Consider the following 72089-nt stretch of genomic DNA (forward strand, 5'->3'; position numbering starts at 1 on the left):
CTTGTCTTGAACCGATAATGGCTCTTTAGGTTCTTCCAAGTTGATTGTGGCTTTTATGGTTCTTAATAGAGACTCTGTCTCCTCAGTAGAACATAGAGGTCTTCTCGAGGCATCAGGACGGAAAGCCCGGGGTTACCAGCACGCGCCGGATTTACACAGAGAGGAGGGAGGAGCTTTCATCACTTGCCCCGCGCTCCCTCCAGCAAGCCGGGAGTACAAACCAATAATGCCATGCGCAACGCTGATCCACAATCCTGCTCTTCAGAGGGACAGGAAACAACTGGAGAGGTAAGAAGGAGGGGGCCTTTTATTGGCTGATCTCACAGTTGTTTCCTGTCCCTGAGAAGGCGGGATATCCTCCAGGTGGTGCCGTTGTGGACGTGTGGGGAAAATTTCAAGATTTGCTTCTAAACTTCAAAGCCTTCTAACATCCCCAAAAAATAAAATGGCATTCACATAATGATCCAAACATAGTAGACATATGGGAAATGTAAAGTAATAACTATTATATGAAGTATCACTATCGGTTTTAAAAGCAGAGAAATTGAAATTTCGAAAGTTGCAAATATTTCAATTTTTTTGTAAATTTTGTCTTTTTTTTTTAAATATAAAAATATTGACTGAAATTTACCACTATCATAAAGTACAATGCGTCACGAGAAAATATCAGAATGGCTTGGATAAGTAAAAGCGTTCCAAAGTTATTACCACAAAGTGAGATGTCAAATTTCCAAAAAACAACCTTTTAAGGTGAAAAATGGCAGGGTCCTGAAGGGGTTAAGAAGTGGCTTATAATAGTGTTTAATTTTAATAAATAAAACAAAGGGGTTGTCTCACCTCACTAATAGGAGTGACTACATATGGTGCAAGAAGCATGGTTAGGCGGCACAGTGGTTTGGTAGCTAGAATAGGGATAGAATCCAATGGTTTTCCACCACTGGAGCTCCACTACATAATTCACCAACAAAATCTCTGCGGGAAGCAGTTGAACTTGGAACAAGGTTGTTGTTAAATGTGTAAACTTCATACGATCACATGCACTAAATCACAGGACTTTCAAAGAATTTCTCATTGAAGTTGAATCTGAACATGAAGATGTTGTTTTTCACAGTGAAGTCTGCTGGCTGAGTCGAAGCAAAGTGTTGAAACGCTGAGATATGAGATTGATATCTTCATGACTAAAAAAAAAATACAAACAGCTTCCCGAGATTAGCGAATAGGGATCCATCATGACTCTGGGATTTAGCAATCTTGGACGATTTGATTGCGTATTTAAATTAACTCAATCTAAAGCTGCAGAGCAAAAACAAGCTTCTCAAGCTGTTAAGTGAAAATTTTGAAGAAAGGTTTGCAGATTTTCACCACATGATGTATTGCTTTTCTTTCTGGCAAAGCTACGTGGTTCCGGCCTGCAAAATTTATTCCATGTCTAGTGCATCCCTCAGATAAAAAATGGTTGGGCACCACTGGTTTAGATCAAAGCATATTCATGTGTTAGATTTGCCCAGTCAAAGTCCAGACCTACGTCCCATTGTGAATCTGTTCATTGTGCTGTTCACAGACGCTTTCCATCCAATCTGACTGAGCATGAGCTATTCTGCAAAGAAGAATTGGAAAAATTTCAGCCACTATATGTGCAAAGCTGGTAGAGACATACACCAAACGACTTGCATCTGTAATTGAAACAAAAGGTGATCGTATAAAGTATTGACTCAGGGGGCTGAATACAAATAAATGCCATACTTTTCAGATTTTTATTTATTGAAAAAAAAAAAACATTTTCTTTTCACTTCCCACATTACTCTGTTGGTCCATCACACAAAAGCCCAATAAAATACATTTAAAGTTTGTGGGTGTAACATGAAAGAATGTGTAAACGTTCAAGGGGTGTAAATAACTTTTCAAGGCACTGTAGGCAGAAGACTAAAATTCAGCAACGATGTGAACATTTTGGTTCATTTTTCTGGCAGAAACAAAGGGTCTAAAGTTTCAGAGCCTACTTTGAGCAGCTGGATTAGAAAATAAACTTCTCTTTCCTTTTCATCCCAGGGCCTAGATCCACTAAGTTTTGTTAGTGCTCATTTTACCTGCCCAGTTTCCACCTTTTGGCCAGAAAAGATATGTTCTTTGAGCTCACTTTCATCATTCTTCGACCACTATAGGTTGTCTGCCTGGATATCGGAAAGTACTGCCTTTGGGCGGTCTGTGCAGAGTTCTGTATAAGAGGTATCTCCCTATTGGGATACTTCCTCATTATTGTGCTGCTGGTAGGATGTTCTTTGTCCCAACAGCAGCACAAGTCTCCCTCACTTATTTAGTACCTGTTAATTATACAATAGGTTCTGGCTAGCTAGCCTTTATTGTAGGGCAGGTTTAATTAAGTAATTATTATTAAAGTAAAAGTTACATCTTTCCTACCAGTACACAGGGGCAGAAATACCCCATTATTCTGCTGTTGTTTGGACTAAGGGAAAACAGATTAACGTTGGAAATCAACACCTTTCCTCATCGTTCTCTACAACCCCTCCCTCATCATTCTTTAAAAGGCCAACACTTTCAGGTTTAACATTTTTACCAATTACATAAATGAAGAACATTTTAAGGTTTGTTTTACTCTTTGGCAATTAGCATTTCTGTCTCTAGCTTGGCTGCCATTGTCTATCTTTTACATATTATTTTTTTGTTATATTTTAGTGCTTATAAACCTCCTGCTTTAGTAATTCAACTTTATTAAATGTATAGTACAGAAAAAGAATATACCAAAACAAAACAGCATGGTTTTAAGGATAAAGGTTGCTGTTTTTATTTATTTTTGGTTTTGTTGTAAACAAAAAAAATTGCTTTATTAATTTGAATGCTTTCTTTTTGCTATTTATTGCCCATTTCACATTTTTATTTGTCCACATTTTTTTCCTGTTCCTAACTCTTTTAGTGCCATAAAGGGAAGTACCACTCACAATGAAAATTTTGAATGCTTTTAAAAATATCCCATTTTGTGTCTGAATTTTAGTTTTGAGGACACGGTCCCAGCTAATGTCTTTCTCAGCTGGTCAAAATTTTGCTTTCCTGAATTTCAGCGTATTTGTGCTTCCCTTACAAAACATTCTACCTATATAGCACAATCTGCTGCCCAGCAGCAATGCTTTAGGTGTCCGCATAAAAGATAATTTCAACCAACGAACAAACGTGTTTCTCGTTCATCAGGTGATCTGTGGCACCCTGACATGGGCCGATTATCGGGAGCGAGCATTTATACTAATGTTTGTAATGGCGTGTAAACTCACTATTAATACAGAGGGCTGTATGCCATAAAGTTTAAATTACTGTACATAAGTGGTTTATAAACAACTGTTTAATGAACAATTGGAAGACAGAGTATTCAGCAGATGGGAAACAAAACAAGTTAAAAAGTGTTCTCTTCTTGACAATAAACGTAATTTGTGTTAATATGAAGTTACTTCACTTAATCTGTGAACGTAGAACCTGTATTCACAGCTTTTTCTATTTAGCTTTAGATTCGTAGAATCAATGTCCAAAGTTCAATATACAGTGGTTACCATTCAATGGCTAGGTCACGTTGGTAACTGCAATACTGGAACTTTCCACTGCCGTGACCATAGTCAATAAAATAATCAGTCCAGGCTCTCTAACTCCCGCATTAGTCTCTCCTTTTCTTGTTCTAGCTCCTGGGCACGCTGGTGATTTTGCTGTAGACGATCTTCAAGCCATTGTAGAAGTGGGCCACTTACTGCAGACATTTGACCACATAAATTCTTAGTGAAAACTGCAGGGTAAAATGTAATAAACAGCAAATTATCAACGTATTGTGAAAATAATATGCTTAGCAAGGAGTTATCCAATACTATAAATACTATGAATTTTACCTTCTTTTCTTCTCACTAATAGAGCTTTTATTTGGTGGTATTTCACTGCTGGTGACATTTTTACTTTTTTTGTTATTAATCGAAATTTACCGAAATTTTTGCAAAAAAATGACATTTTTCACTTTGTTGTAAAATTTTTCTAAAAAAACTACATTTCTATATAAATTTTTCTCTAAATTTATTGTTCTACATGTCTTTGATAAAAAAAATGTTTGGGTAAAAGTTATAGCGTTTACAAACTATGGTACAAAAATGTGAATTTCCGCTTTTTGAAGCAGCTCTGACTTTCTGAGCACCTGTCATGTTTCCTGAGGTTCTACAATGCCCAGACAGTAGAAAAACCCCACAAATTACCCCATTTCGGAAAGTAGACACCCTAAGGTATTCGCTGATGGGCATAGTGAGTTCATGGAAGTTTTTATTTTTTGTCACAAGTTAGCGGAAAATGATGATTTTTTTTATTTATTTTTTCTTACAAAGTCTCATATTCCACTAACTTGTGAATAAAAATAAAAACTTCCATGAACTCACTATGCCCATCACGAAATACCTTGGGGTGTCTTCTTTCCAAAATGGGGTCACTTGTGGGGTAGTTATACTGCCCTGGCATTTTAGGGGCCCTAATGCGTGAGAAGTAGTTTGAAATCAGAATGTGTAAAAAATGCCCTGTGAAATCCTAAAGGTGCTCTTTGGAATGTGGGCCCCTTTGCCCACCTAGGCTGCACGCGCCGCGCCCCCACACGCGCCGCGTCCCCACACCGCCGCTGCAGCTTCTCCCCGTGTGCGGATGAAAACATCCGGTTTCGGGGGGGGGGAGCAGCCAATGGCAGGCGGGAATGAGCCTCCCTAGCATCGCGGGCTCGTCCCCATCCCTCCTGCCATTGGCTGCTCAACCCCCCCGACACTGGATGTTTTCATCCTTTCATCTGCACACGGGGATCAGCTGCAGCGACAGTGCAGGGAGCAGGGTAAGTATATTCACTGGGAGGGGCCTGGCATATGGGGGACATTTTTATAGTATTAGATAAACCCTTTAAGCAATTGTATACCATACAGCTGCATACGTCAACCACAGATTCCTATTATATATTAAAAAAAAAGAGGATAATATGCAGTATAAATCTTTCACCAAGAAACCGCAGCATAGTTAACTACTCTTAAAAAGTTGAATAGAGAGTATGTATGCCAACAGTATGTAGCCTAAGTTTATACCAGTTACAGCCCATATCCTTACTGGTTATATGTAATTAAATGAAATATAGGTCACAAACAGCTTTTTTCCACTGTAGATTCCACACTGAATATTCACTCAGCAGGAAAAAAAAAAGAAGCATATTTAAGTGCACATTTTTCTGGGCTCTGCTGCAGTTTTTTTCAATGTGTGTTTGCACAAACACAATATATATATATATATATATATATATATATATATATATATATATATATATATATATATATATATATATATATACACACACACACACACACATACAGTGGGGGAAATAATTATTTGACCCCTCACTGATTTTGTAAGTTTGTCCAATGACAAAGAAATGAAAAGTCTCAGAACAGTATCATTTCAATGGTAGGTTTATTGTAACAGTGGCAGATAGCACATCAAAAGGAAAATCGAAAAAATAACTTTAAATAAAAGATAGCAACTGATTTGCATTTCATTGAGTGAAATAAGTATTTGAACCCTCTAACAAAAAAAGACTTAATACTTGGTGGAAAAACCCTTGTTTGCAAGCACAGAGGTCAAACGTTTCTTGTAATTGATGACCAAGTTTGCGCACATTTTAGGAGGAATGTTGGTCCACTCCTCTTTGCAGATCATCTCTAAATCCCTAAGGTTCGAGGCTGTCTCTGTGCAACTCTGAGCTTGAGCTCCCTCCATAGGTTTTCGATTGGATTAAGGTCCGGAGACTGACTAGGCCACTCCATGACCTTAATGTGCTTCTTCTTGAGCCACTCCTTTGTTGCCTTTGCTGTATGTTTTGGGTCATTGTCGTGCTGGAACACCCATCCACGACCCATTTTCAGTTTCCTGGCAGAGGGAAGGAGGTTGTCGCTCAGGATTTCACGATACATGGCTCCGTCCATTTTCCCGTTTATGCGAATAAGTTGTCCTGTGCCCTTAGCAGAAAAACACCCCCAAAGCAAAATGTTTCCACCCCCATGCTTGACGGTGGGGACGGTGTTTTGGGGGTCATAGGCAGCATTTTTCTTCCTCCAAACACAGCGAGTTGAGTTAATGCCAAAGAGCTCTATTTTGGTCTCATCAGACCACAGCACCTTCTCCCAGTCACTCTCTGAATCATTCAGGTGTTCATTGGCAAACTTCAGACGGGCCTGCACATGTGCCTTCCTGAGCAGGGGGACCTTGCGAGCCCTGCAGGATTTTAATCCATTGCGGTGTAATGTGTTTCCAATGGTTTTCTTGGTGACTGTGGTCCCTGCTAATTTGAGGTCATTAACTAACTCCTCCCGTGTAGTTCTAGGATGCTTTTTCACCTATCTCAGAACCATTGACACCCCACGAGGTGAGATCTTGCGTGGAGCCCCAGAGCGAGGTCGATTGATGGTCATTTTGTGCTCCTTCCATTTTCGAACAATCGCACCAACAGTTGTCACCTTCTCTCCCAGCTTATTGCTAATGGTTTTGTAGCCCATTCCAGCCTTGTGCAGGTCTACAATTTTGTCTCTGACATCCTTGGACAGCTCTTTGGTCTTTCCCATGTTGGAGAGTTTGGAGTCTGCTTGATTGATTGATTCTGTGGACAGGTGTCTTTTATACAGGTGACTAGTTAAGACAGGTGTCCTTAATGAGGGTGACTAATTGAGTAGAAGTGTCTAACCACTCTGTGGGAGCCAGAACTCTTAATGGTTGGTAGGGGTTCAAATACTTATTTCACTCAATGAAATGCAAATCAGTTGCTATCTTTTATTTAAAGTTATTTTTTCGATTTTCCTTTTGATGTGCTATCTGCCACTGTTACAATAAACCTACCATTGAAATGATACTGTTCTGAGACTTTTCATTTCTTTGTCATTGGACAAACTTACAAAATCAGTGAGGGGTCAAATAATTATTTCCCCCACTGTATATACACGCACACACACAGACACACTTTCAGTTTTTTCCGTTCCTTATGCACAGCCAAATGACTGGACCAATCTGCACCAAATTTGGCACATAGGTAAATCAGGTGATTAGAAAAGTTTTAGACCAGGTCTAAGCTCTATAGGACGTAGTTCTTGAGATATTCACAAAAAAATGCAAATAATGTACTATCACATGACCCATATTAGCCAATAGAAGCCTGCAGGTCCTTCACTCATATCTTGACATACACATGGAGACGTGACCCTTATTGGCCAATAGAAGCTTGCAGGTCCTTCAGTCTTCGCCTCACTGATATACACTGGTTTCCTTAACAGCTCACCCATCTTTCTTCACTATTATAAGGCCAGTATGCGGGTAAGGTCACTTAAGGGGGCGGGTCACTTAAGGGGGCGGGTCACCGGAAGGGTCACTTAAGGGGGCGGGTCACTTAAGGGGGCGGGTCACCGGAAGGGTCACTTAAGGGGGCAGGATGCTGTGGAGGTTACTGTTATTAGGGCCTTTGTGTATATCACAGCTAAGTGGGGCACTATCCTTGTGTCATGTGTCAGGGTGAATCCATGAGTTACCAGAAGGCTCCCGACATGGGAATGGGTCAATAGAATAGGGAGAGACACTATGGAGAGTTCTCTTTCCGGGGGAAAGTCATAACTGCCTAATTTTGCATTTGTTTAACGCACAAGGGATTGGAATTTTCTTTTTTAGGGACTCAACATTAAAAAATACGTCACATTCCCCCAGGCCTCTGCTGCTTGAAAACGTCTAAGGGTTAAAGAGAATGTGTCACTCTAATTTGTTAACATGATTATGGGGGCAGCTGTCTTGCCTAAACTGTTAACAGCAGTCAGAGAAATGCTTTACAGCAGCCATCATTAGTCATAGACATAACAGACCGGAGGAGACTCGAGGACTTCTATGGGAGAGTTTTCTAGGCATGCTCCGTGACCTGTGCAGAGGTCATTGTAGAAGGCGGTATTAGATGAGCTTTGACAATCACCTACTGTGAATGGTGGATCTGGTCTTATCCTGTCTACATATAGGTGATATCTGTCATTAATAATGAGGTAACTGCTGAAAAGTGATCTGTGCAGACCAGGAAGTGGTGGGCAGGGCGAAAATTGCAGGGTTTTAGGATATATATATATATTTTTTTATACACAGATAAAATAACCACTAAAACAATTTTTCAAATGTTTAACATAAAAATAGGATTTAAACAACAGATCATTTTCTGACAAGACATTCCATTCCAATTAACTATTGAAAACGTATTACTATCTTAGCACTTACCAGAACCATTATGAATCTTGGTAATGGAATCTAAGTGTCCAAGACTACAAAGTGAAAATAACATAAATTAGTGTGAGAGATTAATGAATCCTAAATATGCAATAAAATAGGCCATTCTTGGATTTTACTTCTTCTCAGAACCAGCAATCTAAAACTCTTCACTGCCAACAGCACATAAGAAGCTTTGTTAAAGCATACAATATGTACATCCTACAGATGATACACCATTTTTTATTTACCAAAATAAAGCATTAAATAATATAAATCTATACGCCCAAAGCTCCCCCGATTCACCTTTATCCAAAGGGTGGTGTCACTCACAGCATTTTGTGGCACTTTTTGAGCCAAAGCCAAAAGCGGGTTAGCGGGTCAGAATTTTGATTCGGTTTCCATATCAAGAAAAGTATTGTGATAATAACAATTCAATACCATGCAAATAAAAAAAAATACCCAGACATTAACGTGTATTTCTTTTTATTTGTAAAGTATCTATTGCCCTTTATGTGAGGAGGTAGATCATGGGATCACTTACTAATAATGTAAGGCACATGGAAGTGATAAAACCAACAATCCACAATCCTCCTCCATACAAAATTAAAAGGTGCTGTATGAAACCTGGTTCTCTACTTATTATAGTAAGTAACCCCATCCATGTACTTCATGCATTGTTGTCCTTGTATTCTCTACTTACTCCCTACTTGAATTAAGTGACCTCTCATCGATGGGTCACTGACATTTGACTTGGTCCCCTGAGGAATCAGTAACCATTGAGGAAACGCGTCGGGACTTCCATAACCTTTTGGGTATATGGCTACTCATACACCTGTCAGATTGTTAACTGCACTGCACATTGTGGTCTTGACTAGCCACAGTTGCTACTCGGTTCCGTTGACTCCACTCCTCTGTCAGGAAATTGTAATTTGATAGCCACATGTCCATCAACATATATGTCAGATTGTTGACTTACTGTTCATTGCAGTTTTCCACAGCTATACTGCAGTCTAGTTTTGTCAACTCTATCATTCTGTCAGTTCAATTGCTCTCTTGTACCGATTAATTAATTGAGGGAAGCTACGGACCTCTTTCTGTCTATCGGGCAAAGCTGGGCAGTCCATTTTTAGGGAGGGTGACGGCAGGGTGAATACAGTAGGGTAGTAGGACAGGGGATAGAGCAAGGGACACCTAGGGCGATGGACCCAGCATTGTGTCTCTCCTTCTATGTTCTTCTCCTCCTACTCTATCATTACACCGCTATCCCTGCATGGTCCTTTCCCATCTCCTTGTTCGTACCCATCTACAAAGGAGAGTACGCAGCCCAAGTTGCGTTTTTTTGTATGTCTCATTGTCTGGACCCATTATTTTATCTCTAGACATTATTAAAATGTTAAGTTTTAATTAAGCTACCCATTTACTGTGATTTCTTTTGATTTGAAGGGTTTAGCCCAATATTACCAACAGTAGTTTGACCTACTTGAATTGGTTGTGTTATTTAACAGGCTGTAGATCTACTCGTTTACCTTGCGATTCTGTGAGCGCGCGTTCACAGGAAATCTCGCGAGATGACGCGTATATGCGTCTAGGAGGAATAACCCGGCTGCCCGCAGGACGCATCCCTGCGTTAGGCGGTCGGGAGGTGGTTAAAGTGGCTCATTGTGAGCCTTAGCAACACTCCTCTGTCTTCTGTTTACATAACACAGTCAGTGTTAGCAAGTCTCCCCTGTAATGTAAACAGAAGACAGGGGGTTTTGCTAAGGCTCAAAATGGGCCACTTTAAAGCTGTTTTTCTAATAGAAATGTATGATTTCAATAATTAAAGTAGATTACAAAAATGGTCAGTATCACTGCCCCTACACATTACACAAATAAAAATTAAATAGCAGTTACATTTTAAAGGACTGGGCCAATTTTAGTTTTTTTCCTCCAAACATTCCATAAGCCATAACTTGTTTAACTTGCTGTTCACATAGTCATGGGGGCTTATTATTTGCAGGACAAGTTGTATTTTTCAATAGCATCATTTTTTTTATTGATGACCTATCCTCAGCAAGGAGCCGGCACCCCCCACAATCAGCTGTTTGTTTCGGATGAGCGCTGTGTTCTCTTCTCTGTCCACGTCGAGCAGGTGTAATTACAACTACAATGGGACGGCTCCTTCTTATTCAAGTGAATAGGATGGCATCGTCCCTTTGAAGTGTATAGGGATGGAGGATTTTAAACCCGCAGCATGTCTAGTTAGGTTGCCGATTTCCACAGCAATATGTAAACTGCATTTTGCCATGAATTTGTCTTACATTTTGCTGCAGAAATTCCTCTGCAGAAAATCCACTCTTTGTACATAAACTTGAACCGATACCTGTGTATTCTGCGATAGGCATCCTGCTCCTCTTGGCACAAAATTTTGGGTAGTTCCACAGCGGACTCCAAGCAAACTTTCCTAATAGTGTCATGTGGGACAACATGAAGTGGTATTTCTATTCTTTCATATCTGTTGAATACAATGTAAAATGTGGTATAATAGCAATTGAGAGTCCAAATATTAGCAAGGGCCTTTCATGTTTTTTTTTTATTTTAGATAAAATACCTTTCCTTGCGGGGTACCCCCCACTGATACTGCCAGTTTTTTTTTAAATATCGCTGGTACGCCCGCTGTGTCCCCCTGCAGTTTTTCCGCCCAGTATGTTAATATTGAGCATCGGTACAGGGAGGAGGAGACGCCAGGGTTTCTCAGTGGGCGTCTCCTTCCTGGCTGTGCCGCGATCCAATCACAGTGGAGAATGTCACAGTCAGGGTAAAGGTGAGCTTTTTTTTCTCCCTGGCTGTGACACTCTCCGCCGAGATTGGATCGCGGCACAGCCAGGAAGAAGGAGACGCCCACTGAGAAACCCTGGCGTCTCCTCCTCCCTGTACCGATGCTCAATATTAACATACTGGGCGGGAAAACTGCAGGGGGACACAGCGGGCGTACCAGCGATATTTGAAAAAAAACTGGCAAAGTGGAAGCATCACTGGGAGGTACCGAGCAAGGAAAGGCATTTATCTAAACTAAAACACAAAAAAAACAAAACAAAAAAAAAACACTACAACATGAAAGGTCCTCTTTAAAAAAGACTTTCTAGGGAGATTGAAAAAAAGCATAATAAAACTATGCTGTGTGTGGTTTTGCCATGCAACACATTACTACACCGCAACCACCATAATATCTTCGCTTGTAGTCATTTCATGTGAATATTCTTTTATCATAATTTTTTTTTTACATCCAAACAGTAAAGGTAGAACACTGTGCAGGTCATAATGACAGTCTAAACTTAACTTATTTGTGAGAAGGACTAGGTATGTATGGCTCAACCCAACAATTAAAAATGGTAAAGGTGTACTAGAAATTTCAATAACTTAAAGGGGTCGTCCGAGTTCAGATACCCACAATTTCACCAAGACAACCCCCTGTTATGAGCATCGGAGCATTTTATGCATTCCGGTGACGTACCGGGCTCTCCATAGTGACTGCCAGGCGGAGGCTTACGCCCAGCAGTAAGCCCAGTGATGTTACCAGCACTAATGGGCAGGCTTTAGGGTGCCCTAGCCTTTAAAACAGCTAGGGCATCACTAAAGCACGCACATCAGAGCCGGTGGCATCTGCCCAGCAGTGCGTTATTGTAGACAATTCATTAGCTGCAAGTACTACCTTCAAGTACTACATTAAGTACATTGAAGAGATATTGCAGGAGATAGTCAGGAGGTAGGCTGGAAGGTGGAAACAATACAAAAAAAAAAAGGTAAGATTTGTTTGATTTAAATTTACAATTTTTATTTTATTTTTTTCTCCTCTTTAAAATGGCAGACTTGGTTATGTGCAGGAATTGTTGTGCATTTATTTCATGTTCCACTCTTTGGAGATTCGGATGCTGTCAGATCTGTAGACAGTTCTCCTTACTGCAGCAGGAAATTGCATTTTTGAAATCTGAAATATTTAAATTATCTGTTAACAAACTCCAGCTAGGACTGCTGCAATGCCACTGCCACAGAGGACCCCCAGAAATGGCAGATGGGTTACTGTAGGTTCTGGAAGTCTTAGAGTGGTGGATAGAAGACATGTCCCACAGTCGGTGGTTCTCCATAATTCATTTGCAGCACTCTCAAAATGTAAGGACAACATGGATATGGACTCAAGCACAGAGGGTGAGAAACCATCGACTCCTATGTCTAATGTATGCAAGACTGCAGCCAAGGACAAAAAAGATAAAGTGAAGTCTCAAAGGAAGCAGCTGTTGCTGGGTGATTCAATCATAAGAAGTGTGGAGCTTAAAGAAAATGGTTTTGAGAGATGTCTCCCTGGGGCTACTGCTAGAAGAGATAGAAGACGTATTATTAATATTGTTAAGCAAGCAAAGCAGGAAGGGGACGTGGATGTTCTTGTCCATCTAGGGACAAATGACCTGGCTTGCAATGAAGTGTCAGAGGTGAAAAAATCTTTTATCACACTTGGTAATGACGTACAGGATTTTGCATCCACCATTTCATTTTCTGAAGTTCTGCCTGTGCATAATGTTCAGAATGATAGGCAGAGGCGCATAAAGGAGTTCAACATATGGCTTGGTAAATGGTGTCAAGAGCAAGGATTTGGCTTTGTTTCTCATGATAGCTCTACTTGAAATAGAAAGGAACTGTACAAAAAAGATGGTTTGCATCTTTCTCTCAAAGGAACAAATGTACTTAGTGAACAACTCCAAGAATTTGCGGAAGAGTATTTAAACTAGGAAGGGGGGGCAAAAGAGTGAAAATAAAAGAGTCCAATTGCCCCCCGAAACAATGCCAGAACAGGTCAGAAGCACAGAGGTTAAGAAATGATAAGCTCAGAGTCCTGTCTACAAATGCTCGCAGTTTAGGTAAAAAAAAATCAATGAACTTAGGTCAATAATGGCCTCTGAGAATGTAGATTTAGTGGCTGTTACGGAGACATGGTTTAATGAAAGAAATGACTGGGACATAACCATACCAGGGTACTCTTTATACAGAAGAGACAGAGAAGGCAAGAAAGGAGGAGGAGTGGCCCTGTATGTGAAAGATAGCATTAAATCTAACCTAATACAAGTTGGTGAGGCCAACATAGAGTCAGTTTGGGTTACGTTGCAGTTTGCTAACCATGCAGTAACTCGTGTAGGTGTGATATATAGACCACCTGGTCAAGTTAAAGAACTAGATGATCTACTAGTTGAAGAAATAGCTAAAATGACAATGAAAGGAGAAGTTATCATTATGGGAGATTTCAATCTTCCAGATATAAACTGGAAAACCAAAATAGCAAGTTCTACCAGGAGTACAGATATTCTAAATTCCCTACTGGGGTTATCTCTACAACAAGTGGTTGAGGAGCCAACCCGGAGGGAGGCCATTTTGGATTTGGTATCACAAATGGGGATTCGGTATATGATGTCATTGTAGGCGAAACCTTGGGATCTAGTGATCACCAGTCAGTGTGGTTTAATATAAGAACTGTGAAAGAGTCCCACCACACAAAAACAAAAGTTTTAGACTTAGAAAAACAGACTTTTCAAAAATGAAATTAGTCATAAATGAGTCCTTATCAGACTGGAACGGATTACATGGAGTCCAGGAGAAATGGGACTACTTAAAAGGTGCATTATTGAAGGCAACAGAAAATTGCATTAGACTTGTCAGTAAAAGCAAAAAAAGGAAGAGACCACTGTGGTACTCAGCAGAAGTGGCCCAAATCATTAAAAATAAAAGCTAGCATTTTGTAATTATAAAAAAACCCAGAGCAATGAAGATAAGGAAATCTACAAGATTAGGCAGAGAGAGGCCAAGCAAGTTATAAGAACTTCTAAAGCGCAGGCAGAAGAAAAACTAGCTCAGTCTATGAAAAAAGGGGATAAGACATTCTTCAGATATATAAATGAAAAAGGAAATTAAAACAAGGAATAACTAAATTAAAAACAAAGGACGGAAGGTATGTAGAAGAGAATAAAGGGCTAGCCGACTGCCTTAATGAATACTTCTGTTCAGTTTTTACAAAAGAAAAAGGAGAAGGACCTCCACTAGAAAGGATGACTAATAAATCGTTTGATGCATGTGTCTTTACAGAGGAAGATGTTCTAAGTTTGCTGTCTAAGGTGAAGACAAATAAGTCACAGGGGCCTGATGAGATACACCCAAAATTATTAAAAGAGCTTAGTGGTGAACTGGCAAAACCGTTAACAGATTTATTTAACCAATCATTAGTAACAGGAGTCGTCCCGGAAGATTGGAAATTGGCAAATGTCGTGCCCATTCACAAGAAAGGTAGTAGGGAGGAATCGAGCAACTATAGACCAGTGAGTCTGACATCAATAGTAGGCAAATTAATGGAAACCCTATTAAAGGATAGGATTGTGGAACATCTAAAATCCCATGGATTGCAAGATGAAAAACAACATGGGTTTACTTCAGGGAGATCATGTCAAACAAATCTTATAGAATTTTTTGACTGGGTGACTAAAATAATAGACGGTGGAGGTGCAGTAGACATCGCATATCTAGATTTTAGTAAGGCTTTTGACACTGTCCCACATAGAAGACTTATCAATAAACTGCAGTCATTGAGCATGGACTCCCATATTGTTGAGTGGATTAGGCAGTGGCTGAGTGACAGACAACAGAGGGTTGTAGTCAATGGAGAACATTCAAAACAAGGTCATGTTACCAGTGGGGTTCCACCGGGATCTGTACTGGGACCAATTTTGTTTAATATCTTCATAAGTGATATTGCAAAAAGCCTTGATGGTAAAGTTTGTCTTTTTGCTGATGACACAAAGATATGTAACAGGGTTGATGTTCCTGGAGGGAAACGCCAAATGGAAAAGGACTTAGGAAAACTAGAAGAATGGTCAGAACTCTGGCAACTGAAATTTAATGTGGATAAGTGCAAGATAATGCACCTGGGGCGTAAAAACCCAAGGGCAGAATATAGAATATTTGACACAGTCCTGACCTCAGTATCTGAGGAAAGGGATTTAGGAGTAATTATTTCAGAAGACTTAAAGGTGGGAAGACAATGTAATAGGGCAGCACGAAATGCCAGCAGAATGCTTGGATGTATAGGGAGAGGTATAAGCAGTAGAAAGAGTGAAGTGCTTATGCCGCTGTACAGAACACTGGTGAGACCTCACTTGGAGTATTGTGCGCAGTACTGGAGGACATATCTCCAGAAGGAATATAGATACTCTAGAGAGAGTTCAGAGAAGAGCTACTAAACTAGTACAATGGATTGCAGGATAAAACTTACCAGAAAGGTTAAAGGACCTTAACACCCTCACGTCCGCCCATAGGATATAAACGTCCTATGGGTGGACGTCTATTTCTGACAGCACGTTTTAAAACGTCCTGTCAGAAATAGCAGCTGCACGCTAATCGTGCAGCTGCTGATCGGGTTGCCCGCTGTCAGTGACAGCAGGGCAACCCTAAGACAAGGCAGGGACAGTGCCCAGGTGTCCCTGCCTTCACGATCGCTGCAGACACAGCACTCACCGAGCGCTGTGTCTGCAGAGCAGGAAGCGCTGTGCGCTTCCTGTTCCGGCGGTCATGTGACCGCCGTGACCGGAGTGTGCAGGAGCTGTGTGAGGTCTCTCAGAGACCTCTATCAGCCCTGCTCTGAGGCTGTACAGCGCTGGATTGCTGCTGTACAGCCTCTCTAGGGGTGCATTTGTCCTGTAACTGGGGCTACTATGTCAGCCCCAGTTACAGGAGAAATCAACTGTGAAAAAATAAATAAAAAGTGAAGTAAATGTCCCCCAGAGGTCTTGTATGACCTTATGGGGGACGAAAAGTGTAAAATAAAATAAAAATAAAATAAAGGGTTGAAAAAATAAAATAAAAAAAAAAGTTTCACATGTAAAAAAAAAAAAAATCCCAAGTAAGGAATAAAAAAAAAAATTTAAAATAGAAAAATAAAATAAAATAGACATATTTAGTATTGCCGCGTCCGTTTAAAAACCAGCTCTATAAAAATATCACATGACCTAACCCCTCGGGGTGAACACCGTAAAAAAAAAAAAAAAAAAAAAAACTGTGTCAAACAAGCAATTTTTGTCACCTTGCATCACAAAAGGTGCAACACCAAGTGATCAAAAACGCGTATGTCCCACTAAATAGTACCAATACAAACCGTCACCCTCATCCCGCAAAAAATGAGCCCCTACATAAGAAAAATCTCTCACAAAATAAAAAAAACTATAGCCTCTCAGAACATGGACACATTAAAAACATAATTTTTGGTTTCAAAAAATGCTATTATTGTGTAAAACTTTAATAAATGAGAAAAAGTATACATATTAGGTATCACCACGTCCGTAACAATCTGCTCTATAAAAATGTCACTTGACTGAACCCCTAGGTGAACGCTGTAAAAATAAATAAATAGAAACTGTGCTAAAACAACCAATTTTTTGGTCACCTTGCCCCATAAAGTGTTATAATGAATGATCAAAAAATCATATGTACCCAAAAATAGTACTAATAAAACTGGCACCTTATCCCCTAGTTTCCAAAATGGGGTCACTTCTTGGGAGTTTCTACTGTAAGGGTGCATCAGGGGGCTTCCAATGGGACATGGCATCTAAAAACCATGTGGAGTTCCTTATCTTCTGCGCCCTGCCGTGTGCCCATACAGCAGTTTACGACCACATGTGGGGTGTTTCTGTAAACCGCAGAATCTGGGTAATAAATATTGAGTTTTGTTTGGCTGTTAACCATCGATGTGTTAAAGAAAAAAATTGATTAAAATGGAAAATCCTGCCAAAAAAGTGAAATTAAAAATTTGATCTCCATTTTCCTTTAATTCTTGTGGAACGCCTAAAGGGTTAACAAAGTTTGTAAAATCGATTTTGAATACCTTGAGGGGTGTAGTTTCTACAATGGGGTCATTTATGGGGGTATCCACTATGTAGGCCCCACAAAGTGACTTCAGACCTGAACTGGTCCTTATAAAGTGGGTTTTGGCAATTTTCTTAAAAATTTGAAGAATTGCTTCTAAACTTCTAAGCCTTCTAACGTCCTAAAAAAATAAAAATGACATTTCCAAAATGATGCCAACATAAAGTAGACATATGGGGAATGTTAAATAATAAATATTTTATGAGGTATCACTTTCTGTTTTAAAAGCAGAGAAATTGAAATTTAGAAAATTGCGAATTTTTCAAATTTTGGGTAAATTTGGGATTTTTTCATAAATAAAGGTGAAATATTTGACTCAAATTTATGACTATCATGAAGTACAATGTGTCACGAGAAAACAAATCTCTGAATGACTTGGATAAATAAAGGCGTTCCCATAGTTATTACCACATAAAGTGAGATATGTCAGTTTTGCAAAATTTGGCCTGGTCAGGAAGGGGGCAAAGGGCCCAGATGGGAAGTGGTTTAATATGTATAGCTTGGAAGAAAGAAGCGACAGAGGGGATATGATAGAAACTTTTAAATACATAAAGGGAATCAACTCGGTAAAGGAGGAGAGCATATTTAAAAGAAGAAAAACTACCCACAAGAGGACACAGTTTTAAATTATAGGGGCAAGTTTAAAAGTACTATCAGGAAGTATTACTTTACTGAGAGAGTAGTGGATGCATGGAATAGGGCCTTCCTGCAGAAGTGGGTAGCTGCAAATACAGTGAAGGGGTTTTTAGCATGCATGGGATAGGCAGAAGGCTATCCGTCATATAAGATAGGGCCCGGGGAACTATTCATAAGGATTCCGATATATTGGGCAGACTAGATGGGCCAAATGGTTCTTATCTGCCCGACACATTCTATGTTTCTATGATTCTATGTTCAGCTCTGAAACTGGGGACAACCCTTTTAAAGGGTTAGGGACACCTTTGTACCTGCATTTTACGCTAAAAAAAAATTGTGCATTTACAAACTGCATTCTGCTTTATAGTGAATCTGTCAGAGAGCTGCTCTGACGGCTGAATGTGTAGCCCTTATCTCTGAACTCCTGATAGCTCATTAAAGGGTTTCTGTCACCCCATTAAACCGTTTTTTTTTTTTTTTTCTTTAATAATAATCCCTATAGTGCGATCTCATGATACATAATCAAATTAATAATTTTGGTTCAGTAGATTTTGCTAAAAAACGATTTTTAAAATATGCTAATTACCTTGCTACCAGCAAGTAGGGCGGCTACTTGCTGGTAGCAGCCGCATCCTCCGATGGTAATGACGCCCCCTCGGCATGCTGATTGACAGGGCCGGGGAAGGTAATCCTTCTCTGCTGGCGCTGTTAGAATTTGAAATCTCGCGCCTGCGCCGTACCTGGCTTCAATCGGCGCAGGCGCACTGAGAGGCGGCCGCTCCGCCGGCGTCTTCTCTTCCGGGTGTATGCGATGACGTCATCGACGCAGGCGCATTGGAGGATGGAGCGGTCGAGCAGAGCGGCCGCCTCTCAGTGCGCCTGCGCCGATTGAAGCCAGGTACGGGCGCAGGCGCGAGATTTCAAATTCTAACAGCGCCAGCAGAGAAGGATACCTTCCCTGGCCCTGTCAATCAGCATGCCGAGGGGGGGGCGTCATTACCATCGGAGGATGCGGCTGCTTATCAGCAAGTAGCCGCCCTACTTGCTGGTAGCAAGGTAATTAGCATATTTTTAAAAATCGTTTTTTAGCAAAATCTACTGAACCAAAATTTTTAATTTGATTATGTATCATGAGATCGCACTATAGGGATTAGTTATTAAAGAAAAAAAAAAAAAAAACGGTTTAATGGGGTGACAGAAACCCTTTAAACACTCATTTAAGCTGAGAGGAATTTTATCTTTCAGAGTTATGAGCTGTCAGGAAGTCCAGCTTAGAGCCCATCTCACATGACCGTATTTTGTGTCCGGATCTGTTTCGCAATTTTGCAGATGTCAAGTGGACCCATTCGTTTCAATGGGCTGAAAAAGAATGCGGACAGCACACTGTGTACTGTCTGAATCCGCTCTTCCATTCTGTGGCAACGCAAAATAAGATAGAACATGTCCGTTTTTGCGGACAAGAATAGATATTTCTATCATACAGAATACGTCTCCAATCCGCAAAATGCAGAACACACACATCCAGTATCCGTGTTTTGCGGATCTGCAAAAACGTATATGGTCGTGTGAATAGACCCTAAGGGAAACAGACATATCCTAGCGATATGCCCCCATTGTCTGTGATGGGAATACCCCTTTAACTGCCTGCCAACCGCTCATTGACCATATACTTCCAGGTGGTCATCACTTCTATCTGCATGGAGGTTTCTAAATGTCCTTGTAGAGATTGCAGCTGGAGGAACGTGCCCATTATCACTAACAGCAGGGCTCCCCCACAGAGAAGGCAGGGACATTTTTTTTTACCCTCCCTGCCTTAACAATTGCTGCGTATAGAGATCAGGAAGCATCTTCTTGCTCCGGTCCCAGCAAAAAAAAAAAAAAAAGAGAGAAACTAAAAAAATTCACCACACCAAACCACACAATCTAGCCCTACTCCTGGCAATCATAGCTCATAGATCCCATATATCAAAATGACCTTAAACGAAAGGAGGCATCACCTAAAAATATATTTTAGTCTCACGTTGTCCTAAATGTAAAAAACAAAAACTATCCCCCTGCCCGCTTTAAAAAAAAAAGTTAAATAAAAAAATAAGATAAAATGAAAATGACAAGACCCATATATCACTGAAAAAAAAAAGTAAAATTAAAGGGAACCTGTCATCAACTTTATGCTGACCTCACCGAGAGCAGCATAACATAGTGACAGAAATGCTGATGTCAGCGATGTGTCACTCATGAGCTAAAAGTAAGTGGTTGCTGAGAACCAGCTTTATAATCATTACAGCCCAGGCCTTGAAAAGAGTCAAATCTACCTGAGAAGAGTCCTGGTTATTCCTAATCTCCTGCTCTCCCCGCCCATCTGCTGATGATTGGCAGTTCTCTCCTAGAGAGAAAGAGAGAAAACTCGGTAGAAGACTGTCAGCCATCAGCAGGTGGGCAGGAGAGCAGGAATTCATGAATGACCATGACTCTTCTCAGATGGCCTCTTTTCCAGGCCCAGTCTGCAATGATTGTGATGTTGGTTCTCGGCAACCACTTACTTTTAACTTATAAATGACAGACCGATGAAATCAACTCACCTGTTTCTACTTTATTCTGCCGTTAGTATGGACAGCATAAAGGGCGACGCTAGGGAGGCTCGTCCCCGTCTGCCATTAGCTGCTCCCCCCTCCCCGACACTGGATGTTTTCATCAGGGGACCAGGAGCGCCGCAGGGAGCGGGGTAAGTATATTACCTGTGAGGGGCCCAGTACTGGGGGGGGTTGTTTCTGAGATTGGATAACCCCTTTAAAGTTATGGCTATCCAAGATACATATAGTAAAAAAGTAAAGTGTGTCTCGTTTTAACGGGGGCAAATGGCTTCGTCTTGAACTGGTTAATTATACAACTAAACTGGTTAAATTGAGTAAAAGAGCCTCTGCTTTATTCCTTGAAACAGGGACACACTTGACCATGGGCCTTGTTTAAGGGCTCATGCAAACGAGCGTATTTACTTTCCATATCCGTTCCAGTTTTATTGCAGACCATATGTGGAACCATTCATTTCAATGGGTCCGCAAAAAAACGGAAGTTACTCCGTGTGCATTCCGTTTCCGTATGTCCATTTCACAAAAAAATAGAACATGTCCTATTATTGTCTGCATTACGGACAAGGATAGGACTGTTCTACTATGGACCTGCTGTTCTGTTCTGCAAAATACATACGGTCTTGTGCATGAGCCCCAATACTGCAGCTCAGTCCCATTAAGTCAATTGGACTAAGCGGCAATACCATGTGCAGCCAATGGACAAGTGTGATGCTGTTTCTGGAAAAATAGCATTTTTTATTTTATTTCAAATATCCCTGTTGGTTTTATTTTCATAACATTACCCATTTAACGTTGGAAAAAACTTTTCAATGGCTTCTTTTACTCTAACAATACTTTCTTTTCAGCTTTTTGTCTTAGGCTATTTTCAAACTAGTGGCAGGACGCATCCGACAGGCTGTTCACCCTGTCAAATCCGTCCTGCCGCTATTTCGACGAGCCGCCGCTCCGTCCCCATTGACTATAATGGGGACGGGGACGGAGCTCCGGCGCAGCACGGCAGTGCACGGCGAAAGGCCGCTGGACTAAAAGTACTGCATGTCTGACTTTTTAGTCCGGCGGCCTCTCACCGCGAACTGCGCCGGAGCTTCGCCCCAGTCCCCATTATAGTCAATAGGGACGGAGCGGCGGTCCGGCGAAATAGCGGCAGGACGGATCCGACAGGGTGAACAGCCTGTCGGATCCGTCCTGCCGCTAGTGTGAAAATAGCCTTACTTTTAACAATTTTCTCTGTACACAAGCATGGGTTCTTGAATCTTACAGGTGACTTACTCATTGCTTTTCTGTGCTTGAACTGACTGAAAACAGGTGTAGAGAATACGACCTGTCTGAGGAGGAAAAAAAATATATAAGAAATGTAAAATTCAAGGTGAACCATAAAAGTACAGTTCAAAACTGAATATGTGATAGATTTTGCAACAGAAAAAATGGGTGTCCCTTAAAAAGTATATGTCCGTGGAGTAGTGGACAACAATGGATTAAAAACACCTGACAAATTTGAAACGTAGCTCACAAAATCCCTTTTACTGGTCCAAATTTCAGATTGATTACAGCCCAAATCGTACAACTCACCTTGGTATTCTTGTCCTCTATGAAGCAGGAGAAGATTAATCCCACAAATCCAACATCCATCATCTGATACATTGCCTGGGTGCGCACATCTGTAGTGCAAGGACAGAAGGGGACACTAATAAACATTTACACCTTTGTACATATCTAAATATAATAGCCATTAGTCTCTCACCAACATGGGATGGCCACACTGTAATATGTGGGTGAGAGTGATACCAGCCAACAACCCTCATCGGACGTCCAGTAATCTCAGACAATCTGTGCAGAGGAGTTAAAGAAAAACATATCCATATAACATTCTAACCACTTCATTTACCCCCTTCCTGACAGAACCTAATTTAGCAAATCTGACATGTGTCACTTTGGAACGGTTTTACTTATCCAAGCCATTCTGAGACTGTTTTCTCGTAACACATTGTACTTCATGACAGTGGTAAATTTGCAAAATACAAATGCAATAGCACTCTGCATCCAGCATTCTGCCCTGCCTCTATGCTGGATGAGGCATTGGTGTACATTTTGGCCAAAGCGTAATAAGCCACTCACCACGTCAAGGTCGCCTCTATGGAGTGGTCCCTAACACTAGTTCCTACCTGTTTATGGGCCATGACAGCCACACAAAGTCCAGGGAATGCAGGTCAGCATGCAAGCCAAGCACACTCTGCTTTTAACCCCGTCCGGTGCCATTACAGCTTTCATCGGATCCAGGGATGCAAGTACCAACATGCATGCTGAGCCCACCATATACTTCTCCTGGAGCCAAATGGCTACTGGTAGGTTCTATATAAGCAGACTCAGTTTTATACTGACTTTAAAACCAGCCTCCAGGACAGATTGACTGGTCAGGTGTGCATGACTCAAAGGAGATCGCCACGCCTCCAATATATACTACAAAGAAAAAATGTGGGTGATTGAGTCAGCACAACCCTGTATGCAGGTGCACATCGCTATGGCGAAATACATATACAAACGCAAAACACAAATGCAATAGCACTCTGCAACCAGCATTCTGCCCTGCCTCTATGCTGGATGAGGCATTGGTGTACATTTTGGCCAAAGCATAATAAGCCACTCACCACGTCAAGGTCGCCTCCATTGAGTGGTCCCTAACACTAGTTCCTACCTGTTTATGGGCCATGACAGCCACACAGAGGTAAATTTGAGTCGATATATTTCACCTTTATTTATAAAATAACCAAATTTTTTTTCTCTGCTTTAAAAACAAAGTGCTACCTCATAAAATATGTATTACTTAACATTCCCCATATGTCTGCTTTATGTTGGCATCATTTTGTAAATGTCATTTTATTTTTTTAGGACATTAGAAGGCTTCGAATTGTAGAAGCAATTCTTGAAATTTTTCCGAAAATTTCCAAAAACTACACCCCTCAAGTTAATCAAAACTGATTTTTACAAAACTTTGTTAACCCTTTAGGTGTTCCACAAGTATTAAAGGAAAATGGAGATGACATTTCTAAATTTTACTTTTTTGGCAGATTTTCCATTTTATTCTTTAACACATCGAGGGTTAACAGCCAAACAAAACTCAATATTTATTAGAAAAAGGAGTTACAGCCAGCTCACCTTCCGATCCTGTTGACGGTGCACGGGGCGGACTCAAGCCAGTCCAGCAGTAAGTAGATGAAGTAGAAAAATGCTCCAGCACCAAAGGACGCTTTATACAAAATCCCGTTCTTTGTTGAATTTTTCACCAAAATACAGGTACAGACAGCGACAGTGGCACGGGGACCCACTGCTTCCCACGACCTACGCGTTTCGAACGGTGTCGTTCTTACTCATGGTCTGCTGAGTAAGAACGACACCGTTCGAAACGCGTAGGTCGTGGGAAGCAGTGGGTCCCCGTGCCACTGTCGCTGTCTGTACCTGTATTTTGGTGAAAAATTCAATAAAGAACGGGATTTTGTATAAAGCGTCCTTTGGTGCTGGAGCATTTTTCTACTTCATCTCAATATTTATTAGGCCCTTTCAACTTGAGTTTTTCTTTTCCGGCATAGAGTTCCGTCGTCGGGGCTCTATGCCGGAAGAATCCTGATCAGGATTATCCCCATGCATTCTGAATGGAGAGAAATCCGTTCAGGATGCATCAGGATGTCTTCAGTTCCGGACCGGAACGTTTTTTGGCCGGAGAAAATACTGCAGCATGCTGCGATTTTTCCTCCGGCCAAAAATCCTGAACACTTGCCGCAAGGCCGGATCCGGAATTAATGCCCATTGAAAGGCATTAATCCGGATCCGGCCTTAAGCTAAACGTCGTTTCGGCGCATTACCGGATCCGACATTTAGCTTTTTCTAAATGGTTACCATGGCATCCAGGACACTAAAGTCCTGTTTGCCATGGTAAAGTGTAGTGGGGAGCGGGGGAGCAGTATACTTACCGTCCGTGCGGCTCCCGGGGCGCTTCAGAGTGACGTCAGGGCACCCCACACGCATGGATGACGTGACCAAAAAATGTCTGTTTTGGCACTGTTTTAATTTTTTACAACATTCATCTGACAGGGTAGATCATGTGCTATTTTTATAGAGCAGGTTGTTTACGGACACGATAATATCAAATATGTCTACTTTCTTTGTCTGTTTCAGTTTTACATAATAAAGAATTTTTGGGAAAACAATTATGTTTTTGTGTCTCCATTTTCCGCCCATCTTGTGCAGGGGCTTGTTTTTTGCAGGAAGAATTGATGTTTTTATTGGTACCATCTTTCGGTACATATGATTTTTTGATCATTCATTATTACACTTTATGGGGCAAGGTGACCAAAAAAAATAGGTTGTTTTGGCGCAGTTTATATTTATTTTTACAGAGTTCACCTGAGGGGTTAGATCATGTGACATTTTTATAGAGCAGATCGTTAAGGACGCGGCAATACCTAATATGTATATGTTTTACGCAATAATAGCATTTTTTAAACCAAAAGATTATGTTTTAGTCTCTCCATAGTCTGAGATCCATAGCTTTTTTAGTTTTTGACCAACTGTCTTAGGTAGGGTCTAATTTTTTGCGGGATGAGGTGACGGTTTGATAGGTACTATTTTGGTGTTGTAATTTTTGTGATGTAAGGTGACAAAAAAGATTGCTTTTTTGGCACGGTATTTATTTTTTACGGTGTTTATCTGAGTGGTTAGGTCATGTGATATTTGTATAGAGCTGGTTGTTACGGATGCGGCAATACCTAATATGTCTACTTTTTCTTATTTATTTCACTTTAACACAATAATAGCATTTTTGAAACAAAAAAAATGATGTTTTAATGTCTCCATGTTCTGAGATATATATATATATATTTTTTTGAAATATGGTTGTGTGCATGAGGCCTTAGTAATAAAGCTGCAGAAAATAGGCACAAGGGTACGGATACATAGAGACACTGTTTGCACGACAGCGGTCACGGCCAGGATCGCAGGGGCGTCATAGTGTAGCGGTAACCCCATAGCGGAGTTTGATATATTTTTTTTTACGATTCAGGGTTCGCAGTCATGGCACACATGCAATCCCTGCTATTCCAGCTGCCACAGCTGTCGTTCGACCAGTGTAGCCATATACTAAGGCCCCTTTCACACGGGTGAGTATTCCGCGCGGATGCGATGCGTGAGTTGAACACATTGCACCCGCACTGAATACCGGCCCATTCATTTCTATGGGGCTGTTCAGATGAGAGGTGATTTTCACGCATCACTTATGCGTTGCGTGAAAATCGCAGCATGCTCTATATTCTGCGTTTTTCACGCAACGCAGGCCCCATAGAAGTGAATGGGGTTGCGTGAAAATCGCAAGCATCCGCAAGCAAGTGCGGATGCAGTGCGATTTTCACGCACGGTTGCTAGGAGACGATCGGGATGGAGACCCGATCATTATTATTTTCCCTTATAACATGGTTATAAGGGAAAATAATAGCATTCTGAATACAGCACTGGAGGGGTTAAAAAAAATAAAAAATAATTTAACTCACCTTAATCCACTTGTTCGCGTAGCCCGGCATCTCCTTCTGTCTCCTTTGTTGAAGGACCTATGGTGAGCATTAAATACAGTTACAGGACCTTTGATGACGTCACTCCGGTCATCACATGGTACGTCACATGATCTTTTACCATGGTGATTCACCATGGTAAAAGATCATGTGAACCCAGGTCCTAAAGAAAGAATACAGAAGGAGATGCCGGGCTGCGCTATCAAGTGGACTAAGGTGAGTTAAAAAAATTAAAAAAAAATTTTAACCCCTCCAGCGCTATTTTACTTTGCATTCTGTATTCAGAATGCTATTATTTTCCCTTATAACCATGTTATAAGGGAAAATAATACTATTTACAGAACACCGATCCCAAGCCCGAACTTCTTTGAAGAAGTTCGGGTTTGGGTACCAAACATGCGCAATTTTTCTCACGCGAGTGCAAAACGCATTACAATGTTTTGCACTCGCGCGGAAAAATTGCAGGTGTTCCCGCAACGCACCCGCACATTTTCCCGTGTGAAAGAGGCCTAAGGCTTGGGCTACACAACGACGTGTTGCTCAATAGCAAGTCTCAGATAAGTCATGCGACCAAAAACATTTGGCTGCGTTGTGACATTGCTTGTGCAATGACTTTCAATAGAGACACAATGGAACACATGACATGATGTGGATCTGACGTGACAGTTGCAAATGATGCAGCACTGTTGGGTTTTGGTCGCAGGTCACATGCAACCTTACACCATAGACCACAATGCAACTTGCCAAATCACAGCTCTAAAATGGTCAAGTTGCAAACAATTCTCACAATTGTATTTGGTCGTGTGACATGTCACCTTGTAACCCTGGACTTAAAGGGGCTGTCTCCCGTCACTAAATGGCATTTATCATGTAGACAAAGTTAATACAAGGCACTTACTAATGTATTGTGATCAGTGGCGGATTGCAATAGGGACGTTCGGGTCGGCAGCCCCGGGTGCCATCCACAGATCCCCCATGACAGTGCCACCCACAGATCCCCTCCATAACAGTGCCACCCACAGATCCCCTCCATAACAGTGCCACCCACAGATCCCCTCCATAACAGTGCCACCCACAGATCCCCTCCATAACAGTGCCACCCACAGATCCCCTCCATAACAGTGCCACCCACAGATCCCCTCCATAACAGTGCCACCCACAGATCCCCTCCATAACAGTGCCACCCACAGATCCCCTCCATAACAGTGCCACCCACAGATCCCCTCCATAACAGTGCCACCCACAGATCCCCTCCATAACAGTGCCACCCACAGATCCCCTCCATAACAGTGCCACCCACAGATCCCCTCCATAACAGTGCCACCCACAGATCCCCTCCATAACAGTGCCACCCACAGATCCCCTCCATAACAGTGCCACCCACAGATCCCCTCCATAACAGTGCCACCCACAGATCCCCTCCATAACAGTGCCACCCACAGATCCCCTCCATAACAGTGCCACCCACAGATCCCCTCCATAACAGTGCCACCCACAGATCCCCTCCATAACAGTGCCACCCACAGATCCCCTCCATAACAGTGCCACCCACAGATCCCCTCCATAACAGTGCCACCCACAGATCCCCTCCATAACAGTGCCACCCACAGATCCCCTCCATAACAGTGCCACCCACAGATCCCCTCCATAACAGTGCCACCCACAGATCCCCTCCATAACAGTGCCACCCACAGATCCCCTCCATAACAGTGCCACCCACAGATCCCCTCCATAACAGTGCCACCCACAGATCCCCTCCATAACAGTGCCACCAACAGATCCCCTCCATAACAGTGCCACCCACAGATCCCCTCCATAACAGTGCCATCCACAGATCCCCTCCATAACAGTGCCATCCACAGATCCCCTCCATAACAGTGTCATCCACAGATCCCCTCCATAACAGTGTCATCCACAGATCCCCCATAACACTGCAAATAGACCTCTACCACAATTCCCTTAAAATATCGCATCGCATATCGTTATCGCATCCTGTTTGGGAAAAGCTGGTCTACTGTGCTAATATAAACAATGGGGGTTCTACAAAAGAGCTATTGTGGGGCAAAGTTCATATTCGTGTTTACACACGTGTTTTAAAATTAATGCTTTCTCCTATTATAAACAGGACACAATGCTGTGGGGCTGGTATGCAACTTTTTCCAGGGCTGGTTTTTATCCCCAGTCCGGCCCTGACCATAGCTCCCTGTCCCGTCGCCTATCACCGCCATAGGCTTCAGGCCTAGTAGGCCTGAGGCCTATGCGGTAGTGAAATCCCGGCGCAGGCGTGCGTGATGACGTCATCACGCGCCTGTGCCGGGACACAGCACATTGACGTGTGCCTGCCTCATCCCGCCTTCGTCTGCAATCAAGTGCCTGGCCCTGGACGGTAAGTATTTAACTTTTCATTTTTTTTTCCAATTTTTATTTTTTTATTTCATGTGCCTACTTTGGGGGACATGTGGGGGACGAGACACAGAGGAGGACATATTAGGGAAGGGACCTCGAGTACATGGGAGGGGGAATGTGGGGCTGTGTGGGGCTAAATTTTTATGGGAGGGACTACTATGTGGGGGCAAATTATTATGGGAGTCGGACTACTATGTGGGGGCAAATTACTATATGGGGCAGTGTGGGGGAAAATTACTATGTGGGGGCAAATTACTATATGGGGCAGTGTGGGGGTAAATTACTATGTGGGGGCAGTCTGGGGGCAAATTACTATATGGGGGCAGTGTGGTGGAAACTATTGTGTGGGGTAATTACTATGTGGGGGCAGTGTGGGGGCAAATTACTATGGGAGGGACTACTATGTGGGGGAAACTATTGTGTGGGGGAAATTGCTATGTGGGGGGCAGTGTGGGGTAATTTCTATGTGGGGGGCAGTGTGGAAAAATTGCTATGTGGGGACAAATTACTATGTGGGCGAAACTATTGTGTGGGGACAGTGTGGGGGAAATTGCTATGTGGGGGGCAGTGTGGGGTAATTGCTATGTGGGGACAAATTACTATGTGGGGGAAACTATTGTGTGGGGGCAGTGTGGGGTAATTTCTATGTGGGGGCAGTGTAGTGGAAATTACTATGTAGGGGCAAATTACTATGTGGGGGCAGTGTGGTGGAAATTACTATGTGGGGGCAGTGTGGGTGCAAATTACTATGTGGGGGCAAATTACTATGTGGGGGAAATTACTATGTAGGAGCAGTGTGGGGCAAATTACTGTGTGGGGGCAAAGTACTATATGGGGGCAGTTTGGGGGAAATTACTGTGTGGGGGCAAATTACAATGGGGGAATTACTATGTGGGGGCAGTGTGGTGGAAATTACTATATGGGGGTGTTGCTATTGGGGAGGCACTGTAGGGGCAATTCTATTATTTTTGGGGACACTATACAGGGATTATTACCTGGAGCACAATATAGGGTGTTATTATTACTGGGGGTCTCTAGGGGACATTATAATTGCTGTGGACAGTATAGGGACATTTGGGGTAATTTATCAAACTGGTGTAAAGTAGAACTGGCTTAGTTGCCCATAGCAACCAATCAGATTCCACCTTTCATATTTGACAACTCTTTTGGAAATCCAGTTCTACTTTACACCAGTTTGATAAATGACCCCAATTATGTCTATTAGGGTCACTATTTTTTCAGCAGTATAGTTCCTGGGGCATTGGGGGGCACAACAGGCACAGTATTGGGAGTGGCAGCAGGATGACACTGTGGGGACACCAGGATGAGGAGGAATTGAGAAATCTAACGTGTCTGTGCTACAAACTGTAGAGACGAGATGCGGCTGAAAGAATTTGCCATGGTGGTCTGGGTCAAATGGCGGAGAAGAGGAAAGAGAAGGTCTACATGACAGGAGATGTCACTGGATGTAAGAGGTATGTGGTGCTGTATTCTCCTCCATGTCTTTTTTAGTATAATTATATGTATTTTAAATTTAGCGACCAAATTTTTCAGTTTAGGACCCAATTTGGGGTATTTTTTTTTTGTCTGAAGATGTCATATGGCCTAAGAAGAGACTGTGGCGCTCATGAAGCACCGCAGCCTCTTCATACAAAAAAAAACACTAAACTAAAATGGGGGGGGGGGGGGGCCCAAGTTGGTTAGACAGCCCCAGGCCTATCATGCACTTAATCCGCCCCTGATTGTGATTGTCCATATTGCTTCCTGTGCTGGCTGGATTATACACTTTCTGCTTTCCATGGTTACGACCACCCTGTAATCCACCATAGAAATAAAAGTGCAAGCACGGCCACCGCTGATGGAGTGCGGGGTGGATTTAATCCCTGGTAACAAGCAGAGTATAATGTGATGGAAAAATTAATCAAGCCAGTAAAGGAGGCAAATTGGACAATCACAATATGAGGTCATTGGCAACTGCCTCATAGGGGTTTTGCCTTAGTCTGGATCAACACTGTAGAATTATAGCTTGGTGCTAGGTGGTAAAAGGATGAAAAATGACTGTGGTCCATCAATCATAGTAGGATATATCAGCTTCTGTAGTCGCTGCTGACAGCTGTTCAGGTGAGATCTCCACTCGATCCTTCCTCTTGTCTGATCGCCGCAAGATGATCACTGAGTGAATGTGTACAACTCTCTGTGGGTCAACCTGCGCAAAATGGAGCAGAAGACATCATTTAGTAGCTGCATTCAAATACCTTACATATAAAGATTAGTTCATCTTGAAGGTACTTTAATATAAAAAGATTAGATAACTATATAATAATTCCATAAAGGGAGCCGGTCATCATTTTCATGCTGCTTTAACTATAGGCGCGTCGTCTTATAGATTGTCACATACATTGAGCCAAAAGGTGGCACAATATGGCGCATTTAGATTTACTGAAATTATCCATACCTAGCCCAACAAGCCGACATGGTTTCTCAAAACAGCAAGGTGGCTTCACAGGAAAGGGCATGGCCTAATATGCCCCAATCCTACCACTAAATTCTGTCTTAGGGTTCATGTACACGAATATATTTAGTTTCAGTGTCTGTTCCGTTTTTTTTTTGCGGACAGGATGCGGACCCATTCATTTCAATAGGCCCACGAAAAAAGATAGAACATGTCCTATTCTTGTCCGTTTTGCAGACAAGGATATGCATTGTTACAATGGATCCTAAAAAAAAATAAAACAGATGCAATACAGAGGTCGCACAGACGTTATCCGTACTTTCTGCAGACCACAAAATACATGTGGTCATGTGCATGAGTCCTTAAAAGGGTTGTCCGGCTTTTACTATTGATGCCCCATCAATATCAGATCGGCGGGGGTCCAACCCTCAGAACCACCAATCAGCTGTATGAGGAGACGGCACATGCAGTACACACGTGCCATCTCCCTTCTCTCTTCCTGTCCGCTGCTGTATGTCTATGTACTTGCCATAGATCGCAGCAGCGGACAAGAAGGGAGACGGCACGTGCGTGCGCCGTCTCATTATACAGCTGATTGGCCGATCTCCTCAGGATAGGTCATCGATAGTAAAATACCAACCAATAGTTGGTATAGAATCAGAGAAAAGTGTCTATCCCTGCACAACATTTATCATCAAGCCTGGGCTCCTGTGAAATTCTGTGCACGGCTCGACAGCCCGTTTAGGTTTACGCCATATATAGATTAGTAAATCTGCCACTACGTCTTAGGCCAGTTTCACACGAGCGTTTTCAGAAACACACCCTGGCGGAGACTCATCAAACTGGTTTAATGCAAAACGGGCTTGTTTTGCCCATAGCAGCCAATCAGATTCCACCTTTTATTTTCCAAAGGAGCTCTGAAAAATGAAAGCTGGAATCTGATTGGCTGCTATGGCCAAGTTTTCCTTAACACTAGTTTTGATAAATCTACCCCTAGGTGTCATGGCCCCACATCCCGGACTGAACACTGCTCATGTGACCCAAAGGCCTCATGCACACGAACGTTGTTGTGTTCCGTTTTTCGTGATTTTCTGCGGACCCATTGACTTTAAATGGGTCCGTTGAAAACTCTGCTAATGCACGTCCGTGATCCGTGGTTCCAGTCCGTCAAAAAAATATAACCTGTCCTATTTTTTTCACGGAAAACGGTTCGCGGACCCATTCAAGTCAATGGGACCGTGAAAAAATGCGGAGGCACACAAGATTGTCATCCGCGTCCGTTTTTTTCCTATCATTTGCATGGCAAACTTGTCTTAGACTTTTTTTTTACTTTCCTTCATGTCTGGTGATCCTCCAAAAATAAAGGAAGACACACGGAAATGGATCACGGAACAACGGAACCCCATTTTGCGGAACGGAACACAACAACGGTCGTGTGCATGAGGCCAAACTCAGAGCAGCACAGGACACGTGCTTTGAGCTCCTGCCAGACCACATCATAAATCATTATGATGCTGGAAGTTTGGCGTGGAAAATGGTCCCGTACCGAACAAGCCTTTCTGAAACTGGCAGTACTATGAAATCTTGTGGCGCCTCACAGAAAACATAGGGGGTAAATTATTAAGATTGGTGTTTCTCTGTAGCCGATCCGTCATGAGGGACCCTGAGGACAGTGATTGGGTGCAGCAGTTACGGTATGTGACGTGCAGATGTATGGAAGGTCACCTAAGCAATCACTGTCCTCGGTCTTAGACCACAGAGGACGATTGACTGACGTGGTCACATGCCACCAGCACCTCACCGATGCAAACTGTAAACGGTCTACTGCCGAGGACAGAGATTGGCTAAAGTCCTTACTGCACCGAATTAGGCCGTTATTTGACACCATAACCGAAACCTTTACCAGCGTCTGGATCACAGGGCCAAATAAGGCTCACCAAACACAAAAGCATCTATAAAGTTTACATTTAACACTGCCCCTTATCTAGGGATGGGCGATAACAAAAATATTACCACAATAACAATATTAAGAAATTTATCACAATAAATACCCATTTAGAAGAAAAAACATTTGGGGCCACAGGGAGATATTATAGTGCATGCAGCAGGGAGCCAAAAGGAGCCGTCATACTGTATGGGGACCACAAGGAGACATTACACTGCAAGGGCTGGCTGGTGACCTTATACTGTATGGGGACCACAAGGAGACATTATACTGCAAGGGCTGGCTGGTGACCTTATACTGCATGAGACGGGTGCCAAATGGAGACATTATACTGCATGGGGCAACAATCCCCCCCCCATCAGTATAACGTCTCCTTCTTGACCCATACAGTAGTGTCTCCTTGTTGCTCCTGTATGGGGGCAACAGGGAGACATTATACTGTATGGGGCTTCTACTGATGGGACTCCTGACAGGTATATTCCCCATCTCCTGCTATTGGGTAGAGAGCAACAGCCCTGGGGGTAGGGGCTGCTGATGGGCCTAAGCGGATCTAGGCAGGAAGAGAGGACCACCTTTATTCATCAGTACCTAGTACTATCTTTTACCTCCCGTGCCGCGATCACACTTCTCCAGGTCCTGGCCTGCCACCGTCCAAGGTGGGAGAACTCCCTGAGAGAGACTGGCTTCGCCTCTTTCACTGTGCTGCTGACGTTGGCCGCCTGGCTTGTGCGTCCGGCTATTTCCTGACTTTGGTGGGTGGGACGTGGGGTCACGGGGAAATAGGAGCAAGGAGGATGCGGCTGATGCGGGAATGTAATGTATGCAGGTGGCAGGACGTGGACATTTTATAAGCGGTCGGCACACATGCGACTGCTCCTATGACGTCATTAAATACCGCTGTTATTAGGAAACAGTGATATTGCGGTTTCTTAATACTGCCGTATATTGCCTCCCTTTTCCCTCCACACTGGAGAGAGAGAATGGAAGGGGGGGGGGGGGGCAGAGGGCTGTGCTGTGGGCAGTGTTTGTCTTCTCTTTGTACAGATGCTTCAAGGAAGATGTATGCACTGTGGAAGTATGCTTAAGCCAATCACTTAGCTGGATACATAGACACATATTATTCACCGCTTATAGAAAAGCACCTCCTTGAAGTGTCACATATGATGTATGTAGAATTGAGGTTAGGAAGACCACCATTACAACATGGCGCGGACCCATAGATGTTGAGCTCGTGCATACTGCGCAGAAGCCAAGTGTTATCTTACCTCGTTTTCCTTCTTAACTCCTTAAGGACACAGCCTTATTTCACCTTAAAGGGGTTGTCTCACTTCAGCAAATGGCATTTATCATGTAGAGAAAGTTAACACAAGGCACTTACTAATGTATTGTGTTTCTCCATATTGCTTCCTTTACTGACTGGATTCATATTCCCATCACATTATACACTGCTCGTTTCCATGGTTACAACCAGACTGCAATCCATCAGTGATGGTCGTACTTGCACATTATAGAAAAAAAGCGCCTGCCTCTCTGGTCGCCGGGACCGTGGGAGCTCACATAGGCTGGTGCTTTTTCCTATACCGCTGCTGAATTGCAGGGTGGTCGTAACCATGGAAACAATGCGATGGAGAAATTAATCCAGCCAGCACAGGAGGCAATATGGACAATCACAATACATTAGTAAGTGCCTTGTATTCACTTTCTCTACATAATAAATGCTATTTGCTGAAGTGAGACAACCCCTTTAAATGAGTTGTCTCATCTCAGACAGTGGGGGCATATCGCTAGGATACACCCCCATCGTCTTATAGGTGCAGTCCCACTGGGACCCGCACCTATCTACTAAACGGAGCCCCGCAAAGTGGTGGCTGGAGGACTCCGTTCGGCCAGCACCAAGCACTCTCCCCATAGAAGTGAATGGGACCGCACCAGGCATGACCAGCCCCTGTTCCCATTCACTTCTATGGGCAAAATGGAAATAGCTCGGCTATTTTTGGCGGCCCCATAGAAATAAATGGTGGGCAGTGCGCCACTTTTGGGGCTCCGTTCTCGATATAGGTGCGGTCAGACAATGGGGGTATATCCTAGTGATATATCCCCATTGTCTGAGATGAGACAACCCCTTTAACCACCTCCGGACCGCCTAACGCAGGATCGCGTTCCGGAGGTGGCAGCCCTGCGCAGAGTCACGCATATATGCGTCATCTCGCGATGGGCGAGATTTCCTGTGAACGCGCGCACACAGGCGCGCGCGCTCACAGGAACGGAAGGTAAGAGAGTTGATCTCCAGCCTGCCAGCGGCGATCGTTCGCTGGCAGGCTGGAGATGTGTTTTTTTTAACCCCTAACAGGTATATTAGACGCTGTTTTGATAACAGCGTCTAATATACCTGCTACCTGGTCCTCTGGTGGTCCCATTTGTTTGGATCGACCACCAGAGGACACAGGTAGCTCAGTAAAGTCCCACCAAGCACCACTACACTACACTACACCCCCCCCCGTCACTTATTAACCCCTTATTAGCCCCTGATCACCCCATATAGACTCCCTGATCACCCCCCTGTCATTGATCACCCCCCTGTCATTGATTACCCCCCTGTAAAGCTCCATTCAGATGTCCGCATGATTTTTACGGATCCACTGATAGATGGATCGGATCCGCAAAACGCATCCGGACGTCTGAATGAAGCCTTACAGGGGCGTGATCAATGACTGTGGTTATCACCCCATATAGACTCCCTGATCACCCCCCCTGTCATTGATTACACCCCTGTCATTGATCACCCCCCTGTAAAGCTCCATTCAGATGTCCGCATGATTTTTACGGATGCACTGATAGATGGATCCGATCCTCAAAACGCATCCGGACGTCTGAATGAAGCCTTACAGGGGCATGATCAATGACTGTGGTGATCACCCCATATAGACTCCCTGATCACCCCCCTGTCATTGATCACCCCCCCTGTAAAGCTCCATTCAGATGTCCGCATGATTTTTACGGATGCACTGATAGATGGATCCGATCCGCAAAACGCATCCGGACGTCTGAATGAAGCCTTACAGGGGCATGATCAATGACTGTGGTGATCACCCCATATAGACTCCCTGATCACCCCCCTGTCATTGATCACCCCCCCTGTAAAGCTCCATTCAGATGTCCGCATGATTTTTACGGATGCACTGATAGATGGATCCGATCCGCAAAACGCATCCGGACGTCTGAATGAAGCCTTACAGGGGCATGATCAATGACTGTGGTGATCACCCCATATAGACTCCCTGATCACCCCTCTGTCATTGATTACCCCCCTGTAAAGCTCCATTCAGATGTCCGCATGATTTTTACGGATGCACTGATAGATGGATCGGATCCGCAAAACGCATCCGGACGTCTGAATGAAGCCTTACAGGGGCATGATCAATGACTGTGGTGATCACCCCATATAGACTCCCTGATCAACCCCCCTGTCATTGATCAACCCCCCTGTCATTGATCAACCCCCCTGTCATTGATCAACCCCCCTGTCATTGATCACCCCCCTGTCATTGATCACCCCTCTGTAAGGCTCCATTCAGATATTTTTTTGGCCCAAGTTAGCAGAATTTTTATTTTTTTTTCTTACAAAGTCTCATATTCCACTAACTTGTGTCAAAAAATAAAATCTCACATGAACTCACCATACCCCTCACGGAATCCAAATGCGTAAAATTTTTTAGACATTTATATTCCAGACTTCTTCTCACGCTTTAGGGCCCCTAGAATGCCAGGGCAGTATAAATACCCCACATGTGACCCCATTTCGGAAAGAAGACACCCCCAGGTATTCCGTGAGGGGCATATTGAGTCCATGAAAGATTGAATTTTTTGTCCCAAGTTAGCGGAACGGGAGACTTTGTGAGAAAAAAATTAAAAATATCAATTTCCGCTAACTTGTGCCAAAAAAAAAAAAATTTCTATGAACTCGCCATGCCCCTCATTGAATACCTTGGGGTGTCTTCTTTCCAAAATGGGGTCACATGTGGGGTATTTATACTGCTCTGGCATTCTAGGGGCCCCAAAGCGTGAGAAGAAGTCTGGTATCCAAATGTCTAAAAATGCCCTCCTAAAAGGAATTTGGGCACCTTTGCGCATCTAGGCTGCAAAAAAGTCACACATCTGGTATCGCCGTACTCAGGAGAAGTTGGGGAATGTGTTTTGGGGTGTCATTTTACATATACCCATGCTGGGTGAGAGAAATATCTTGGTCAAATGCCAACTTTGTATAAAAAAAATGGGAAAAGTTGTCTTTTGCCAAGATATTTCTCTCACCCAGCATGGGTATATGTAAAATGACACCCCAAAACACATTCCCCAACTTCTCCTGAATACGGCGATACCACATGTGTGACACTTTTTTGCAGCCTAGGTGGGCAAAGGGGCCCATATTCCAAAGAGCACCTTTAGGATTTCACAGGTCATTTACCTACTTACCACACATTAGGGCCCCTGGAAAATGCCAGGGCAGTATAACTACCCCACAAGTGACCCCATTTTGGAAAGAAGACACCCCAAGGTATTCCGTGAGGGGCATGGCGAGTTCCTAGAATTTTTTATTTTTTGTCACAAGTTAGTGGAAAATGCTTTTTTTTTTTTTTTTTTTTTTTTCATACAAAGTCTCATATTCCACTAACTTGTGACAAAAAATAAAAAGTTCCATGAACTCACTATGCCCATCAGCGAATACCTTGGGGTCTCTTCTTTCCAAAATGGGGTCACTTGTGGGGTAGTTATACTGCCCTGGCATTCTAGGGGCCCAAATGTGTGGTAAGGAGTTTGAAATCAAATTCTGTAAAAAATGACCTGTGAAATCCGAAAGGTGCTCTTTTGAATATGGGCCCCTTTGCCCACCTAGGCTGCAAAAAGTGTCACACATCTGGTATCTCCGTAATCGGGAGAAGTTGGGGAATGTGTTTTGGGGTGTCATTTTACATATACCCATGCTGGGTGAGAGAAATATCTTGGCAAAAGACAACTTTTCCCATTTTTTTATACAAAGTTGGCATTTGACCAAGATATTTATCTCACCCAGCATGGGTATATGTAAAAAGACACCCCAAAACACATTCCTCAACTTCTCCTGAATACAGAGATACCAGATGTGTGACACTTTTTTGCAGCCTAGGTGGGCAAAGGGGCCCACATTCCAAAGAGCACCTTTCGGATTTCACAGGTCATTTACCTACTTACCACACATTTGGGCCCCTAGAATGCCAGGGCAGTATAACTACCCCACAAGTGACCCCATTTTGGAAAGAAGAGACCCCAAGGTATTCGCTGATGGGCATAGTGAGTTCATGGAAGTTTTTATTTTTTGTCACAAGTTTGTGGAATATGAGACTTTGTATGAAAAAAAAAATAAAAAAAAAAATCATCATTTTCCACTAACTTGTGACAAAAAATAAAAAATTCTAGGAACTCGCCATGCCCCTCACGGAATACCTTGGGGTGTCTTCTTTCCAAAATGGGGTCACTTGTGGGGTAGTTATACTGCCCTGGTATTCTAGGGGCCCAAATGTGTGGTAAGGAGTTTGAAATCAAATTCTGTAAAAAATGAGGAGTGAAATCCGAAAGGTGCTCTTTGGAATATGGGCCCCTTTGCCCACCTAGGCTGCAAAAAAGTGTCACACATCTGGTATCCCCGTACTCAGGAGAAGTTGAGGAATGTGTTTTGGGGTGTCTTTTTACATATACCCATGCTGGGTGAGATAAATATCTTGGTCAAATGACAACTTTGTATAAAAAAATGGGAAAAGTTGTCTTTTGCCAAGATATTTCTCTCACCCAGCATGGGTATATATAAAATGACACCCCAAAACACATTCCCCACCTTCTCCTGAGTACGGAGATACCAGATGTGTGACACTTTTTTGCAGCCTAGGTGGGCAAAGGGGCCCATATTCCAAAGAGCACCTTTCGGATTTGACAGGTCATTTTTTACAGAATTTGATTTCAAACTCCTTACCACACATTTGGGCCCCTAGAATGCCAGGGCAGTATAACTACCCCACAAGTGACCCCATTTTGGAAAGAAGAGACCCCAAGGTATTCGCTGATGGGCATAGTGAGTTCATAGAACTTTTTATTTTTTGTCACAAGTTAGTGGAATATGAGACTTTGTAAGAAAAAAAAAAAAAATCATAATTTTCCGCTAAACTTGTGACAAAAAATAAAAAGTTCTATGAACTCACTATGCCCATCAGCGAATACCTTAGGGTGTGTACTTTCAGAAATGGGGTCATTTGTGGGGTGTTTGTACTGTCTGGCCATTGTAGAACCTCAGGAAACATGACAGGTGCTCAGAAAGTCAGAGCTGCTTCAAAAAGCGGAAATTCACATTTTTGTACCATAGTTTGTAAACGCTATAACATTTACCCAAACCATTTTTTTTTTACCCAAACATTTTTTTTTTATCAAAGACATGTAGAACTATAAATTTAGAGCAAAATTTCTATATGGATGTCGTTTTTTTTTTGCAAAATTTTACTACTGAAAGTGAAAAATGTCATTTTTTTGCAAAAAAAATCGTTAAATTTCGATTAATAACAAAAAAAGTAAAAATGTCAGCAGCAATGAAATACCACCAAATGAAAGCTCTATTAGTGAGAAGAAAAGGAGGTAAAATTCATTTGGGTGGTAAGTTGCATGACCGAGCAATAAACGGTGAAAGTAGTGTAGGTCAGAAGTGTAAAAAGTGGCCTGGTCTTTCAGGGTGTTTAAGCACTGGGGGCTGAAGTGGTTAAGGTATAGGTTAGGAAAAAAACGTAACGTGAACCCAACCTAATCTGCAGGCAGCAAGTTATAGAAGCGCAGGAGAAGCTGAGCGAGTGATACATAGTTCACCTTCGGAAACGTGGAAATTCAGTTGTAAAAGGGGAACGCGTTATCAGTGATGGACAGCACTGTATGTGTACAGAGAGGCTCAGCCACAGCACTGTACGTGTACAGAGAGGCTCAGCCACAGCACTGTACGTGTACAGAGAGGCTCAGCCACAGCACTGTACGTGTACAGAGAGGCTCAGCCACAGCACTGTACGTGTACAGAGAGGCTCAGCCACAGCACTGTACGTGTACAGAGAGGCGCAGCCACAGCACTGTACGTGTACAGAGAGGCTCAGCCACAGCACTGTACGTGTACAGAGAGGCTCAGCCACAGCACTGTACGTGTACAGAGAGGCTCAGCCACAGCACTGTACGTGTACAGAGAGGCTCAGCCACAGCACTGTACGTGTACAGAGAGGCTCAGCCACAGCACTGTACGTGTACAGAGAGGCTCAGTCACAGCACTGTACGTGTACAGAGAGGCTCAGTCACAGCACTGTACGTGTACAGAGAGGCTCAGTCACAGCACTGTACAGAGAGGCTCAGTCACAGCACTGTACAGAGAGGCTCAGTCACAGCACTGTACGTGTACAGAGAGGCTCAGTCACAGCACTGTACGTGTACAGAGAGGCTCAGTCACAGCACTGTACGTGTACAGAGAGGCTCAGTCACAGCACTGTACGTGTACAGAGAGGCTCAGTCACAGCACTGTACGTGTACAGAGAGGCTCAGTCACAGCACTGTACGTGTACAGAGAGGCTCAGTCACAGCACTGTACGTGTACAGAGAGGCTCAGTCACAGCACTGTACGTGTACAGAGAGGCTCAGTCACAGCACTGTACGTGTACAGAGAGGCTCAGTCACAGCACTGTACGTGTACAGAGAGGCTCAGTCACAGCACTGTACGTGTACAGAGAGGCTCAGTCACAGCACTGTACGTGTACAGAGAGGCTCAGTCACAGCACTCTATGTGTACAGAGAGGCTCAGTCACAGCACTGTATGTGTACAGAGAGGCTAAGTCACAGCACTGTATGTGTACAGAGAGGCTCAGTCACAGCACTCTATGTGTACAGAGACTGCTCAGTCACAGCACTGGATGTGTACAGAGAGGCTCAGTCACAGCACTGTACGTGTACAGAGAGGCTCAGTCACAGCACTGTACGTGTACAGAGAGGCTCAGTCACAGCACTGTATGTGTACAGAGAGGCTAAGTCACAGCACTCTATGTGTACAGAGAGGCTCAGTCACAGCACTCTATGTGTACAGAGAGGCTCAGTCACAGCACTGGATGTGTACAGAGAGGCTCAGTCACAGCACTGGATGTGTACAGAGAGGCTCAGTCACAGCACTGGATGTGTACAGAGAGGCTCAGTCACAGCACTGGATGTGTACAGAGAGGCTCAGTCACAGCACTGGATGTGTACAGAGAGGCTCAGTCACAGCACTGGATGTGTACAGAGAGGCTCAGTCACAGCACTGGATGTGTACAGAGACGACCTCCCCTGAACAACTAAATCAGGAACAGCGATAGAAATGTATCATGTCCACATTGGGAATCTGATAGACCTCCTCTATAGCTGGTGCCTAGAGGTGGCTCCACAGGTCAGGTCCCCACCTGATGGCACATCCCAGGTGTATGTGTATATATATGTACATGTCTGTCTACTGGTCCTCATACAGGACAATTCACCCCAAACCGGCACTGCTGTCCATAGCAGGCAGCCAACCAGAGTCCAGATGTCAAACCTCTCTCACAGGCCGAAATGAAAACGGCGTTCTGATTGGTAGTCCGCTCACCTCGCCTATACATAAGCCCATAACCTCTTCTCGCTCCGTGCTCAGCGAGTGAGCCACACAGACCAAGAACGCGTCTCCTTCTATGTGTACAGCCTGCACCGCCATCATAGATGCGAGAATGGAGGTCTGTGACGTCACTGGTCACATGCCCCTTCATGGTCACACGACCAAATGTAGGAAGTGCTGGCAAACACGGACTGCAGCAGGAGGAGGGGCTGTGTGCACTGTGCAGTCCTGGAGGACAGAGAGCTAGTTCATGCGGAGCAGGTGAGGGGCAGCATATGGAGCTTATATAGGAGGGGAGGGGGTTTATAGAGTGCAGGCGTATCTGGGCTGTGGGGTGGAATCTGGTGCGACAGTACAGATCTGTGAGAAGGGGGCATGTGGTGTATTCTGGGTACATGGGGGTGCAGGTCTGTGAGAAGGGGGCATGTGGTGTATTCTGGGGACATGAGGGTGCAGATCTGTGAGAAGGGGGCATGTGGTGTATTCTGGGTACATGGGGGTGCAGATCTGTGAGAAGGGGGCATGTGGTGTATTCTGGGTACATGGGGGTGCAGATCTGTGAGAAGGGGGCATGTGGTGTATTCTGGGTACATGGGGGTGCAGGTCTGTGAGAAGGGGGCATGTGGTGTATTCTGGGTACATGAGGGTGCAGGTCTGTGAGAAGGGGGCATGTGGTGTATTCTGGGTACATGGGGGTGCAGGTCTGTGAGAAGGGGGCATGTGGTGTATTCTGGGTACATGGGGGTGCAGATCTGTGAGAAGGGGGCATGTGGTGTATTCTGGGTACATGGGGGTGCAGATCTGTGAGAAGGGGGCATGTGGTGTATTCTGGGGACATGAGGGTGCAGGTCTGTGAGAAGGGGGCATGTGGTGTATTCTGGGTACATGGGGGTGCAGGTCTGTGAGAAGGGGGCATGTGGTGTATTCTGGGTACATGGGGGTGCAGATCTGTGAGAAGAGGGCATGTGGTGTATTCTGGGGACATGAGGGTGCAGATCTGTGAGAAGGGGGCATGTGGTGTATTCTGGGGACATGAGGGTGCAGATCTGTGAGAAGGGGGCATGTGGTGTATTCTGGGTACATGGGGGTGCAGGTCTGTGAGAAGGGGGCATGTGGTGTATTCTGGGTACATGGGGGTGCAGGTCTGTGAGAAGGGGGCATGTGGTGTATTCTGGGTACATGAGGGTGCAGATCTGTGAGAAGGGGGCATGTGGTGTATTCTGGGTACATGAGGGTGCAGATCTGTGAGAAGGGGGCATGTGGTGTATTCTGGGTACATGGGGGTGCAGATCTGTGAGGGGGGCATGTTGTGTATTCTGGAGACATGGGGGTGCAGATCTGTGAGAAGGGGCATGTGGTGTATTCTGGGTACATGGGCGGGTGCAGATCTGTGAGATGGGGGCATGTGGTGTATTCTGGGTACATGAGGGTGAAGGTCTGTGAGAAGGGGGCATGTGGTGTAATCTGGGTACATGTGGGGTGCAGATCTGTGAGAGGGAGGCATGTGGTGTATTCTGGGTACATAGGGGGTGCAGATCTGCTGAGAAGGGGGGCTATGTGGTGATATTCTGGGTACATGGGGGTGCAGATCTGTGAGGGGGGCATGTGGTGTATTCTGGAGACATGGGGGGGGCAGATCTGTGAGGGGGGGCATGTGGTGTATTCTGGAGACATGGGGGGGCAGATCTGTGAGGGGGGCATGTGGTGTATTCTGGAGACATGGGGGGGCAGATCTGTGAGGGGGGGCATGTGGTGTATTCTGGAGACATGGGGGTGCAGATCTGTGAGAAGGGGGCATGTGGTGTATTCTGGGTACATGGGGGTGCAGATCTGTGAGAAGGGGGCATGTGGTGTATTCTGGGTACATGGGGGTGCAGATCTGTGAGAAGGGGGCATGTGGTGTATTCTGGGTACATGGGGGTGCAGATCTGTGAAGGGGGCATGTGGTGTATTCTGGGTAGGGATCGACCGATTATCGGTTTGGCCGATATTATCGGCCGATATTGAGGATTTTGAACGTTATCGGTATCGGCATCTATTTTGCCGATATACCGATAACGTATTGGGAACACAGAACGCGCTGCTCTCAGCGCGTTCTGTGTTCCCTCCGCAGCACAGGGGAGAAGGAAGCAGAGTCTCCTCCCCCTGTGATGCTGCTGCCGCTGCCTCCAATGACAGGACGGAAGACAAGAGGAGGGGAGGGGCTGTGGCCGCTGCGCCACCAATGAAGATGAGTCTTTCATTAATTCAAATACAGGAGGCGGGAGCTGGCTGCAGAATCACATAGCCGGCTCCCGACCTCTATCAGCGGCAGCTGCGGTCCGCGGTAGTTAACCTCTTAGGTGCCGCGGATCGCAGCTACCGCTCATAGAGGTCGGGAGCCGGCTATGTGATTCTGCAGCCAGCTCCCGCCTCCTGTATGTGAAAGAGAGGTATCTTCATTGGTGGCGCAGTGCGCCCCCCCCCCTCAAGCAGTGCGCCCCCCACCCCAATAGTAAAAACATTGGTGGCGCAGTGCGCCCCCCCCCTCAAGCCCCCTAGTATTAGTCATTGGTGGCGCAGTGCGCCCCCCACCCCCATCCCAATAGTAAAAACATTGGTGGCGCAGTGCGCCCCCCCCCCCCAGTTCTAATCATTGGTGGCAGTGGCCACAGGATCCCCTCTCCCCTGCTCCTCCGATCGGAGCCCCAGCAGTGTAAGCCTGGGGCTCCGATCGGTTACCATGGCAGCCAGGACGCTATTGAAGCCCTGGCTGCCATGATAAGCTCCATGCTGCTGTGTGCACAGAGCACAGGGCAGCAGGGAGAGTGTGAGATCCTATTCACTCTGATAGAGATCTATCAGGGTGAATGGGACAAGGGTTCTAGTCCCTAAGGGGGCTAAAAGTTAGTAAAAAAAAAAAAAACACAAAAATATTAAGTATAAATGAAAAAGATTTACAAAAAAAATAAAATAATAATACACGTTAACAATAAACATTAATTTTCAGCAGATTTGTGTAGGAATTTTTTTTTTTCCTCAAAAATAAAAATACCCAGAATATCGGTATAAATTATCGGCTATCGGCCTGAAAGTTGACAAATTATCGGTATCGGTATCGGCCCTAAAAAATCAATATCGGTCGATCCCTAATTCTGGGTACATGAGGGTGCAGGTCTGTGAGAAGGGGGCATGTGGTGTATTCTGGGTACATGGGGGTGCAGGTCTGTGAGAAGGGGGCATGTGGTGTATTCTGGGTACATGGGGGTGCAGGTCTGTGAGAAGGGGGCATGTGGTGTATTCTGGGTACATGGGGGTGCAGGTCTGTGAGAAGGGGGCATGTGGTGTATTCTGGGTACATGAGGGTGCAGGTCTGTGAGAAGGGGGCATGTGGTGTATTCTGGGTACATGAGGGTGCAGATCTGTGAGAAGGGGGCATGTGGTGTATTCTGGGTACATGAGGGTGCAGATCTGTGAGAAGGGGGCATGTGGTGTATTCTGGGTACATGGGGGTGCAGATCTGTGAGAAGGGGGCATGTGGTGTATTCTGGGTACATGGGGGTGCAGGTCTGTGAGAAGGGGGCATGTGGTGTATTCTGGGTACATGAGGGTGCAGATCTGTGAGAAGGGGGCATGTGGTGTATTCTGGGTACATGGGGGTGCAGGTCTGTGAGAAGGGGGCATGTGGTGTATTCTGGGTACATGAGGGTGCAGGTCTGTGAGAAGGGGGCATGTGGTGTATTCTGGGTACATGAGGGTGCAGATCTGTGAGAAGGGGGCATGTGGTGTATTCTGGGTACATGAGGGTGCAGGTCTGTGAGAAGGGGGCATGTGGTGTATTCTGGGTACATGGGGGTGCAGATCTGTGAGAAGGGGGCATGTGGTGATAATAGCTCAGCTAACAGCAGTTGAGTTCCAGCGCTGACAGTAGCTCCTCACCGAGATCCCCTCTCTATAACCACCTCACCTCCTCAATATAAAGGGGCTACTTTTATACAAAGTAAATGTTTTGTACACATCAACCTGTTTATATGTTAATTTCAACACCAAGAAAAAAACCACACGCTACTGTTACAGGTGGGGTACTTTCACACTTGCGTTAAACTTTTCCGGTATTGAGTTCCATCCTAGGGGCTCAATACCGGAAACAAACTCAGTTTTATCCTAATGCATTCTGAATGGAGAGCAATCCGTTCAGGATGCATCTAGATGTCTTCAGTGCAGTCACTGTACGGTTTTTGTACGGAGAAAATACTGCTGCATAGGCCCCAATGTTTTGCACTCGCGCGGAAAAATCGCGCATGTTCCCGCAACGTACCCGCACCTTTTCCCGCAACGCCCATCTGAAAGAGGCCTTACTCCGCGGGCACCACTGTCTGGACCTGATTCTTAGGTTCCGGGACCACTGGTATGTTTTATCCCGTGATGGGATTTGTAGTGCTGCTTACTACTTTGTATCATTCATTCGAGTCCAGGCAGCGCCTCCAAAGATCCTGAATTATTTTTAAAGTCTCCACTTTGCCTGCAGATTGCCTTTCAGCAAACACAGAGGACCACGGCTGCAGCCCAGGACAACCGCCTGCTGGTCGGGATACCAAATAACCAACCAAACGATCTACAGTTGTTGTGACATGAAACAACCGATACCGCACATGTTGCGCCCTATACTCCCAATTTTATTTTCACCACTCACATTGGGGAGAGCTATGGGAAGTGGGTAGAGGTGGCAACCTGTTGTGCTGAGGGTGGGGGGGGTGCACAGAGATGACGATCTGTGTGCTGGGCAGGGTTGCCAATGGTCCAGAAATTTCTGGACAGTCCGTAAAAACAGGTGACTTTTTTTCCCGTGTCCGTGAAAAAAATTGATGTGTAATTTTCATCATTTTACAGCTCAAAGTAAATATTAGTAATGAGTTCTTATCAGTACATTGAGCTTTAGATATGTATTACTTATAATTAGGGTTGCAGCTATCGACTATTTTTGGAATCGAGTATTCTATCGATTAATCCAACGATTAATAGAGTACTCTAATAACAAAAAACTAATTAAAAGAACATTTTTCTTTATAAAAATAGTGCCCCTCAGTGCCATCAGCTGCCCCCTCAGTGCCACCATCTCCCCCTCTTAGCCCTAGTCTCCTAGCTTATGTGCACTATGACCTGACCATGTGTCAGGGTACAGTGCAGCGCTGTACCATGCAGGGGTACTTGTCCTGATGTCTGCTAGAGTGGAGTGGCATGAGTAGCGGCCCTAGGACTTTTTAGTGGAATCTGTAAAGCCAGGGGGCCGTCAGTTGTAATATATTTATGGGGTATAGAAACTACACCGTCTGGAATAGGGGGTGTTGCTGTGAATTAGCTCAAGGCAGTTACAAGGAATTGTATGGCATGTATGTCTGGATTGTGGATCCTGGGTGTGGGCTTCATGTGGTGGTCTGGGGTTTAATGCCTCATCTTAAATGTTCTACTTATGTGGCTGTGTGGTGACATGTTTGTGTTTTTGCACCCCATAGCTGAATGGCACAGGAGAGGGGTGTCCAGTCACTAAAGCCAGGGGAGAGGAGCGCTCCAGCGCCGGCTCCTGTACAGACGGAGAGGAGCGCTCCAGCGCCGGCTCCTGTACAGACGGAGAGGAGCGCTCCAGCGCCGGCTCCTGTACAGACGGAGAGGAGCGCTCCAGCGCCGGCTCCTGTACAGACGGAGAGGAGCGCTCCAGCGCCAGCTCCTGTACAGACGGAGAGGAGCGCTCCAGCGCCGGCTCCTGTACAGGGCCAACAAACAAAAAAATTGTCTAAATAATGAATAACCCCACCTTTTAACACTATCTTCAACGACCCAATGTAAAAATGTAGAAAAGGATTCAAAATAAAAACATAACAAAAAACCCAAAGGTAAACACTTGTCAAAATAATAAGAACTGTCAAAATAAAAACCTAATGAATTAAAACTATCTGGATGACCAGGAAGGAGTCGGAAAGCTGATTTAATATCGGCCTTTGCCATCAAACAACCTTTACCAAAAGAATTCAATAAATTAATAGCATCATCAAATAAACAGTACTCCATTGAAACTACATTTTTGTCTAATTCATCTTTGAGAGAATAGTCTTTAGGAAAAGAAAGATGATAAATCAGGCAAAAATCATTTTGAATATTTTTTTTTGTACCAAACCCACCGAAAATTCTGAAAAGGCAGAGAACTAAAAGGACCCATCACCCTACCTTCAACTATTTCCTTATTAGTTTTTTTCTCTAACCACTGATGGATTCTTCCTCACTGATAACAAATGAAAAAAATAAACACCCAGAACCAGAAAATTTGGGGATATAAAAGCCCAAACGAAACCCCTGACACTGCCGGGATCACATAGCATTATATTGATTTATGATGCTATGTAACCCTTACAGTTCTGGAATGTATTGGATAACACTGACAGCATTATATCAGTGTTAGAGATCTGGAATGTATTGTGTAACACTGATATAATGCTGTCAGTGTTATCCAATACATTCCAGATCTCTAAGGGTTACATAGCATCATAAATCAATATAATGCTATGCAACCCCGGCAATGCTGGGAGGTCAGGCCGGGAGCTGCTCTGCGGACTCACAGCTTGACAAACGCTTGTCTGCAAGGGGCCTAAGCCTCTAGCCACGGTAACATTTTCCAGCTTCACTGGGTCCGTGCTTTTTGAAATATCTCAATTCTGGGGAATTGACTGCCTAATTTGGTTTGCTGTCTTGAAGCAACAAAACAAAGGATAAGGACCTGCACAAAAAAAACATTCATGCCTGTATCTCCAATTATTCAGGAACCTACAATTAGTCTCATTGAAAGCAAAACATACCGGTAATCCTTTCTTTATACAGTCCTGATCAAAAGTTTAAGACCACTTGAAAAATGGCAAGAAATTATATTTAGCATGGCTGGATCTTAACAAGGTTCCAAGTAGAGCTTCACCATGCAACAAGAAGAAATGGGAGTGAGACAAAACATTTTTTGAGCATTCAATTTAATGAAAACAACGAATAAACTGAAACAGGCTGTTTTTCAGCTGATCAAAAGTTTAGGACCACACCTCCAAAAAAAAACTAAACCCCCCCCAAAACAGAAATCCAACTTCCAAACTATGCTGGTAAGAGCAGCCATCGCGCCCCAATTCCCCCGCCATCCTCACACAGAACATGTACAGCACTGGTCCTTAAGTCACTTCCAGGGTGGGTCCCCTACAGGTAAAAAGCTAAGAAATTGAAGGTAAATTTTAGATTTTTTCATAAATAAAGGTGAAATATATTGACTCAAATTTATGACTGTCATGAAGTACAATGTGTCACGAGAAAACAGTCTCATAATGGCTTGGATAAGTGAAAGTGTTCCAAAGTTATTACCACATAGAGTGACACATGTCAGATCTGCAAAAATTAGCCTGGGCAGGAGGGTGACAACTGGCCCAGGGTAGAAGGGGTTAGGCATCCGTTATGCTTATTTATACACATTTGGCATGTTTTGCCATGGGGCCCTATGAGTTCTGTGTTAACTTCTATCTTTTGTATCTCTTTTCCTTAGGTTAGTGATGTCTCAGAGAAAAGATCCATGTCAGAAAGAGGCATGTGCAATCCAGAAATGCCTGCAGTGTACGCCGTAATAAGAATCGATACATTCTACCGCTTACTATTCAGTGCAATATTGTAATGTTCACATTTGTTTTATGTCCACAGTAAACCATTATAGAGAGAGCAATTGTGCACAAGAGATTCAAGCAATGCGTATCTGTTGTTCTAAGCTGACAACACCTCAATCAATCTGCTGCTCGGGTTTCCATGACCAGCCGGTTGCTAAAGGAAATCTGCAAGGCTTGTCGAGTGTGGAAAGCAACAAAACGGCATTCACGAAAAGTTAGTGCTCTCTTCAGGCTGAAAGTTGCTGATGGTGACACAGCCATCCTAAAAGGGAAAAAAAGGAAGAACTGAAAACTGTCATTTTCAAATGGAAGTAATTTTTGTCATTTAAGCAAATTGTTATTGATAAGTGAATGAAGAACTTATTTTATGTGTTCTAACCATCACATTCACAGCTCCCTAAATTAGATTTTTATGTCCGTTGTATCTATAGGGCTTTATGAATTACCTAACAGGTGGAAAAAGTGTTCTGTCAAGCTGTAAGTGCAACTGGTAAAAAGTTTTTACCTTACTTTACAGTACTATACTAAGAGGTGTGGGTTTCAGCATGGAGCTTGGCGCTTTTTCCATCTTAAAGGTTCTTCCTATATGTTTTTTTTTTTTTCCTTCCCCCTTTTATACTTTATTATACATTTTTAAGAACACATTACAAAGAAAAATAAAAAGAGCACAAATAACCACATAAAACTGTGGGGGTGAGGTTGTACCGAAGAAGAAAAAAAAAAGGGGTGGTGGCCTACCATATAGACCATACTTTTGACCAGACATCTAATTTATTTCTTGTTGAATAAATAATTCTCTCATAAACCTTCACTTTATTCACTAAATTAATCCAGTTATTTATACGGGGGGTTCTCTAGCCATCCACACCCGTGCAATAATCACACGGGCCAAGAGGAGCACTCTGGTAATGCACTCAGGAATTTGGTTAAGGCACACGGAACCTCCCAAATTATTAAGAACTGCAACCTGTGGATCAAAGGGGAGTACAATGCCAATCCTACCTCTGATGGTTTCGTATACCCCCTGCCAAAATTCCAGAACGTATTTACAAGACCAGCATAGATGCAGAAAGTCAGTGACTTCCCGTCTCAAGACCACTCAAATGACCTACAGAGCTTAGACTTAGGGACTGACTCCCTTCCTATACAACGTAGCCTTGGTCTCCTATGGGATCTAAAATCAGATACATTTACCTTCCAAGTCAGCCAGGAAGAGAAGCCCTTTACCCGTAGAGGTGTCCTATCTGCCATAAACAGTCTTTATGATCCCTTACGATTCACTGCCCCCGTTACAATCCAGGGCAAATCACTACTTAGAGACTTAACTCAGGAGACATTGGATTGGGATCACCCAATTTCCCCTGAAAAAAAGAAACATATGGATAGAGTGGAGAAACACCCTAAAGACTTTATCTAGCCTCCATGTTCCACGTTCTTACGCTCCTGTGCCATCCACAGAAGTAAAACACAAAGATTTTACGTATTCTCTGACGCGTCCGTCAAAGCAATTGCCGCTGTAGCTTATCTTAAAACTGTAGACAACAAAGGTCAGTGCCACACAGGGTTTGTCATGGACAAAGCAAAACTCGCACCACTTCTCGAACATACAATACCCAGGCTAGAACTCTGTGCCGCTGTACTAGCCGTTGAACTAGCTGAATTAATTACATCAGAGATAAACCTAGAGATTCGAGATACTGAGTTTTATACAGACAGTAAAGTGGTCCTGGGCTACATTTACAACCAAACTAGGCATTTTTACGTTAACTACCAAGTGTTAAGAATCAGGAGGTCCACTTTCCCAAAACAATGGCACTTTGTACCTACTGACCATAACCCAGCAGACTTTGCAACCAGGTCAGTCTTAAGGACACAGTTTGGTTCACGGGTCCTGCTTTTCTATACAACTCAGAACATTCTTCTGCCTGTGACTCATATGAGCTGTTAGATGCAGATTCTGACAAAGAAATCCGCCCCCAGGTATCTGTGCTACTTACTGTAAATTCGTACAATCAGCTCGGTAGCCACCGTTTTATCAGGTTTTCCAACTGGAAGTCACTTGTGCGAGCTATCACCTGCTTAGCACACGTAGCCCGTTCTATCAAGCATGCCCCATTTGTTATGGAATGTAACTGCAAAGGTTGGCACCATTGCAAGAATTGATACTCAGTAAGTGAGCTAGAACGATCGAAAAATCGAATTATTTGTTCCATGCAAAGAGAGACATTCGCTAAGGAACTCTACTGCATCAACAACAAAAAAACTGTGTCAAAAGACAGTGTGTTAGTGAATGCTCCTTCCGGAGAGTTTGGCACCAAAGATCTCTACAAACGCCAATGGAGACAAGTGCAAGGCCTTGCCGATACTTTCTGGAATAGGTGGAAGAAGCAATATCTTCCTACCTTACAGACAAGAACCAAATGACACACAGTTAAGCCCAACCTGAAACTGTCACTGTGTCACGGATGGTGTTGCAGGAAACAATAAGTAACAAATAAAGATCCGACTGACTTGATCCCAAACTAAGGAACAAAATGGTGAGCCCTATTAATGCCCTAGAGCTCTCCCTCACTACTCAGCCCATGCAAAGATCTCAATGATAGAAAGTTGCATGTCCTCGTACCTTAGACTGAGTGACACCTGCAAACCCTATAATAGTGAGGGGACACGACCACCGGCTCCCTGCACTCAATACGGAGGGAGTCAGGGTCACCTAGGATCAAGGCAACAGGAAAACACAAATACAGAAATAGACTTATCTTGAGGAACCAGCAGTAGCAACTTCAAGCAGTGAACCCAATGCAGGAAGTAATATAAACCGCAAAGTGAAGCAGTATGGGAGGAGATATATAGGGAGGCAATCACTGCTAATAGATGATAGCTGGGAGAGGGAGAAGAGATGTCAAAACAAAAGAACATCATGCAGGAGGTACTGAAGAACCTCTATCAGAACTTCTCAGAGATCTGGCGGTGACACACCGCCAGTTCTGTGAGAAGGTCTGTTAGACGTTCTTCTCTACCTCTTGCATGAGGTTCTTTGTTTTGGTTTCACTTTGTCATCTCCTTTCCTTCTCCCAGCTGTCACCTATTTACACTAATTGTCTCCCTTTATATTCCCTCCCATACTGCCTCACTTTGCGGTTTATACTTCTTCCTGGATGAGTTGCTCACTGCTGGAGGCTGCTACTGCTGATTCCTCAGTCCTTTTCCTTTATTTGTGTTTCCTTGCTGGCTTGATTCTAGGTGACCCTGACTCCGTCCGTATTAAGTGCAGGGAGCCGGTGGTCGTGTCCCCTCACTATTATAGGGTTTTCAGGTGTCACACAGTATAAGGTACGTGGGCATGCAATCGTCTACCATAAAGACCTTTGCATGGGCATAGCAGTCAGGGAGAGCTCTAGGGGTTTTATAGGGCTCACCCATATGCTCCTTAGTTTGTGATCAAGCCAGTCGGATGTTTATTTATAAGTTCCAGCTTTCTGCAACACCATCCGTGACATTATAAACTGCCATAACCGTCTTAAGCATGGATCCGGTTTCAGCCTTGATTGACCGCATGCAAGGTCTTTCGCTGGAGGTAGCAGATCTCCGTAAAACTGTGTCTCAGTTTCAGGTGACTGGTTCTGCTGGCGTTCATGGAGTTTGTTCCGAGCCTAAGATCTCGCCTTCGGATACGTTCTCCGTGGGTAGTGAGAATTTTGTTCGCTTTAGAGAGGCTTGCAAACTCCATTTTCGCCTACTTCCCCATTCTTCTGGTGATGAGGAGTAGAGAGTGGGGATCATCATCTCGCTGCTCAGGGATAACGCTCAGTCTTGGGCCTTTTCACTGCCGGTGGGGGCACGGCCCCTCCGATCAGTGGATGAATTTTTTGTAGCCCTGGGGCAGATATATGATGACCCGGATCGTATTGCTCTGGCTGAATCTAAACTGCGTCTTTTATGCCAGGGTAAACAGTCCGCAGAGATATATTGTTCAGAATTTCGGAGATGGGCAGCTGATACTGGTTGGAATGATGCTGCACTCCGAAGTCAATTTTGCCATGGTCTTTCGGAGAGATTGAAAGATGCATTTGCTTTTCATGAGAGACCAGCCTCGTTAGAATCTGCCATGTGTCTAACTGTTCGTATTGACAGGCGTCTTAGAGAGAGAGAGGAGACTACTCCTTCCCGTCATATTCAGTCCAAGGACAGTGGGGCTGTCTCATTCAGTGCGCAGGGGTCTCAGTCTCTCTCAATCCCCTCTGAGGAGGAGGCCATGCAGCTGGGTTTGCTTGCCTCTGATAGTAGAGGATTCAGCTCTCAGAGGAAGGTTTGTTTCTGTTGTGGGGGTATAAATCATTTGGCTAATGTTTGCCCCTCTAGGAGATTCATGGAGTTTTCTGAGGGTAATAAAAGAAAAAAAAAAAACTCTAAAAACTATCCATTTGCTACTATTGGCAAGGTTGATGCGGAAATTGAAGGTTTGCCGTTTGCTTGTAGTTCCCGTTTTCTCCTATCTGCCAGGGTGGCGCTAGACAGCAAGAACATTGTGAGATTTTTGTAGATAATGGAGCAGCTGTCAATCTCATTGATAATCAATTTGCTATAACTCATGGTTTCCAGGTATGCACTTTGGAAAAGGATATACCTGTTTTTGCTATCGATTCCGCTCCACTTTCTCAAAGATCGTTAAAGGGCACAGTTCACAATATCCGTTTGACTGTGGATGACGCTCATGTTGAGGATATGTCATGTTTTGTCTTAAGCGGATTACCTACTCCTCTAGTGTTGGGGCTACCCTGGCTCACTAAACATAACCCCACCATTGATTGGCAAGCAAGGCAAATAAATGGTTAGAGTAAGTTTTGCAGAGAGAATTGCCTCACGGCATCTCTTTCAGAGGTTTCTACCAAGACTGTGCCATCTTTTCTCTCTGAATTTTCGGATGTGTTTTCCGAGAGTGGTGTCCAGGAGTTGCCTGAACTAATCCTACTGTTATCTGTTGAGAACTCTAATAGTGACATCGGCTGATGTCAAGCGGGGAGTGTACTGTCTTCTCTTCACCTACTATTGCATAGTTTGTAAATGTGTGTGTTCATATGTGTGCCTTCAGCACCATCTAGTGACCTTTAGCTGTAAGTGCATCTTCTGCCTTGTTAAACTATGCATATTCATTAGGTCACCTGACTTCCTGCTCACAATGCTTTCTGGGAAAGAGACAGGCACCTTCTTCCTTTTTCCCTTCACCTCATGGAAGGAGCAGCTGCACTTTGTGTGTCTCTTACTAAAGCATCGTCGGTAAGGGATTAATGTTTTTCTATAGGTTTTGTGTACATTGTGCTGTATATTCAGTTCTTGTGTGTTCATTTTCTTATAGTTTACCTTATCTACTGCCGGTTAATAAAAACCACAGACTACAGAAACAAGTCTCATCTTATTAACTAGTAGAATGGTGATATCTGCCTGTTGAACTGCATACAGACCCCGGGGGTACATGTGAGAACAGGACAGACTTTGTTCTCATATATAAGTCGCAGCTTGGATGGGAAAATAATTGATATTTGATAACTGCCTGGAGCAGTCTCTTCTTCACGGCAGAGTAGCTACGTCTTTTATCCGCTGTAGCTTTAGAGTAGTCGGGGAATATAGAGATTTTACTTCCATTATATCATAGATCATACTTTTCCCGAGATCTCTGCAACATCATGTCATGGTCTCTTATAGGAGGATGACCTCCGGAAAGTCTTTTTCCCCCGCAAATTCGATGGGCCCTCTCCACACTCAAAAGAGATGAAAAGTTATTCTTCCCCAGATTTTCGGGAATCTAAGCCTGTAAAAAGGAAACAGCATCGTTCTGCTCCACACCTTCAAGAAATAATATAATACGAATATTACAACTAGAGAATATTACAACTCCAAAATTCTATTTGGCCGGTTCGCCGAATTTTTGATCAGAATTTATTTGTGGCAAATCGCATTAAAACTGATATTTCCTGGCTGCAGAGAGCCTTTATAGTGGCATGGAACACTGTGCCTTGCAGTAACACGCATAGGGAGTCTGCTGTGGTACAATACTGTGAGTATGACATGCAGATGACAGGCGTCGCTCTTAGAATCACTGCAGACTTCACTTATTTGGGCAGTTACGGGGACAAAACTGACCAAATAACTCAAGTGTGAACTTAGCCTTACAGGTTAATGTTAGCGTCAAAAAGAAGCACACTCCTTTTACACCGTCGGCAGCTGATTCCACATAGATGTCTACAGAACCTGTTCTATTAAACGCTTATACAAGTAGAGCCCCCCCGACAGAGTGGAGAGGGTGTCAGCAGTAAGTTTGTGTTGATGTCACAGATTATTTTGCCCTTCCTCTGATCCATCAGAACAATAACCCCCAAAAAACGCATCCTGTCTGTGGAGCATCCGCCTTCACTCGGTCAGCCTTTGGTCAGTAATCCATCAGTATTGCTAAAGCCCAAAAAAACAGAGTGGATCCAAAACAGAGATGACACATGAATGGAATATTTGCATGTGATTTGTGTTTTGTACCCACTCCTGCTTTTGGCTACCAAGTCATAAGCCAATTCTGATGCAAAATAGGGACCATGTCATGCAGGCCTTACAGCTGTTATATAGTCAGGATCCGTTGTGCGTCTTATTTTTCCTTCCTTCTGACAGATCAGAAGAAGGGTTAAATAAATGATTATGTCAACCAGGCAAAATAGTGGCCCAGTCATGGAGTGGGGAGGGTGGGAACAGCATGAGAAGTCCACAGAGTGGCTCTATAACATAGTGGTGAGGTGGAAGCAGCATGAGGAGACCACAGAGTGGCCCAATAACAGTGTGGAGGTGGCAGCATCAGGAGGAGACCACAGAGTGGCACAATGACAGTGTGGAGATGGCAGCAGCATCAGGAGGAGGCCACGGGTGGCAGCATCAGGAGGCCACAGAGTAGCAAGGTGACATAGTGTTGAGGTGGCAGCAGCATCAGGAGACCACAGAGTGGCTAGGTGACATAGTGTGGAGGTGGCAGCAGCATCAGGAGACCACAGAGTGGCAAGGTGACAGCAGCATCAGGAGACCACAGAGTGGCAAGGGGACATAGTGTGGAGGTGGCAGCAGCATCAGGAGACCACAGAGTGGCAAGGTGACATAGTGTGGAGGTGGCAGCAGCATCAGGAGACCACAGAGTGGCAAGGTGACATAGTTTGGAGGTGGCAGCAGCATCAGGAGACTACAGAGTTACCCAGTGACAGAGTGGAAAGGTGGGTGGCAATACCAGTACCAGCTGAAGATGGGTGAAAGAAAGAGCACTTGGCATCAGACGGGTGGCAACATCAGAATAGTAGCTGAAGCAGGTAGTCAGAACAAACCTGCCTCTTTTGTCAAAGTGTTGGTGTGGCACCATGGATGGTCTAGTCTGATGCATCAGGCATTGGTGGGTGGAAATCCTGGCTGATCCACGCCTGATTAATCTTGACAAAGGTCAGTCTCTCCACATTTTGGGTGGACAGGCGAGTTCTTCTTGTGGTAACTATGGCCTCCGCCGCACTAAACACCCGCTCTGATGTCACACTACTGGCCGGGCAGATCAGATTTTCCAGGGCAAACTCTGCCAATTGTAGCCACAAATCCAGTTTGACTGCCCAGTAGTCCAGCAGATCTTCAATGTGGGGTGGCAGGGTGCTGTCCAAGTATGCCACCACCTGCTGGTTCAGGTCCTGCTCCAGATCTAGCTACTTCTAATGAGTAGTTTCTTCACTAGGCGGGTGAAGAAAGCTGCTCGTCAGCGACTCTAGACTCAAGTTACTGCTGATGGAGCTGGAACTGCTCCCACCCCCCACCCTGCCACAGCAGCCATGACAGAGGAACATGAGTGCAGAGGGCCCCCCTGGTCAGACCTGCGAGAGGATGGACGACAGCACAGATAGGCAGGGGCCAACTGACTACATAGTATGTCTCTATAGTAGTTCAGTTTGTCATCCCTCCCAGCAGGTGTAAAAAAGGCCCCCATTTTGGACCAGTCGCAAGGGTCCAACAAGGTGGAGAGCCAGAAGTCATCCCTCTGCCGAATGGTGACAATTCGACTGTCACTACGCAAGCAAGTGAGCATGCATGAGGCCATTTGTGCAAGAGACTCGGAGCGACTCCCTGCCTCCATCTCTACTGCATAATGCCAAGGTGTGTCTGGGTCCTCTGCCTCATCTTCCTCATTGTCCTGTAGCTCCATCCATTTCGCTACACATTGTTTGTGCTCCAATGTCCTCCTCCAGTTCAACCCCCCCAGGGCTCATGTGGCTGTGAGATCTAGGCACCACGTCTCCAGTCCCCTAACCAGCCAGATTTACCAGCATCTGTTCCAGGACATGAAGCAGTGGAATGACATTGTTCATCCCGTAGTCCTGGTGACTGACAAATAATGTGGCCTCCTCAAAGGGCCTAAGCACACGGCAGATGTCACGCATGAGCTGCAACTGGCTGACATCAAAGTAACACAGGGGAGTACTCCTGTCTGCTTGGAGTTTCAACACATGGAGGGTGGAATTCCAACAGGTGGAAACGTCGCATATCAGCCTATGTTGGGGGATGCCGTTCTGCCGCTGCAGCTCAAGGAGGGTGTGCTTTGCGGTGTACGAGTGGCTGAAGTGCATAAAAAAGTTTCCTGGGCATTTTTATGATGTCTTGCAGTTGGGTGGAAGACTTCAGGAACCGCTTGTCAACCAGGTCACCATGGTTCTAATTTTGAATTGTCGCGGAGTAAGTCAGGATTCGATTACACGGAGCAGTTCTTCCCCTTTTGTGACTCCATTGGCCAGGCAAACGAGGTGCAGAACAGCGTGACACCGCCGTGCCCTGCACATGTCGTATGCTGAAGGGGCACTGTGAATTGTCCCTGCAGTGGAGGCTGAGGACATTGTGAAGGATGAGGAGGCAGAGGCGGACATTGTCGCAGGACCAATGGCATGATAACGTGGAGGTGGAAGCGGCGTGACCAAGCCAAGTTGCTGGTGTGGCTGTGCAGGTACCACATTTACCCAGTGGGTCATAAAGGACATGTATTGTCCCTGACCGTAGTTACAGCTCTACAGTGCTGTGCACTTTGGCAGACACCGGCCGGCTCAAGGACTGGCCCACTTTCTGTTCTACATACTTGTGCAGGGCTGGTACTGCCTTTTTGGCAAAGAAATGACGGTTTGAGACTCTCCACCTCGGCTCTGCACAAGCCATCAGTTCTCTGAAAGGTACAGAGTCCACCACTTGGAAAGGGAGGGACTGCAGCACCAGCAACTTGGCCCAGGAGCACATTCAGCTTCTGCGCTGTTGGATGACTGCACGCATACTGTTGTCTCTTGGCAATCGCTTCGGTGATCGATTGCTGATGGAATGACTGACGAGGAGTAGGAGAAGGAGCATCAGGACCAGCAGATGATCGGAAGGACAAACAGCTCACTTCAGCTGAGGTGGTGGAGCCTTGACTGCCTGAAATCGGGTGCATGCCACTGGGTGATGCAGCAGTTGTTGCGGCAGGCTGGACCACCACATCAGAACCACGGTTCTCGCAGGCCACTTTATGCTGACACTGCATATGTTGACGCAACGGCTAATAAGCCCTTTTTTTCCACTAATACATGTCAAAAAGGGCTTTAGAACATATAACTACACCGCTGAACGGCAAATAGGCCCTTATTTTTTTCCACTTATACACGCCACAAAAGGCTTTAGAATATATAACTGCACCGCTGAACAGCAAATATATATATTTTTTTGCCACTAATACACGCTAAAAAGATCTTTAGAACATAACTGCACCGCTGAACGGCAAATATATATTTTTTGCCACTAATACATTCCAGAGCTTTAGAACATATAACTGCATCTCTGAATGGCAAATATATATATATTTTGCCACTAATACACTTCACAAAAGGCTTTAGAACATTTAACTGCACCACTGAACAGCAAATAATATTTTTTTTTTTGCCACTAATACACGCCAAAAAAGGCTTTAGAACATATAACTGCACCGCTGAAGGCAAATAATATATATTTTTTTCCCACTAATAAACGCCAAAAAGGGCTGTAATTTTCTCAATTCACCACACAACGGCTAATAAGCCCTTTTTTCCCCCACTAATACAAGCCAAAAAATGCTTTAGAACATATAACTGCACCGCACAAGGGCAAATAAGACGTAGAAATATTTCCTTGTCATAAACTCTGTTAATGGCTGTATCAAACAGCACTTGCACCCCAATAACAAGAATGTTTTGCTGGAATTACAGAGCTGTATAATGGCAATTTGGATCCGCATATATTCAATCAAAGCACTCTCCTGTGTGCAAATAATAGGCTGACAAACGAGTCTCACTTTGACTCTATACTTGCAGTTTCTCACATACAATTCAGCCACCATTCATTGGTATTATGATCAAGCGTATGAGGAAAAAGTTATTCACGCTTCAGAAGTAACTTCAATATATTTGTAGCTTTATTCTTCTTGATAAAGGACATATATGGCTCACAGGCACTTTTTGTTCAGAGGACGCTGAGCTGTACCACACTAGTTCATGCGCAATGTTTTGGGGGTCACTCCCCCTTACTCACAAAAAGTGCCTGTGAGCCATATATGTCTTTTATCAAGAAGAATAAAGCTACAAATATATTGAAGATACTTCTGAAGCGTGAGTAACTTTTTCTTCATACGCTTTATCATAATACCAATGAATGGTGGCTAATTGTATGTGAGAAATTTGGATCTGCAGTCAGTGCAGCAAAGTGTAATAGGATTGTTCACATTACCCAGGCTGTAAACTTCCCTACTGAACTCTGTTCTGCTACAATACTGTGGAATGATTCCTCCCTACCCTTTCCCTGAACCTCTATACAGCAAAATAAAAATGTTAAAGTCTTTTCTACCACTGTCCCTAGCGCCTGCTGATGTCTCTCCCTGCACTAAATACACAGGAAAATGGCTAAATCCAAGATGGCTAAGGTTATTTATAGGGCTGTGACATCACAGGGCTGGCTGGCTGCTGATTGGCTGCATGCATGGCATTGTGGGTGATCCCTCATTCCCTGAGTTCCTTGCTCAATGTCCAAACACGTGCAACAGCCATTTTAGGAACCAATTCGGTTCGCTTTATAAAGTGAATGGTGTTGTTAATAATATCAGTGCAAGCATTTAGCAGCGAAAAGGTCCTGAGATAGTTAGTGTGTTTTTTTTTTTAGAGTAGTAGCAACTTGGAGACTTGGAAGCTCCCAACTTCAGGCTCAAAATCTGAATCCCAGAGCCCCTATCTCTCCACACTATTTAGAACACAGTTCATCCTGCTTGTTACAAAAAGTTGCCATACTCCATACTAACATCATCCCCACAATGCAGAATCCTGTTGAAATCATACACTCATTAATGTACCTCTTCTTTTCCTCGCCTTACCACTTCAACTGCCCCTCCGGATCTCCTATATGCAGGTCCTGTGAAGCCTCCACCTCAGTCTACCGTATCAGGCAGTGCCCAGCTGTGCGCGGGTCTCCAGCTCCTCCAGCACAACCGGCACCAGTGACCACCAGACCACAAGAGGATCTGCCCACGGCAGCCACAGTAGCAGCAGTTCAAAACAAGCGCGACCCGATTCAGCATGGGGTCGCACTCATATACAGATCCGGCGGGGGGGCAGAGCGTGGTGTGCAAACTCATGTCATGCCGCTACCAATCCACATCGTGTTTTGTCTTGGTTGGTCCTTCCTATATGTTTACCACATTTTATGCTCTATTATATATGATCAGGAAGTTATATAAATATACAGTATATTAAGGATGAGTGAATCAATTCTAAATGAAGCAAATTTTTACAAATTTCACAATAATTAGTCCGCAGATTCGTTTAGGATAAATCATGTAAAAACAGTGTCCAGAGCTATTTTACTGGCGGGGAAAACCATTAGAGAGGAAGAAGATGGAGGATCACATGACATTAGGAGGAAGTGGGGCAGGAGAAGCTTGCCATGATTGGCTCAGAGTCTGAAATACAACCTCGTCAGCCAATTGGGGGCAGTAGGCAGAGAGATGCCTGTGCTGAACCAGCAGAAGTACCATACTGTGTTCAGCTTCTGACTATAAAGGAGTGTGCCTGCAGTGTGTGGGCTTAATGCTGTCCCTAGGCGAAGGGACTCTCTCGGTGGGCTTAAAGTGCTTATCCAGTATCTACAACAGCCCCCCATGTGCCGGTCCCCTCTGTGGGAATGTACTTACCCCTCTCCCTGCCGCGCTCCTGGTCCCCGCACTGCCGCTGCTGCTTTTGCCTGTACACAGATGAAAACATTTCAGGGGGAGCAGCCAATGGCAGCAGCGGCGGTGCGGGGACAAGGAGTGCTGCAGGGAACGGGGTAAGTATATTATCAAGGAGGGGCCCGGCACATGGGGGTGGGGCTGTTGTAGATACTGGATAACCCTTTTAATGTTGTCCCCAGTGGAGGGTCTCCCTCCGTGGGCTGAATGCTTGCCCTGCTGGAGGATCTCGCCACTGGCAAGGGACTTCCTTTGTGGTCTCAGTGCTTTCCCCGGCAGAGGGTCTCCCCAGTGGGCTGAATGCTCACCCCGGCAGAGGGTCTCCCTCGATGGGCTTAATGCTTGCCTAGGTGGAGGGGAATTGCCACTCCAGAAGGGTGCTGGCAGAGGCTCCTGCCTGGTCGCGGATCCACAAGCATGGCCTCAGTGGATGGTGTCTGCCACTCCCCTCCATGGAATTGCCGTGCTCAGAACAGGGATCTGTCATGCCCTGCTCTGACTATGTGCGGAGGTCGGCCAGAATAGCAGCACGTTTTTTGTTTTGTTTTGGAGTCGTGCTGGATCCACCTCCCTTCAGGTGCACTGGGTGGGGTCATTGGTTTAAATCTCACTCAATCCCAGTGTTCTGTGCGGGTTATAGAAATCAGTCTGGCCTTGGAAGCAAGGAAGGAAGGATTGTCTGTTCCAGCTCAGATCAGATAAGTTTGGTTTCAGTTTTTGTTGTTTGCTGTCTAGGTTGTTTGTGTGTCTTCTGTCCCCTCCAGGTTCTGAGGGAGCAGGCTGCTCCTATTCCCCTTTTCACCATCTCAGGGATCCTAGGGTATTTTAGCCCAGGCATGAGGACACATTATTCCTACCATCAAGGTCTGAATGTGGGCTTAGCAGGGTAGGGAGAAAAGTCAGGGATTTGCTAGGAGGTCACCCTTCCCCTGCTTCTCACCTAGAATCTGGTTTGTTGGTTTATCTGTGTATCTGAGATCCCGTCCGTCGTGACATTATAACCCGCCCATACTTTGACTGTCATTGCTCAGCGGTTTTGTGATGGCGTCAATTGATGCGTTAGTTGACTGCATGCAGGGGCTATCCCTAGAGGTTGCGGAGCTACGTGGTTCGGTCACACGGTGCCAGAATGCTCTGGCATCAGGTGCAGGTCAAATTTGTGGGGAGCCTAAAGTTGCTCTTCCTGATAGATTTGCAGGGGGTACGGATGACTTTATCCGTTTTAGAGAGTCTTGCAAATTGTATTTTCGGCTGCGTCCATCGTCGTCAGGTGATGAAAGTCAGAGGATAGGTATAATCATTTCTCTGCTTAAAGGGAATGCGCAATCCTGGGCCTTTTCTCTGCCGCCCGGTTCTCGGCGCTAGACTTTTTTTGTTGAAGTATTCCTTGACTGTGGTGCTGGGGTAAACCTAATTGACTTTCTTTTTCTTCAAAATCTGGGTCTAAGTACTTGCACTTTAGAAAGAGAGATTCCGGTTTTTGCAATTGATTCTTCCCCTCTTTCTCAAAGGAGTCTCACTCATATTGCTCATGGTATTCACTTAAGGGTGGGTGATTCACATGTTGAGATTATGTCTTGTTTTGTCATGAAGGATTTGCCGGCTCCTATAGTTTTGGGGTTACCATGGTTGACTAAACATAACCCAATTATAGATTGGCAAGCGAGACAAATCATTGGTTGGAGTGAGTTTTGTTCGGATAATTGTCTTGGCACATCTATCTCTGGTGTGTCCACTACGGCTTTACCTCAGTATCTCTCAGATTTTGCAGATGTCTTTTCGGAGGGTGGCGCTCAGGAATTGCCCCCTCATCGTGACTATGATTGTCCAGTTAATCTCATCCCAGGGGCTAAGTTGCCAAAGTCTCGGCTTTACAATCTTTCTCAACCCGAAAGAGAGGTAATGCGAAAGTATGTCGCCGAGAGTTTGGCAAAAGATCATATTAGGCCATCTAAGTCTCCGGTGGCAGTAGGTTTGTTCTTTGTAAAAAAAAAAAGATGGATCGCTGAGACCTTGTTTGGATTTCCGGGAATTGAACCGTATTACGGTCCAGGATCCATATCCCCTGCCTTTGATCTCTGACCTTTTTGATCAGATTGTTGGAGCCAAGGTGTTCTCCAAGTTGGATTTGAGAGGGGCCTACAATCTGATCAGAATCAAGGAGGGGGATGAGTGGAAAACGGCCTTCAATACGCACGAGGGTCATTTTGAGAATCTGGTTATGCATTTTGGGTTGACGAACGCGCCAGCGGTATTTCCGTGATTCGTCAATGACATTTTCCATCATTTGGTGGGGAGGTTCGTGGTGGTTTACTTGGATGACATTTTAATTTACTCTCCTGATCTAAAGACCCATCAGGATCATGTGAGACAGGTTTTGACGATCCTTCGGGAGAATAAATTATATGCCAAATTGGAGAAATGTGTGTTTTCAGTGCAGGAGCTTCCGTTCTTGGGATAACTGCTTTCTGACTCTGGTTTTCGTATGGACCCCGAAAAGGTCTGGGCGGTTCTGGAATGGGACCGACCAGAGAATCAGAAAGCTTTGATGCGGTTTTTGGGGTTTACTAATTATTATAGAAAATTTATTTTGAACTATTCTACCATTGTAAGACCTCTCACTGATATGACTAAGAAAGGCGCCGACGTCTCTGTCTGGTCGGATGAGGCATTGCAGGCCTTTTCGGCTATTAAGGAGTGTTTTGCGTATGCTCTCATTCTGGTGCAGCCCGATGTGTCTCAGCCATTCGTGGTGGAGGTTGATGCATCAGAAGGGGGGGTTGGAGCGGTGCTGTCGCAGGGTTCATCTCCTGGCAAATGGGTCCCGTGTGCTTTTTTCTCCAAGAAGCTCTCGGTCTCCGAGAAGAATTATGATGTTGCTGATAGAGAGTTGCTGGCTATCAAGTTGGCCTTTGAGGAATGGCGTCACTGGTTGGAGGGGGCGTCTCACCCCGTTACAGTATATACAGATCATAAGAATTTGGCTTACCTGCAATCTGCCAAGCGTCTGAACCATAGACAGACCAGATGGTCACAGTTTTTTTACCAGGTTCAATTTTGTGGTTACCTTTCGCCCAGGGGTTAAGAACGTCAAGGCAGATGCCTTGTCTCGCAGCTTTCCTGGGGGAGGTGATTCAGAGGATCCTGCTCAGATTTTGGCTGATGGGGTGGTGGTCTCCGCTCTGTACCCCGAATTGGAGATGGAGGTGTTGGGAGCCCAGGAGGGGGCTCCTGGTTCTTGTCCCCCAGGGAGGTTGTTTGTTCCTGAAGGTCTGCGATACAAGGTATTCAAGGAACATCACGATACTGTCCTTGCTGGACATCCTTGTGGTAAGTCCACCTGTGATCTGGTGTCCCGGAGGTTCTGGTGGCCAGGGTTACGTAAGAGCATTGAGGATTACGTGGCAGCTTGTGAAACCTGTGCTCGGTCAAAGGTTGCTCATACTCGACCGGCTGGTTCACTTCTTCCATTGTCTATTCCGTCTCGTCCTTGGACGCACTTGTCTATGGACTTTATTACGGATCTGCCGAGTTCCTCCGGGAGAACAGTAATTTTGGTGGTAGTTAACCGTTTCAGTAAAATGGCTCACTTTATATCATTAACTAGTCTGCCTAACGCCAAGACTCTTGTGCAGATTTTTGTTGATAATATTGTGAAATTGCATGGTATTCCTTCGGATGTGGTCTCTGAAAGGGGCACGCAGTTTGTCTCCAGGTTTTGGAGGGCGTTCTGTTCTCGGCTTGGCACTCAACTTTCGTTCTCTTCGGCTTTTGATCCGCAGTCGAATGGACAGACAGAGCGTGCTAATCAAAACCTGGAGACCTACTTGAGGTGCTTTGTGGCTGAGAATCAGGAGGACTGGTCCTCATTCTTGTCCCTAGCAGAATTTGCTTTGAATAACTGTAGGCAGGAGTCCACAGGTAAGTCGCCATTTTTTGGCGCATACGGTTTTCATCCTCAGTTTGGTACCTTTTCTGGGACTGGTTCCTCTGGGATGCCAGAGGAGGAGAGATTTTCTTCTGCCTTGTCTTCTATCTGGCGGAGGATCCAAGGGAATTTGGAGAAGATGGGTGAGAGGTATAAGCGAATGGCTGACAAGAGACGTGTGACTGGTCCGGACCTGTGTGTGGGTGATCTGGTGTGGTTGTCCACTAAAAATATTAAATTGAGAGTGCCATCTTGGAAACTGGGTCCAAGATTTATTGGTCCGTACAAAATATCTGCGGTAATCAATCCAGTAGCGTTTCGACTGGATCTTCCGCAGACTTGGAGGATCCATGATGTGTTCCACAGGTCTTTACTGAAAAAATATGTGAAACCGGTGGAACCATCGCCATTGCCTCCTCCTCCTGTTCTGGTCGATGGAAATTTGGAGTTCGAGATCTCCAGGGTTCTCGACTCTAGAGTTCTTCGGGGTTCCCTTCAGTACCTGGTACACTGGAGGGGATACGGCCCTGAGGAGAGGATGTGGGTTCCGGCGCTGGATGTCAGTGCCAGCCGACTGGTGAGTGCTTTTCATAGATCCCACCCGGATAAGGTTGGTCCTTGGTGTCCGGAGGTCACCCGTAGAAGGGGGTAAACTGTCATGCCCTGCTCTGACTATGTGCGGAGGTCGGCCAGAATAACAGCACGTGTTTAGTTTTTTGTTTTGTTTTGGAGTCGTGCTGGATCCGCCTCCCTTCAGGTGCACTGGGTGGGGTCATTGGTTTAAATCTCACTCAATCCCAGTGTTCTGTGCGGGTTATAGAAATCAGTCTGGCCTTGGAAGCAAGGAAGGAAGGATTGTCTGTTCCAGCTCAGATCAGATAAGTTTGGTTTCAGTTTTTGTTGTTTGCTGTCTAGGTTGTTTGTGTGTCTTCTGTCCCCTCCAGGTTCTGAGGGAGCAGGCTGCTCCTATTCCCCTTTTCACCATCTCAGGGATCCTAGGGTATTTTAGCCCAGGCATGAGGACACATTATTCCTACAATCAAGGTCTGAATGTGGGCTTAGCAGGGTAGGGAGAAAAGTCAGGGATTTGCTAGGAGGTGACCCTTCCCCTGTTTCTCGCCTAGAATCTGGTTTGTTGGTTTATCTGTGTATCTGAGATCCCGTCCGTCATGACAGGATCTCAATTACTGCTCCCCACTTTGGAGCAACGGTGGATGAAGTTCCTGCCTGGCTGCAGCTCCACAGGAGCGTCTGTGGTGGGTGTGAGACTACTGCTCCCTTCCCTGGGGGTGCTGTGCTGCTTTGTTGAGGCTCCTGACCGAATGTGGCTCCACAAACACAGCGGCGGTGGATGGTGCCTGCTTCTCCTTTCCCTGGAAGTGCTGTCAGAGAAACGCAGCTCTCAATCACCGCTCTGGAGCAGCGGCGGAGGAAGGTACAAGCGAACCCTTGTGGGGGCTTACTGCCCCCTTCCCTAGAAGTGCTTTTTGGTAGGAGTGTGTCTCTTTATCACCCCTCCCCACTCTGGAGGAAGTTCCTGCCCGGCTGCAGCTACACTGGAATGCACAGGTGTGAAAGGCGCTTGCCTCCCCCTTCCCTAGAAGGACTGTCCTGAGGTACACGACTCTAAATCACTACTTCACAATTAGGAGGAAGTTCCTGCCCGGCCGCTGCTACACAGGAGCGAACCTGGGTGGGAGGTGCCTTCCCACCCTTCCCTAGAAGTGGCACTCAATCACCACTCACCACTCCAGAGGAAGTTCCTGCTCAGCCGCGGCTCCACAGAAGTGAACCCCTGTGGAAGACGCTTGCCTCTCCCTTCTCTAGAAGTGCTGTCCAGGAGAGTGCGGCGCTCAATCACCACTCCCCACACTTAAGGAAGTTCCTGCACGGCCGCGGCTCCATGGGAACAAACCTGCTTGGAGGGTGCTTTCCTCCCCCTTCCCTAGAAGTGCTGTCCGGGGAGCTCGGCTTTCTATCACTGCTCCCCACTCCGGAGGAATTTCCTGCCTAGCCCAGCTCCACAAACCCATGATGACTGCTAACAATATGTACAAGTATTCATACAGCAGCAAGTTAATGGGACGCAGAGCAATGTATTTCTATGAAGTTTCTTATTTTCACCCGAAGATGCGCCACACTTTTCCCAAAGTGGGCTTAATGCTCACCCGAGTGAATGGACTCCCTAGGTGGGCTAAATTCTTGCCACGGTATAGGATGTCCCGGGCTCCATTCACACGTCCATAATAATGGGTCTGCATCTGTTCCGCAAATTTCATTCTCTATGGGGACGGAATGGATGTGGAGAGAATCCTATGTGCTCTCCGCATCCGCATTTCCGGAGCGCGCTGCCGATCTTCCAGTCCGCGGCTCTGGAAAAAAATAAAACATGTCCTATTCTTGTTCGCAATTGCGGACAAGAATAGGCATTTCTTTGGGGATGCCGGCCGGGTGTATTGCGGATCCGCAATGCACTACAGACTTGTGAATGGACCATAACTACACTGCTCAAAAAAATAAAGGGAACACAAAAATAGTTGAATGTGCTGACAACAAAATCACACAAAAATATAAAAATGGAAATCAAATTTTTCAACCCATGGAGGTCTGGATTTGGAGTCACACTCAAAATTAAAGTGGAAAAACACACTACAGGCTGATCCAACTTTGATGTAATGTCCTTAAAACAAGTCAAAATGAGGCTCAGTAGTGTGTGTGGCCTCCACGTGCCTGTATGACCTCCCTACAACGCCTGTGCATGCTCCTGATGAGGTGGCGGACGGTCTCCTGAGGGATCTCCTCCCAGGCCTGGACTAAAGCATCTGCCAACTCCTGGACAGTCTGTGGTGCAAAGTGACGTTGGTGGATAGAGCGAGACATGATGTCCCAGATGTGCTCAATTGGATTCAGGTCTGGGGAACGGGCGGGCCAGTCCATAGCATCAATACCTTTGTCTTGCAGGAACTGCTGACACACTCCAGCCACATGAGGTCTAGCATTGTCTTGCATTAGGAGGAACCCAGGGCCAACCGCACCAGCATATGGTCTCACAAGGGGTCTGAGGATCTCATCTCCGTACCTAATGGCAGTCAGGCTACCTCTGGCGAGCACATGGAGGGCTGTGCGGCCCTCCAAAGAAATGCCACCCCACACCATTACTGACCCAATGCCAAACCGGTCATGCTGGAGGATGTTGCAGGCAGCAGAACGTTCTCCACGGCATCTCAAGACTCTGTCACGTCTGTCACATGTGCTCAGTGTGAACCTGCTTTCATCTGTGAAGAGCACAGGGCGCCAGTGGCGAATTTGCCAATCTTGGTGTTCTCTGGCAAATGCCAAACGTCCTGCACGGTGTTGGGCTGTAAGCACAACACCCACCTGTGGACGTCGGGCCCTCATATCACCCTCATGGAGTCTGTTTCTGACCGTTTGAGCAGACACATGCACATTTGTGGCCTGCTGGAGGTCATTTTGCAGGGCTCTGGCAGTGCTCCTCCTGTTCCTCCTTGCACAAAGGCGGAGGTAGCGGTCCTGCTGCTGGGTTGTTGCCCTCCTACGGCTTCCTCCACGTCTCCTGATGTACTGGCCTGTCTCCTGGTAGCGCCTCCATGCTCTGGACACTACGCTGACAGACACAGCAAACCTTCTTGCCACAGCTCGCATTGATGTGCCATCCTGGATAAGCTGCACTACCTGAGCCACTTGTGTGGGTTGTAGACTCCGTCTCATGCTACCACTAGAGTGAAAGCACCGCCAGCATTCAAAAGTGACCAAAACATCAGCCAGGAAGTATAGGAACTGAGAAGTGGTCTGTGGTCACCACCTGCAGAACCACTCCTTTATTGGGGGTGTCTTGCTAATTGCCTATAATTTCCACCTGTTGTCTATCCCATTTGCACAACCGCATGTGAAATTGATTGTCACTCAGTGGACAGTTTGATTTCACAGAAGTGTGATTGACTTGGAGTTACATTGTGTTGTTTAAGTGTTCCCTTTATTTTTTTGAGCAGTATATAATGGGGTCTGGCAGAGATCCGGCCACAATCTGGCAAAAATGCAGAGAATCAGCGGGACACAAACCGATGCATGACTGAATAAGAACGCTGCCTTGCCTGCCGAACGCCACCACACTTTAGCGTCATCATGATGCTACCATCGACACTGGCATCCTGACTTTTGGATATCACCACCGGCCCACCTATTTAGCCATGAAAGGGCACGCAAGTATCGCCTTTTATATCAGCATAATCTGTTTGATACCAGTCCACACTGTTTACTGATAACCGATGTTGTATCATTTATGTGGATCGGTAATTTTCGCAGAGCTGGCCAAATAATTATTATTGTTATGCCACAGACATCAGGTGTATTTGTATCTTATACCTGTGATGCATTATAGGCATACTTAATTCTGGCTTGGTGGAAACAAGTAGGCATTGTCTTACTATACTTGATTGCGGGCTATATACCTAGATATATAATTTGATATATCCCAGTCTAGCTTGGAGCACGAGACATTGGAATGATTTTAGGTTACCTCTAAATATTAGTACCTAGACCATATCTACATACCAAATGTCTCCTGCCACAGAAACTGGCTTGATTACTTTACAAATTGATTGATCAGCGAGTTAGCTAATGGCCTACTTTTATCATATGTTCCAATAATTCTCTCACTATCATAAAAGAGAAAAATAGAAAAACAAATAAATTTATGTGTATATAGTAACATTTGAAGTGCTCAGGTGACTATTTATGGTGACAGGTACTCTTTTGTCAAATATGTCCCCTGATGAGCCTGACACCAACCAGGCGAAACACGTAGGGACGGTATTGGACATTTTTTTCTTCTAACCTTCTATTATTTTTTGATACTATTTACTTTAATAATCAGGGTGATTTCTGTCACTAATTCTGGGTATCTATATATATTTATTATTTTCTTTGTGTAGATTAGCCTAGGCCTCCCTATAGAGTCTCCCATTATATAGGTATCCTCCCCGTGTTAGGGTCAAATTAGGGATACTAGGAGGCACGAGAAACGGGATCGCCCCTATCGGGGCGGCTATTCCGTATTTAGGCAGGGCTGCTACACTAGGGCCAGAAATAGGGATACTGCTCCCAGTAGGCCCTACTAACACCTTCTAACCCATTTGCAAACACCTTGCAAGGGAACATCAACCTGACCCTAGATTTTGATTTTCTTTTTCCTATTATCAATTATTTATAATTATAAGGGTGTATTAACTTTTTTAATATATAAGCATTAAAAGTTATATTTTAGAATGATGGTACTTCTGTGAATTTGAGTTTGTGTCTGGCCAATTCCATGCATTCTCTGCCGGATCAGGTGGCCGGACCGTAGTGCCACAGGTGTGAAAGTTGCCTTACCCTGTATTTTTTGTATTGCTAAAAGTTTTTTTAGTATGTTAAGAATTTGGCACAGGGGCCCTCTGCTGTCTGTGTCCGCCCCTGAGTCTACTGGATCTACTCTTCTAACCAACTCACATCCAGTACCTGACCATTAGTACATGTACATATAGAAACTCATACATATAATAGCAAATAGATAATCTACACATCTATACAGGTATAATGGAATACAATCGCAGACTACAAATATCTATATGTACACATATAAAGTCTACTGGGATATTATACTTGTATACATTAACACATACACACATATCACTTAGCTTACTCCTCAAGTGTTGTTGGTCCAGGGGGTGGCAGGAAGAGAGAGAGATAGAGACTCCCAAGTTTCATGTCACCTATATGTGTCACGCCCTGCCCTGTGAGAGCCCTGAGAAGATCTGACAGACTTTCTATACGTGAGTCTATCTGACAGATTGTTCTGTTTCTCTTTGTTGTGGTTTTGGGCAGGATCCCACCTCCCCACAGGTTCTGCTCATTAGTTATTTGGTGGTGCTATTTATCTCTCACTATAGCCCTTGCGGTTTATATTTGCTCCTGGAGTTCTCAGCTGGTGTTTGGTGGATCTCCTGCTCCCCGTCCGTCTTAAGCTAAATCCTACTCCTTCCCTTTTGTTGTGTGTTCTGGCTAGGCCTCAGGGAGACGTTGGTTTCTGCACCTTTCGCAAGGAACCGGTTGTCTTATCTCCAGCTCCCTAGCTGAGGGCTTGTTTCAGTTTCAGCTAGGCTTAGGTTCCAGCGCATGAGCACTTCCACCCTAAGGATTTGCTCATGTCAGCAGTTAGGGAAAGACTCAGGCATTGTCAGGTGGTGACCTTTTCCTGTTCCCTAGCTTAGGGGCCTAGCCTAGTGTTTTGTTGCTTTTGTTGTATTTGGTTTGCTTCCCTTCCCTGACCTACCGTGACATTATAAACCACCCATACCATTTTTTTTTTCTTGCTCTGTGCAAAATGGAAGCTGTTGATGCATTGGTGGATCGCATGCAGGGATTGTCTTTGGAGGTTGCTGACCTCCTCAATTCGGTTGCACTGTGTCAGAGATCACTGGCATCTGGCACCGCTGGTGGGAACCAGGTCAGTCTTGAACCTAAGGTCGCTCTCCCAGATAGGTTTTCTGGGGGAATCTTGTAGATTGTATTTTCGTCTTCGTCCTATCTCATCTGGAGATGAAAATCAAAGAGTGGGGATTATCATTTCTCTGCTAAAAGGTGATGCTCAGTCTTGGGCCTTTTCTCTGCCGATCGGTTCTCAGTGCCTCCGATCGGTGGATGAATTTTTCAGTGTCCTGGACCTGATTTATGATGATCCAGACCGGGTCTCTCTGGCTGAATCTA

At 44.8% G+C, this 72089-nt stretch overlaps 2 protein-coding genes across 2 annotated transcripts; one reads left to right on the forward strand and one right to left on the reverse strand.

The window, feature by feature from the left end:
• Positions 1-3311: 3311 nt before the first annotated feature.
• On the reverse strand, positions 3312-41603 carry BRCC3 (BRCA1/BRCA2-containing complex subunit 3). The gene is made up of 8 exons (XM_040405525.1): positions 41462-41603; positions 30495-30614; positions 22189-22276; positions 22017-22105; positions 21717-21772; positions 10652-10783; positions 8299-8342; positions 3312-3784 (listed from the first exon to the last, which is right to left on the reverse strand). Exons 1-8 carry the CDS (start codon positions 41567-41569, stop codon positions 3633-3635), a joined length of 789 nt encoding a protein of 262 aa, XP_040261459.1. The 5' UTR covers positions 41570-41603; the 3' UTR covers positions 3312-3632.
• Positions 41604-41648: 45 nt separating this feature from the next.
• Positions 41649-50100, forward strand: CMC4 (C-X9-C motif containing 4). Its single transcript, XM_040405526.1, has 3 exons — positions 41649-41728; positions 49014-49081; positions 49166-50100. Exons 1-3 carry the CDS (start codon positions 41718-41720, stop codon positions 49345-49347), a joined length of 261 nt encoding a protein of 86 aa, XP_040261460.1. The 5' UTR covers positions 41649-41717; the 3' UTR covers positions 49348-50100.
• The last annotated feature ends 21989 nt before the right edge of the window (positions 50101-72089 follow it).

This window comes from Bufo bufo, chromosome 8 (genome assembly GCF_905171765.1).
Source record: "Bufo bufo chromosome 8, aBufBuf1.1, whole genome shotgun sequence".
NCBI lineage: Eukaryota > Metazoa > Chordata > Amphibia > Anura > Bufonidae > Bufo > Bufo bufo.

What these genes read in the sequence shown, in the direction of transcription:
- BRCC3 (XM_040405525.1), bottom strand. Translation starts at nt 41,569, where the DNA reads ATGATGGCGGTGCAGGCTGTACACATAGAAGGAGACGCGTTCTTGGTC. An exon ending in TGGGCTTATGTATAGGCGAG is followed by an intron (nt 30,615 to 41,461) that starts GTGAGCGGACTA and finishes CATTTTGCGCAG; the next exon opens with GTTGACCCACAGAGAGTTGT. An exon ending in CAAGCACAGAAAAGCAATGA is followed by an intron (nt 10,784 to 21,716) that starts GTAAGTCACCTG and finishes TGTATTCAACAG; the next exon opens with ATATGAAAGAATAGAAATAC.
- CMC4 (XM_040405526.1), top strand. An exon ending in AATCCAGAAATGCCTGCAGT is followed by an intron (nt 49,082 to 49,165) that starts GTACGCCGTAAT and finishes TTATGTCCACAG; the next exon opens with TAAACCATTATAGAGAGAGC.